The following is a 72,089-nucleotide window of genomic DNA, read 5'->3' as shown; positions in this document are numbered from 1 at the left end:
TAGTGCAGGGTTGGTTGTTGCTCCTGCAATTAGTAAACATTTGTTGTATAAGTACTCTAGCTAAGTTTGGTCATTACGTTTTTGTTATTCCTCTGTTTTGTCACAAGTCTTCATAACAGTGCTATTTTCATATTTCCAACAATGTGTCTATTGCCCTTTAGCATCGCAGTCATCAATTAGACATTTGTGGATCACTATAATATTTGGATGTAAAGCAACAGGTGATGTCATGGTAATTTATGATGAGAAAGTAACAACCGATAACACAGCTAAGAGAAAAAAAACTGATATTATACATTTTAAGGTAGATTTTTTTTCGTATTTCTGTCAAATGGGGGCTAACCATCTGAAATTAAGGATATGAAAAGATTTGAAGAAACCATTTACGGTCGTATACATGAGATGAACGAAAGTCGACAAATATATAATATCAAGTACCTACCTGTAAAATAAACGGACTAATCTTTCTTTATATAAGATAGAAAATGATCGCATCTTGTTAGGCATGTAATAGTCCCCCAAGTCATGTCTTCAGTTATATTGTAACGCACGTTGGAAACAGAACGGTAACTCCCATTTTCACCATAAGTCCAATCGTTCCTATGAACGATTATCGTTGTCGCTTGACCATTCAATTATGCAAGGCGGATTCGATTCATTTGTTTCACAAGACATATTTAAGAAACAGACAGAAATATTGTTGCTATAGTCATGTATTTTCTTTACGGAAATTGAAAGGTCCGACGGCGGATCTGAAAATAGAACAGAACGAACTTTTAACATGTCCTCTTTATGATATGCCATGCAAAATATTGCGCTACTGTTTCTTTAAATGTTCAATTTAAGCCTTCTTTAAAAGCCTAACTTTAAAAACTATATGTTTATAGTACAATGTTTTTCCATTTAAATGAAGGTGATTGTATATTTATATATTTGAACGTGCATTAAATGGGAGTTCGATGCACATTAATTTAAATGTAGGTGAATTTGTTAATAAACAATGTTTACCATTGAGATTGTAAGTGCATGTTATACTAGTTCAATGAATATCAATTTGAAAATAGGTGCATTTTACAACACCAGGATGTTTACCGATTCGAAAGTAGGTGAGATTTGTAAAGTGTGTAACCACTACCAATTGAGCCGTTTATTAAAACTGCATTCGTTATTCAATTGCATGACATGCAGGTTTAACAAAAGTAAAAATTATAGAATGCCATGAGTTCCTAACAGTTAAATATTTTAATCAACCTCGGGGCCGTACCAACATAGAATAAACTTACATTTTATACTGATGTTTTGCATCCTGACACACCTGTTAAACCAAAATCGTAATTGCTTTTCCTGGTGCAGCACATTTCTTTTCCATTCCAAAGCTTGTTAGTCTTTGTCACCGTTGTAGTGCTAGTAAACGTATGTGAAGATCCATTAAATACATCGATTTGTTGAACATCTCTTAGCAAGACGTCGTCAATGCATAATTCTATTAACGGAGCTGGGATAGCATTGCGCACAAATTGAAGTAGAACTTTCTCCATGAAGGAATGCGCGAACTGTGAGAACAGGCAGGCTACTTTTTCTGGAAGTAAAACACAATGATTAACAGCATGAGTAATATAATTATACGATCCATTAAAGATGCACTCTTACTCCAAAATAGAATTAACACAATTAATACAATTATTTTAATATACCAAAAAGGATGAATAAATGTAAAAAAATCAATGGTTCTTATGAGGGGTACCGAGTTTAATCTGAAAGGTAAGTGCAGCAAACACGGTATTTCTACCATATCAAATGATAGTAGATCACAGTAAATCTTTTAGCATTCATCAATAATTTAATATTTTTGCGTTTTCAGCTAGTAAATATACGGTCATAACCTTGGTATTAGTATTTAATATTTTCCAAAAGTGCATTGTTTAGTAAGAAGTTTGAGGTTTATCACTCAAAATTGGAGTCTTTTCTATATGTGTTTGTATTGTTTTTGAATAAGAGTGTCACTTTAATTTTAACCTCCACGCAGTTAAATGTTATTATACATATCCTACTTGCGTACCTACGTTGCATAGAATACCGCGCACTTCGTAAGGTGTTTCAAGAGCTGCATTAGAAACCTGACATGTCACATTCCGTCTTGACATTTCTTTCATTTGTTGATGGACGTTGTGGAATCAGTACAACCCTTTGTTCAATTCGCTTTCAGCAAGAAAATATGAATTATGTCCAAGTAAAAGTACGACTTGAACAGGTGCTGTTCCATTCATTGTTTTGCAATAAATATCGGACCCTGCATAAACATAAATGTATTCTGTTGTGTTAAAGTCGGTGTACTTTGGACCGAGGACTGGTTAACTCGGTCTTTCTGAAAAACAACAACAAACAATCTACTCGTTAAAATCATTTTGAATTATACATAACCTTTCCAGTACCGATGAAAATGTTGGTTACATTGCTGGGGTGTGTTTATTATAAGCAGTCAAACATTATTACCTTTACACTTATATGACTCATGTTTTATTTTCAAGCATACATAATAAACTAATTGCCGGTATCCTCAATGAACTACATGTAAGGTACCTGAAATATAAAGCTACACAGATTCCGTACTATTATCTGAATTGCATTCTAAACTATATGATCCCTCGTCTCTTTCATTAAAGTTGAATATAGTTAATATGTACAAATATTCAGATGATGTTTCCTCTTAGTAATGACCGCCTATGTGTAACAGTATATATTCGATGTTTTTCTTCCATAATCGTCTATGTAATGTATTGTACCGTATGGCAGCGTCAGATGGAAAATATCCCAGTTTGACGTCGGCGCTGCGAACAACCGGGCTAAGAGGGACGAGAGCGCCACATCGTCCATAAATGTCTGTAATTTATTACGTAAAAATGTTTTGTTACAGCAAAATCAAATGTCTACCTTATGTGCATTGATAGCAAAATTAATACTTAATAGAAACAATTAGGCCAAATAGAAATTAATTACCTTTATTTGTTTTATTATTTGTTTTAGTAGACTTCAAATAAAAACAAATAAAAAATCAACAAAAAGCTCGAGTGTGCTTAAAACAAATGTGCTAAAACACTTCATACTTACTATGAGTGTAACGAATAATATTTGATAATATTTGATATTTACGTTTTATATTTAAGGATAATAAACGTGTTCTTATTGTTGTGTTTGTTGAACATCCGGCGAAGAAGAGAGAACTGTTGTATTCAATAAAAGCCCTCCATTTAAATCATAATGACCCATCCTTCAAATATCTTTTAGCATGTGGCCCATTCATTGTTTGTAATTGTGTTTCACCGTCAAATTTGTATCGTCAGTCTACCTTACAATCCCAAGGGTAGAACGGTATTACTTTCAGTGTTATCTCCCTGTTCACAAAAGCTGGCCCGACCAATGATATAGTTCCATACTGGTGCCTGGCTGCACAGATGTAACCAAAAAGAGCTGAAATATCAGGTATGAGCCACAATGTACACGAAGATTGCATACGATGAATGAATATACCTATCGTTAGTTTAATCAACGAAGATCTAGAAGTTCGGGCTTGCAATACTTGTTTTGTCAGGAATCGACATTCAACCCGACATTAAAATACAACAACAACATGTAAAATAATGGCAATTTCCGATGGTTGCCCACGATTACCATACACATCGATGCTAATTCCAAATATAACAGGCTCGTCATTTAGCTCGTCTGTCACTTTGACTGTTGAGTTTATTAGGCATTAAGGTCATAAGTCGAGTTTTTAGAACAATTTCAAAATAATTGATCGATAGCTTCTCAAAGAGTAAACTTTGTATATTTCACCGATTGAGCACCTAAAGTAGTATTACACGGGTGGCTATGCCATGAGCGAAATATTCACGATTGTATAGCATTCTTAAACTGATACAAACAACTCTTCTCTTTTGACCATGCTTATAATTTAACAAAATCAAAATATATTTGAAATTAAATAGGAACATTTCAACCAAATGACGTCATTCTGCAAACGATATTAAATGACGTCACTGAATTTTCTTCCCGGCATTGTGAGCATTTATGTTATTATTTTAATAATGAATGGGTTAAATCTGAGAAAATATTGATTTTTTTTTTCGATTAACTCGCTATTTCAAACGGTAAGTTTACCGAGATACAATCCTCCATTATATTTAAATAAACCACTGGAAAGCATGAAATTAAACTACTTTCGCTTTTTACCACAACTACTAGTACTCTTCGTCTTCTTTACATGTTTATCACAGGTCCTCATCCAAGTATAAAGAACGCGAAAACTACAAAATTACAAGATTGACACAACTTATATAATATCAGTTGTTATATCAGTTGTTAGAAAAACAACGGAACAACTTACCGAAGCCAGAAATAAAATGATACCGACAATAGTTTTCCATTACAAGTGCGCGTTAATGTACGGCAATGCAAGAATTTCATTAATCACGGTTGAACAAATCATGCAATGAAATTATAGGAATTCCAGCCGGATTAAACAACAACTAGAATTATGTTAATAATCACAAGTCACAACTGACACTTTCCCCACTGGACTTACAACGCCACAAGGCAAAAGACGAAGGTTCCATGACCATTTAAATGTAAATATAAATTTGTTGGAACTGTGTTCGAGTTACCGTCTTTGACGATTAGTGAATTGAATATTTCACTTGGGATGGTGTTAAACCGGTTTACATGATAATATATCCAAGTTTTGTCCCAGCTATTATGAATAACTCAAATAAAATGTGTCAATCTTTTATGAAAATGTAAGGTTTAGAATACAATATTTTAATCGTAGCATATCCCCATTGAAAAATGATTTTGAAAAGTAATTATCCGATGGGTTTTTGAAATACAAAACTCTATGCTCTCGACCTTTAGGCCAGTTTACTGCAGCCAATTATATAAAACTTGGTTAAGGTGTCTACATGTTATCTTTTGGTTAGGTTACACATTTAAATGATTTGATTGGTTAATTGTAATTATCGGATAAATATTGACCAATCAAAAAACCGTTCGACTAACTTTGGCCAAACCAAAGAATTATCCACTTTTATACAATCGGCTGCTGATGGATATAAAAGCGGAGTACTGTCAAACCTATATAAATATACTTACGCCTTGTTTGATTGTGTGTCCATTGCTTTGATCAATATATTAAACGATACATCGGATTCGCTACAAGAAGGCGAAGATTAACCATTCAATAACTAGTATGCGGATAGATGTTCTCTCTGTAACGTTTAACGCACACTAGCTACTAAAAGTTGACCTTTACAAAATGTGGCAACATCAGTTACCTCACCCACTTCGCTCGTAACTGAGGTGAATTGCTTGTATATTATTGTAAAAACTTGTGTTGTTGGTCCTGAAACTATTATCAAATATCTACGATAACGTCGATTAATAATAATCTCTGCAGCTTTTGGAAAAAATAGTGTGTGTTTTATTTTTAATACAATCGTAGACCTAATGTAAAAGTAAGCCAATAAATGAGGCAACTATTTATTTCAAATTGAAATTGGTTGATTTCTTGCAGTCTTAAACAAGAAACTGCAATGGCAACTAAATCCCTGAATGTCTGACTCTACCCTTCGGAGGGTGATGAACATAAAATTTAGTAAATTTAAGTTTGTGCACACGTATGATAGTGTGACTTAATACATGTTGGCATTAAAAACTATATTACTGTTATCCATTTTAATTTCACATTTACATATAGCATCATTAACCATATGTGATAGCCTTGTTGCCCATATCAGTACTTTTGAAGATCTCAAAATGGAATAGTGGTTTTATCCCTTAAGTGGTTTACACTCCTTGAATTATTCACTGACAGTAATACAATAACAATCTTACATAGTTATTACCCGACAGCACTACCCAGATGCTGACCTTTATGCATACGTCGAGGATATTCGTTTTCGGAACGTCTTGTAAAATCTGGAACACCTTCATATGGCGACGGTTGACTTTGATTTTAGTTTAAATACATGCATAATTGTTAATTTTAATGTCGCTTAATAATCAACGTACATGACTACTTACTTTTATATTGTCCAAAAACAATACATGTTAGTGTTAGATGTGGTGGCACATGGATGCTGCTGACTCATTTAAATATTTATTTTAGTAGGCGTATCATATTTTTCTTCCATCGCATGTTATATATACACCACAATTGGATTTTTTATAGATTTAACAGATTGGCTTTCAGGAAATTTGATAACAATAAGAAATGCACTTGAAATAAAAGTTATGAGAAATAATTAAAGTAGCTCAGATTTCAAAACTACCAGTGTCCCGGGTCTCCGAGGACAACAACGTCAGGTGTTTCCGACAGGTCAACATACTTTTTTTGGCAAAAAGGTATGTAATAATCCAAAATACATGTTACTTTCAATCAGAAATTGATTAACGGTTAAAAAATTATTTTTTGATTATTCAGCTTAAGAGGTATTAAAAGCACACTGTACGTTTTACTAGTCTACTTCCGGTTTCAAATCACATTCAAATCGATCTGCATCCTCTTCGCTTGTAATTAATACATATTTGGATGAAAACAGGTCTACATACACTAGATGTTAACCTCTCAAGCATGCAAATTCATGATGAAATTGCTAAAACATGCAAACAATAAAAGCCTGTTGAGTGCTCACTATGATTCGGATTCTAAGACTTTTGTGTGTGTTTTTAATTTTAAAGCAGCTGTATACGTACATTTCAAAAATATTAAACTGAATTCTTTAAGAGCCCTTCTTCCACATACAACGTGATGTAAAATTATTTGGGAAAACAGGCATATTAAAGCTTATACAAACATATAGAACAAACGCAACTGATTTCAAGAAGAGCCAGTTGATTTCAGATGGTGATGTCTCTTTGGGATCCCTTGGGAATATAGTAAGTGTCGACCCTGAAGTCAAATAACAATATTATTATTGTCGTAATATAATTCATGAAAAGTGGTATTTAGCTGACATTAACTGATTAAACATGTTTGGTACATTTCTTATATGTTTTCAATTGAAAGGGTGATCATGAAACAAAAACTGATTTAATTGAGTTTGAAAATAGCGTTATTAAACGGATCTCCAATAAAATGTGGTAGAAATACTTGCGAACAAATTGTTGTCATGAAATATGTGTTAACCACGTGATAGGTGACGTCATTATGCTACGTTGGATAGCAATAGTTTGCTTAGCATAAGGGCAAAGGTAACTTTTTTATTTATTCATTAATTTTTTATGAAACATGGCGCAGTCTACCCTGCTTACGGTGCCCTACCCCCGGTATTTAGTTTGATTAGGGGTTTAGTTTTTCCAAACACTTCGACAAACCTGTCAGAATTTACTTTTTGACAGTTCTATTTATGACGGCCTTGTGTGCAAATCAACATTAACTTTGATGTTTGATATTTCAAAGCATAAAAGTGAAAGTTTTGTTTTACAAGCATTGAATGTTGCAAGAATCAAAGTGATTTTAGATAAATACTACGTCGGAAGGCTATAATGCAAAACTTCTATAGCTGAAATCCAGCTATTTTCGACAAAAGTGATCACTTCGTTTGAGATTTGGCTTGTGTCTATTGTTTCCATTGGCACTGTATGATAAGTTCCCCTGCTCATTGCTTGATCAGTTGATAGTTGTCCGTCAACGATTACATTATTGAACAACTTGGCCAATATCGGTTTAGCTGTTATTCATGACGAACTCTGACAGCGGAACGTTCAGATAATCATTCTATTAAAGGTGTCCAAGCAGACGGAATTCATAAAGATTTATATACATGCAATTTAAGCGTTTTTGTTTTATTAATTGGTCAGTTTTCAAATTCTGATGTATTTTATATTTTTCAATATATTTTATCATCACCATCGTCATTCATCATCATCATCATCATCATCATCATCATCATCATCATCATCATCATCATCACGTGATATGCGTGACTCCAGCAAAATGAAGTAACCGCTGTTAGAGCTTGCAACAAGGCAAGTAGCCAAACAGGATTACAACGAAGGCAGAGTTAATTATGCTTCTTTCCGGATTGTTTTACTTACACAATAAGTGGTAGAATAAGATTTAACAATTTGGAAGATTATATATGTTTAATGAGAACAATATTTAATTAGGAGAAAAATATAAATAAAGGCATCATATTCTGACTGGGGAATTGTTTGAGCAATGTGTGGAAATAAACAATGGCAAGAATAATAATTTTCAGAATGAAAGGGGAAGGAATCAAATCGTATAAAAAATGCTTTTTTTGTCAAGACATTAAAAATAGATAGATAGATAGATAGATTCTTTTATTCCTCCAACAATGGAGAGCATTACATATTTATAACATACAATACATGAATATACAGTTGATATATAATCATAACATAGAAAAGAATAGGAACATGATATGCATGGCATCAATTTCAGGGTACACAACAATACAAAGTATGGGAAATAAATGACATGTCCCTACATTACACATCGTCCTGCATTTTAGATAGAGTTATGACAATGATATAAAAGGAGTGATATTTATAAGTAAAGTAAGCATAGTGAAATAGATAGTTACTTTTACAAAAAACAACCCAAATGAACGAGACTTCAAAAGAGGGTATGTTTACACACATTGTACATGTAATTACATATGCGGTAAAAAATGAGCCAGTGGCTTGCTGAGAAAATTTAAGTATCGTAGTACCGTCTTGAAAATATGTACTCGACTGTGGTCGCTGAGCGTAAAAGATCGGAAACCGGACATCATTTCTAATAATTGTTCGGAATAATGCATTTGACAAAATTCGTCATACTGATTTACTGTGAACATTAAACTTAATTTTCGCCAAAGGCACTGCCCAGTAGTATCGTTCGAACGACAAAATAACAAAACATGTTCTGAAATGAAATACGTTTGATCAGAACATAGTGTGCACTTAGTAACGTAGGGTCTACTAAAAATTTTAGTTAGAGCTAGAGCCACCGTCCTGCAATATTTGAGTTGCTCGCGATATATTTGACTGAACCTCCATATAATGCATGGTGATATTTCATTATTTATAGACAGAAAACCACTGTCTTCACTCAATAGCCTTGATTGATATTCTGCGTTAGCAACTTCATAGATAGATTTCTTAACTAGGTTTTTCCACGTACACATTTCTGGAAACGTGCCATTTTCTAGATACTGGTTTACATAAACCAAAAAATTGTATTTGCATAATATTTTGTATATGTCGGGGAAAAATCCTGTTATTTGACTTGGATTCTCGAGGAATTCAAGAAGTCTGTATATGAATATTCGTTTAACGGTTTTCGCGGGGTCCAGTTTGCAAAGTTGTCCGAAGAACAAAAGTTTTCTTTTGTCTATTATGTAGTTAATAGATAAAATACCGATAGAGCCTAGTGCTATGTCTGATCTACATGCGCGTGAAAATCCTTGAATCGACTTAATACATTGTTTATGGACACGATTAAGGGAGTTTAATTGTGTTACTGAGATATTGTACCAAACCTCGCAACCGTATAAAGCCTTTGGAAGTACTATCGTTTCGTACAAATGTTTCATGGTTAGGGGGTGTAGACTTTGGTCATCTGATGCCCCACAATCTGTAAGACCGAAATAGGTTTTTCTTAATTTACTGCATGCATCTTCTATACTCTTATTTAAGTTCATATACTTGTCGCATAATACCCCGAGATGCACGTAACTGACTGTCTCTTCTACACAGTCTCTTCCTAAATACCACGATCGTTCACTACGTGTGAACATCGACTTTGATTCGTTAAATACAACTACTTTTGTTTTACTAGCATTATACTGATATCGTCCTTTGATTGAATTAGAATAACAAATGTTCATTAGTTCGCTCAGGCCATTTTTTGCTGAGCGAGAGTAGTACCATGTCGTTGGCATGCGTTGGACAACCTACACTGGCGTCTAATATAGTCAACGAGTTCCTTGATTTCTCAATTGTGTGCATAAGATTATTAATGTAGAGGAGATACAAAAATGGACTCCAGCACTGGCCCTGTCTCGTTCCTTGTTGTATAGGGAACCATTTGGATACCAATCCTTGTGTTCGTACGCAACTATAAACGTTTTCGAACATATTAATGCAAACTTTTAACAAATATGGGTTAACACCGGCATCGTATAACTTTGTAAGCAGAATTGTAAAATTAACATGATCAAACGCCTGACGAACATCAAGTGAGCATGTATACAGCTTACTATTGTTTTCCCTTGTGAAATATATGCTTTCACGAACAAGAAATGACGTCATAATACAACTAAAATGTTTTTGAAAGCCACCTTGGAGGTTATTGAACGTAAGCCAGTCTTCACCTTTCATGTCAAATAGAATTACCTTTTCATAAAGTTTCAGTACTGTAGAGCACAATGATATAGCACGATAGCTATTCGGATCGTTTTTCTTTTTGTTCCCGCCTTTGTATAAAGTCGTGATTATGCCTCTTTTCATGTCAATAGGGAAATGAGCAAATTTTGTAATATTGTAAAACAGACGTAATAATAACAGAATTGTTTTTTGTCCGCCGTATATTAAGTGTTCATAATTAATTTTGGCATAGCCACTTGCTTTTCCTTTTTTGCAAGTTTTCAAACATTGTAAAATTACTTTTTCTGTTAGATGGAAGTCAACATAAGTTCCTACTGGCAGATTAGATTTGATGATGTTCAACCTTTCTTCACACGTTAAAAGGTGTTCATCATCAAAACTCGGATCAATGTCAGTTCTGTATAGATCAGAAAAATGTTCTTCCCAACCATTGTTTATATCTTGAGAATTATTACATCTACGGTCGCCAAATGTCATTTCAAACACTTTTTGGTTAGTTGTTGACTTGCGACGTTTGTTAATTAAGCGCCAAAACTCATTATTGTCAATTTCAGCAGCTTGATCAATCTCTGCTTCTAGTTTTTCAATATAACCTTGCGCGCGTTCTCTATGTTTTCTTCTAAACAGAGCCTTTGCATTTTTGTATTCGACGTACGTATTAAATTCATCCCCCCTTGGTTGATTATCATCTATCCATTGTTTTCGTCGAATTTGCATATTTTTATGTAAAACAGCCAAAGTCTGGTCCCAATATGGCTTTAAATATGGTTTATATCGTGGTTTAGGGATGCACTTTTTAGAAATCGTATGTAACGTTGATACAAAGGTACGATACAAATAATCAATGTCATCTGTTGTGTTAATATTCTTCTCTAACAAATTATTTAAAATTTCACTATTCTGCACGCACTCAGTATACTGAGTTATATAAGAACCTTTTATGTTCTTCCAATTTATAATGTCTGTATTAATTTTTCTCTGTACTGTTACTTGTACTTTCATGTTTATAATGATAGGACGGTGGCTTGATACATTAATACAATTATCATTTGGCATTTTACAATATACAACATTATCAACATTCTCACTTTGAATTAACATATGGTCAATAAGAGTTTCTCCCTCACTATTATATGGTACATTACTGAACTCCGCTCCTGTACAAATTGATAAACCATTTACAGCGACTAACTGGTGTCGTATCATTAAATCAACAAGTTTCTTACCCCTCGAGTCTAAGGTAATTGATGTTTGATGCCTGGAGGGGAGTTCTGTATTATAATCTCCCATAACATAAATATTGCCTCTATTTATGTAACTGCATATTATGTTTTCAATATCATCAATGCAATTATCAAATAGTGCTGTATTGTGGTTCTTACATGGTACATAAACTTGAAATACAAATACATAATGCCCTGGGCTAATATTCATTTCTATGCCTATAATATACTTCGAATTAAGCACAAGCGGTGAAACAATATCATTAAATCGTTTGTTCCATAATATTGAGAGTCCTCCTTTACCAACACGTCTCTTACTTACAGTTAATAAATCTGGATCTGCCACTGAATAATGTGAAAAGTTACTGTGTATACAGCCCATAAAGTGTAAATCCTTGTGAAACAACCAATGCTCAGAGACGCCGCATATGTCAATATTATTCATTGTAAGAAGTTCATTTAAATAGCTTGCACTAGACATTATACCTGTTGCGTTCCAGGTTGCTATATTTAATGTTTGAAGTGGCATGATACAAAAGAAAATGTTATTCAATACTTAACACCTCGTATTGGTTACTGTCAAAGAAGCCGTGGTTTTGGAGGTTTTCGTTTGAAGCCTGTGGTCCCCGTCGGTTTCCGGAAGTGACGTCATTTTCATGTGGGCCCTGAAACCTATTCGATCTCTGCCTGGTCCAAGGCCGACACGTTATACCACGTGGCCAGAACTCCGGGTCGTCCGTGAGAAGAGCGGCCGTATCATCGTCTTCTACGTTAACGCGCACCACGACTTTGTTGTAACGCCGGCTTGGAAATATAGCTACATGAGTAACCTTTGGGCCGCGTTTATTGATATAGTTGGCAATTTTGTCTTCGGTTATGGATGGTTTAAAACCACCTATATATAAATGTTTGGTTCGCTTTTGAACATATTTCTCGAATTCGCCATCACTGTCGCCCACATCGGTGTGCTCAGCGACGTCTGCGTCATACATTCGACGACTGTTATGTTGATTAAATGTATGGTTTCGGCGTTCTTGTATCCTAGAACGTTCATCGTTTATTACATCAAAGTTGATGTTCGGAGCCGTCGATGCAATGTCTTGTTTCTGATGTTTTGGAAGTGCTCTCTTCTTGTAGGTCGTTCTGGCGGAAACACGCGTCGGGACGCGCTTTGGATCCGACCCATCACTTATTGTGTCATTTCTGCAATACGCGTTGTCGATAGGACTCTGATGTGTTGTTGCTGTTTGACTATTTTTAGCAGTCATTTGATTGGAATTGTCTATACGCTCAGCACTGTATCTTGGTTGAGCGGCCACATCAACGTCATAAGAAGACTGGCATCGACTGTTTTCATGACGTCTCTCTGGTTCATTATACTCGTTTGGGGACAGTGTACCCTGTCGTACGTTAGTGTCGAGTTGGTGGAATTTGGTTTGTATGAAACCTTGAATATTCCCAATAGATGTTTGAATATGCGGCAACACAGCGTTTATGTTTAGAATGTTATGCTGCATAGTTTTAATACACTCCGTGTCTGAAAGTGATTTTTCCTTACACCTGGAGCGATCATTAGAGAACCGGGAATCGAGATCTTGTAAATGTTTCGTCAAGTTTGTACACGTAGCCGACATATACATTTCCGAGTTATTCATGGTTTCTTGCATTGTGTCGACATACTTTTTAAGCGATTTAACATCTGTTGTTTTATCGTTGTCGATCGTTGCTTGCTTCTGTTTAATAAGAAGCAATTCAGCTTGTAGAGACTTAACAGTGTCTTTTAGGACCTGAACATCGGCGGCACACTCACACGTTGTCGTCCCTTGAGACGTCGGTGTTTCGAACGTGGACGGTCGTGATTTATGCTTCTTTGGGTTGCCAAGGAGTTCGGTCAATAAATGGAAGTCGTCTCCCTCGATCACTGAAGTAATGGTATGTATATCACGTGCCATTTTTCACGCAAGCGCTGTCTCCGAGGCGCGAGTTCATTCTTCGCTTCAACTCACGATTACGTTCAAACGGGTAATCGTCATTCTGGCGTAGGACCTCGAAGAGTTTTGCACGTACCTCCTCTTTTTGGATATGTTCGGATAGCAATTCATCACATAACAATATACATGAAAACTATTGATCTTGTTATTGGTATTGTGTCAGCAGCTCCCGTAAAATATAAATCAACATTTTAGAAAGTATTAACTTATTATATTTTAAATGTTTTGTTACCATAAGTGTTTCAATTTTACGTTTAAAAGTGATTTCAAGTGGCTGATCTTTTCCCGCGTTATTGTGACGGTTACAGTCGGGTCTTACCATTTTCAGAATATGTAAGAAAGGATTACTGAAAGGTTTTCTTAAATGAAATGAAGTATTGTTTTAACAATTCTTGAATGATATAATGAACTATTGGTGTAAATATAATTAATAAATTGTGGGTTTGATGTCATTATCGAGGATATGAGCGCAATTCGGACTCCACACACTTTGACAAGCCCAATTGCGTTCATACCCCAATAATGACATCAACCCCGCAATTCATTCCTTAAAACATACAAAAGCGATCATCTCTATCAATACTAAAACATCGACCAATTTCAATATGGAGTTCATGACAAGAGGTTCTACATCTAGCCAATGAATATCGTATAGGAAACGGTAAACTGAACCGAACATTTGTTGATTTAAGTCTGAGATTGTATTTCATTTCAATCGTGATCATATAAACAACAATATCTTCACTCGTGGCTTCGATTGCGGTTTGAGCAACTTAATGATGCAATATTGATTATAAAACAGTTTTAAACCTACATTATTTCCCTTTTGTGATAAATCATAAGAATAATGAATATAACGTATGTCTGCAGCTGAAACCTTCTTTCCTTTACAATGATGTAACATCAGTTCAACTCATTGTCAAGTCCAAAGCATGACTTAAGCGTTTCCGGTACGCAAGATAAACAATTGTAGACTGAAACGGTGAACAACGCATAACTTCCTGATGGAAAATTTTATGAAAGGTCTGTGTCTAAAATAATAAGTAACAAGTGTAACACAATTACCAATGAATACCACCAAACAGAATCACTCGTATCATTAAATAAATAATTTTGCGGAGATATGCCACGACAATGGATGCTTATGTGTGCTCAACTTGCCGTAATCACTTCAGGTATGTTGCATAAGTAAAACCCTCTTAATCATTTTAATTCTTATATTAACCAAAACCTACTACTACTACTACTACTACTACTACTACTACTACTACTACTACTGCTGCTGCTGCTGCTGCTGCTGCTGCTGCTGCTGCTACTACTACTACTACTACTACTACTACTACTACTACTACTACTGCTGCTGCTGCTGCTGCTGCTGCTGCTGCTGCTGCTGCTGCTGCTGCTGCTGCTGCTGCTGCTGCTGCTGCTGCTGCTGCTGCTGCTGCTGCTGCTGCTGCTGCTGCTGATGCTGCTGCTGCTGCTGCTGCTGCTGCTGCTGCTGCTGCTGCTGCTGCTGCTGCTGCTGCTGCTGCTGCTGCTGCTGCTGCTGCTGCTGCTGCTGCTGCTGCTGCTGCTGCTGCTGCTACTACTACTACTACTACTACTACTACTACTACTACTACTACTACTACTACTACTACTACTACTACTACTACTACTACTACTACTGCTGCTGCTGCTGCTGCTGCTGCTGCTGCTGCTGCTGCTGCTGCTGCTGCTGCTGCTGCTGCTGCTGCTGCTGCTACTACTACTACTACTACTACTACTACTACTACTACTACTACTACTACTACTACTACTACTACTACTACTACTACTACTACTACTACGACTACGACTACTACTACTACTAATAATAATAATAATAACAATAATAATACTTCTAATACTACTACTAATACTACTTCAACTGCGTACTAATTCTTTTTCTATGCGAATTAATGTTTATGCTAAAAGAAATAGAAAAAGCAATGTAACGTTTATTTCCTTTTTTATTTTAGATTCATGCGTTTATGAATGTTCAGATAATTTCGGATGCTTAATTGCTTCAACCTTATAGTGTCCAACTTGATAATTAACTATATGATTTTTCATAATAATACTAGTTATAGTATTAACAGTTACACCCGTTATTGAGTGTGACATGTTTATATGTAATTTGTTTGCTACTTCTATATCAGCTCTTGTTGACTACGTCTGTGCATCCGAGAACAAGTATGGAACTTTATCAGTGGTAGGACCCGCCTTTGTGAACAGGGAGGTAACACTGAAAGCGACACCGTTATACCCTTGGGGATGTAAGGTAGAATGGAGATACATAATGGAAGGTGGCACACACTTACAAACAATGAATGGACCAAATGTTACAACATATTCGGAAGACGGGTCATTCTTCTTGAAATGGAGGCCTTCCATTGAATACAACAGATCTGAATTCTACGCCGAATGTTCAACAAACAAAACGATTAGAACACGCCTGGTACCTATACATCTGAAAGGTAAAACTGTTTTAAGGCGGAAACCCAAATGTTAAAATTAATTATATAAAGAATGTGTGTTGTAGTTTTGTTTCCTCTATGTTTGTCATTTGGGGTTTTATTTTTAAAATCCATCTTACACAATTATGGTAGATTGTTTGCCACTGTGCCTATCCATGTAGTTTCGCGTGTACTCATATTTTTTTCTGGGCCCGTATTCACCAACACCTGTTTTTTATTCTTTTATTTTTTATTTGAATGAAGGAAACTCGTAAATTATAACAAGCTAAACACGTGAAAAATACGTTGATCGTTGTCAAATTAAACAGTTCACACAAATTTATTTAAATTATTTTACAAATAATTAATTTTGTTAATTCATTGTTAAAATCTGACAATTCGAAAGTTTTCATTTCCAATTTACAGAGTTGTTTGTGGTTATTGGCCCTGGGCAATCACAATTAAAATATCACTTTTCCTGACATTAACGCGACATTAATATTTATATTGTTGGAACATGTGGAGCTCTCGTGATTCTAAGTCCGATTGTTCGCGGCGCCATCGTCGAACTTGAATATTTTCCGTCTGACTATTCTATACAGCACCAAACATACACGGGACAAACATGGAAGAACAGCTTTAAGAAAATAGAGCTACGAGCAGGGACTTGCGAAGAGAAAAACGTTTCTGAATTTTTAAACATATTGACTATATTTAGCTATCTGAATTGCAATTAATAGTATGCATTCCTTCATCTTTTTTTTCCAAAGCTAAATATAGTCAATATGTATAAATATTCAGTTTAGATTTGCATTTTTGAGAGGTTATATTGTATTCCAAATGAATTAAATGGTTTGTTGTTGTTTTTTCAGAGCGACCGAGCTATCCAGTTATCCGTGGTCCAAACTCCACAGACTTTAACACAACAGAATGTATTTATGTTTATGCAGGCTCCGATATATATTGCAAAACTAACAATGGAACAGAACCCGTACAAGTAATACTTTTACTTGGCAATGATTCATTTGTTCTTGCTGAAGGCGAACGAAAGAAAGGATTGTACCGATTCCATAACGTTCATCAACATATGGATGAACTGTCAAGACGGAATGTGACATGTCAGGTTTCTAATGTAGTCCTTGAAACACCACTCGAAGAACATGGCATTCTTTGTAATGTAGGTAAGCAAATAAGATGCACACAATGACAAGCTATGATATGTTATTTTGTGGAGGTTCAAATTATTAGATCTTGTATAATATTGAATGCTGTTAAATTATTGTGTTTCGTTTCCAGTGGAAGGTTACTTGCCCGTGCTAATAGTCCTGAATTCATTGATGAAGAACGCAGTACAACAATATGTGAAGTGTGCAATGCTATCCAAGCTCCGCAATAGAAATACACGTTGACAAAGTATTATTGGCTGTTAAATTATTGTGTTTCAATTCCAGAGGAAGGTAACCTGCCCATGCTTATAGTTCCTGAATTCCTTGATGGCGAAAGTTCGACAACAATATGTGAAGTGCGCAATGCTATCCCCGCTCCGGAAATAAAAATTCACATTGACAATGTATTACTAGCTGATGTTCTACAAACCGATTCATTTAATGGATCATCTCATACGTTTACAAGTGTAGCAAAGGTGACAAAGGCTAACAAAACGTGGAATGGAAAGGAAATGTGCTGCACCAGCAAAATTATATATGATATTGGTTTAAACGATAAGACAGTCTGCAAACACATTGATATGAAATGTAAGTTTAAGACCGTAAAGATTGTGTAAAACACGCTTAATGGTAATGTATATTAATGCTAAACGAGTTAATGCATAACAGATTAAACCCCCTTGGTAAATGTTTGTATTATTGGAAGATTCATACTTAATGCAACTTTCTCTCAGTGTGTATCATTAGAATTATATTCACATGATAATTTGTATTCTCTGAATTGAAAACAGTAACATTTATCTAAGAGTTTATCCTGTTCTGTTTTTAGATCCGCCGTCAGACCTTTCGATGTCCGTTGACAAAATACATGAATATAATAACAATGTTCATGTTTATTTATTAGACATTTCTTGTGAAACGAATGAATCAAATCCGCCTTGCACAATTGAATGGTCAAGTGGAACCGATAACTTGCAATACGTTCGACGAAGCAACTGGACAAATGGTGACAGTGGGAGGTACAGTTCTGTTTCCAACGTGCGTTTCAGTGTTACTAAAGACATGGCTGGGACAATTACATGTGCAACAAGATGCGATCACTTCAAATCTCATTTAACTACAAATTATACAGTATCTGTTCAAGGTACGCACTCAGTTTTATTTATTTGTCGTCTTTCGTTCACACTCTCAATCAAATGAGACTACTATTTTTATGTCCTTTCTTCTTCGGAAGGGATCCGTATTCCGAATGTACTTATATATTATAATATCTTTCATTCAAGGTGATTTTCCACTTGTTACAGGAATGCGATAAAAGCAATCTGAAAATGTATAATAAGTGATATTTCTACTTAACTGTGTTTTCGTTTAACAACTTTCTCAACAAATTCTTCTCTACATTTCAGGTGACCCAACTCTGAATTTGAATACGACATCACCTGTTGGTATAAATCCCACTATTGCAGTGACCGTCAAATGTTATGTTGATGACTACGATGCTAAAGAACAATGGACGCTATGGTGGAAAGATGAAAATAGCACTGTAATGAAGACTTGTAACAAAACAGAGGAATGCCTGTTAACACTTAATTATACGAGAGATGGCGAAAATATATACACTTGCAACGCTTGGAAAACAAACGAGCTTCTGAGATATTCTTTGACTGTTATAAGCACACGAACAGATGGTTCGTAATTAAGAGCTGAAATATCTGTAACGTTTAAGTATATGAAATGCATTTGATGTTTAATTTTTATGATATTAAGATTTTATTAAAACAAAACATGATATTGCAGGTCGTCAATCCCACGAAACAGACATTCATACATTCCGATCTCCTGTCATCAATGTACTTATCGGAGCAGGTGTTATATGTGGACTCTGCATCCTGTTTGTTATTGGAAGTAAGGATTTGATTTCCTGAATACTCTCATCTTCTACAAATCTGCATGCAATTCAATTTTCTGCAGGAGAGTCAGAGTGTGCAGTTTTGAAAGTGTGTCCATAAATGTTTTGTACGAAAAGTATTCACATTGAGAATATATTTTTATAATACTTTCAAATTATACAACTTTCACTAGCTATTTCTTTTATCTACATAGTCACTTTGAACAAAACAATTTAGAACTAATGTTGATTATATGTGTCAAATGAGCTTATATCTTTTTTAGGGTGTATGTTTCTTAAACGGCGAAAGGTCAACACAACTGACACAGTAGAAATGTATGTATCAATTTGTTAATTTCATTTAGTGATTTTGTGATTGATAATCTCAGATATCTGTTGAATGTTACAAAGTTGGATATATTTCAATCGTTGATATATAATGAAATTTATTTAGCAAAGTCTTTCCGATAAAACAGAGCTTTGTTTGACGATAATTGAACTTATCAAAGTCATATTATTATATGAACTATTAAAAAATAAATATAATTGTTGCGTTCTTTTTTCAGTGTTGAAAATCACAGCGGTAAGTTTTTATCTTTAAGTTTGCCTATACGTTCCTGTGTAAGTTCTTAACACGTGCTTTAAAAATTCAATCATGTACCTAGGTGAATATATATAATATTTCTTTTGATTTACTTTAAATTTTGTAAAGCAATTTACATTTTTGATTAATCCGGTAAGATACTTTAGTAACCCTTTCAAAACATCTTAATCATGAAACATTCAAATTAATCATATAAGCATATTAAAATTAAAAATACATGAATACTCTTTAAATATATCTTCATTTCATTGATACAATTATCAAAATTTTGTTTTTGTAACCAAAAAGAATTAGAAAGAGCTAAAACACTTTAACAATATAACGTTTTCGATATAATTTGTTTCCTGGCAATTCTAGCTTTGGATCAAGTTAACAAATTTATTGTTTTTTATAGAATAGTTATTAAAGCCATTTACAAATGCAAAGACAGTCATTCGGAATAATATCCAGCTTTATTCTATTTGTTCTGGTTCTCTAGACAATAAAAGGATATACTATTTCCCTCCAAATCATCCTCGGTTTCGAGCGTATGATAACCTGAGGATGCTCCAATTGTGTTTTTGTAAATAATAGCCATTAATGATTACCTGAAAAACAGACACCTCGTCGGACAATGGAGTGCTACATATAGCAACGGAAGGAGTCCAGTACGCAATCGTGCAGAGGCAGGCGGCCACACAGAGGATTGAAACTCAGGTAACTCACTTCACTTTGCGAAATAATTAATGCGACGCAAATGACAAAACACGAGTTTAAAGTAGGTTTACATAAGTTTTACTGTAACAAGGCAGGTGTGCAATTTTCCGTAAGGTTTCATACATTCATGTCTTCAAAATTAAAAATTGAACATAGACTACAAAAGATGATGCCATGCGAGTTAAAATACAATGATCCTTTCCCTATGTAATCGGTAATACTAATGCTCACTGATTGTGCCCTTTGAAACCGTAGTGCAATGCCCTATTTTCCAGAACCCACATGATGATGAATGCCTCACATACGCTGAATTGGACGTTAAGTTCCTACAGGCTGCCAACGCCAGAGTTCCGTCAAGGAAAATGAATACGCCGACGGAGTATGCTGACATTGAGTTCTTTTCGACACAGGGACCTGCTGTCGAACATCCTGGGTACCATTATGCATCAGTGTAGATGTAGATCAAAAACCAATACATATAACCAAAACATTCAGCCTTATTGTATTTTTTCGAGATTGTATTACATATGTATCATCTTTTACAAAATGAATTTACCAATATTGTAAAGTCTTGTTAAATTGTTGTAGTAATAATTTAATGTTTTTGTAATTATACATATATTGTATATGATTCACACCTTAATCACACCACTTCTTATAAAAATGTTTTGTCATATGGTAGTTTTCATATGTATGGTGCCTAGACTGTAAAACTATTTTTTTAGAAAACGCATATTATTAGATTCTCAAATGCTTTAGCAACATGTTGTATGCTTTCCACTTTTCGGCTGAAATACATTAATCCTTTACGTGTAATTTTCTTATGTTTTACAAATCAGGTTTAATTCTGAACAGAATATTTTTGTTACGATGTGTGTAAATGTGTACGTGTACTTTAACGCGTATCCAAATACGCGTGTAATACTTGCTGTACAACACGTATGCGTATTTTCAGTTTTTGACTCACTGATATTTATATAATTTGCTTCTTCGTGCTATCAAACATGCCGTTACAAACTTCTGCAATGTACATACAACAGGATGAAGTAGTGCACGAAAAAATGGCCGACATGGTCATGTACATTTTCATTTAGTGGTTAACCTTTTCGCTGTATGTTTTGAGGATGAAACCAAAACATTTACTTATTAACGATGCTTTGATATTTATATCACCATGGCAAAACATTTAGTATGTGAATATGTATTTTGTATGTGTCTTTTTCATGTATAGCTCACCTTAGCACGAAGTGCTCAAGGTGAGATATTTTGATCGCACTGTGTCCGTCGTCCGTCGTCGTCCGTCGTAAACAATTTGACTGTTAACACTCTAAAGGTCACAATTTGGGCACAATCGTAATGAAACTTGGTCAGAATGTTACCCTCAAGAAAATCTTGGACTAGTTTGATATTGGGTCATCTGGGGTTAGAAACTAGGTCACCAGATTAAATTAAAGGAAAAGCTTGTTAACACAAAAGAGGTCACATTTATGACTGTATCTTCAGGAAACTTGGTTAGAATGTTAATATTAATAATCTCTAGGTCTAGTTCGAATCTGGGTCATTTGCCGTAAAAATCTAGGTTACCAGGTCAAATCATAGGACAAGCTTGTTAGCACTCTAGAGGTCATTCATAACTGTATGTTCATGAAACTTAGTCAGAATGTATATATTGATTAGCTCTAGGCTAAGTCCGAATCTTGGTGATATGTGATCAAAAACTAGGTCACCAGGTCAAATTTAAGGTAAGGCTTGTTAACAATCTAGAGGTCACATTTATGACCATATGTTCATGGAACTTGATCAGAATGTAATCCTTGATGATCTTTATTGGATCAGGTGAGCGATACAGGGCCTTCAGGGCCCTCTTGTTCATTAGTTGGATTGTTTCTGTAGGTTTTGAAATTTGTACCTTTTAACCAAACAACACTACATTATGTAGCATTTCTGCCATTAGTTTCCATTGTAATGTTAAAAGTGTAAATAGTCGGCTTACCAGATCTGGAATCTCAAATACCAATGTACAGTCCATGGCATTTTCCTTTACAATCATGGACTCCAGATTAATACTATTTGGTATATCAAAATGACCACTATTATTAAAAAATCTAATGAGTGCAATAACAAACATGATATGAGTGTTTGTTCCTTTGTTGTTTATGTAACAAAAATATAATGTAATAACAAACGACCGTAATATAAAATGCTAATGTTTTGTGATTTAAGAATGTTTTATGTAACTTTGACACCTAAAATATACAACAATGGTTTTAAATGATTTTCTGTCAAACTGGTAATTATAGGGTGTATCAAAATGACCCCTCTTATTAAGATAACAAATGAATGGAATAACAAACATTATATGAGTGTATGTGTCTTTGTTGGTTATATAATTACAAATGAACGTAGTAGCAAGCAAACAAATGTAATAACAAACGAATGAAATAAAAGAATGAATTTAATAACAATATAGTGTTTCATTCTTTGTTGTATAAGGATGATATATGTTACTTTGACACGGAAATGAAACAACAATGGTAACACTTAATGATTTTTTAGACATTTGAGGGACCTGTGTCAGCAATGAAATATACAAAACCGTTTGTACTACGTTGTTGGTTATGTAGGGATATAGTTGCCATTGTGAGTTGAAGGAAACGCGATGTGAAAAATGCCTAGCCTGCAGCTGTGTGAAATCAGTAGTGTAATATGAGCTCAACTATTTTCGTCATCCAAAGCAGTAATTGATATACAATAGTAAACATTGAAATACAGCAATTCCTAGTGACTATTTCGAAAATTTTACATTGTATTACCAAAACGACGTTAAGCCACAAGTTTTTGTATAAAGTCATTACTTTTCCATTTCCTTTAAATACAGGAGATGGTCGAAGGCAAATTGATTCTTCCTCGATACTTCATCAGCAACAACACATCAGCAGCAACAACAACAATAACAACAACACCAACAGAAATCTTTGTTGCATTGGTGATTGTAAATCGCAACAGAAAATATTACCTAAGCAAAAAAAATATTTTCGATGAGTGAGCATGGGATATAACTTTACACTTATTATTACTGTTATTTTTAAAAATGGATATATTGGAACATTTTATATAATTAAATGCAATGAACTGTTAGCACGTATCGACTATTAATAGGTTTTCACAGATCTGGTGAAGATTTAAAAAAATAATGAAGTAAATTTAAAAAAAAAAACTTTTATAAACAATTATTGCGGAGGGATATATTTGATGATAGCAAACGCGAGGTGGTGTACGAATATTTTTAGTTAATGTTATTAAATATACAACCGTGTTTCTGTGCTAAAAGCATAAATAAGCACACCGACGGTTTATACTGTATACATGTTAAATGCAGACTCCTTATTTCAAATGGCGTTTGGATGGACCTAAGGACGAAATTACGCTGTGGCTTAAAAGAGGACACACTGACTGTGGGTCTTTACTGTTCAAATTTGTACAAATCAACTATCAATTTCATTAAAGACCAGCGTTTATTAAAAATGTGCGTTCTTTGTTCTTAGCCATGCCTCCAAGGAATCGGTGGTAATCCTCTACATGTACTGGGATCTGCCTACTAGAACCGGAAGTGGCAAATGGCACAACGAACGGACTTTGAGGCGTAATGTGGTTTGCTTAAGTCTAAACAGGCAGATAATTGTATTCGATTGTGATGTGTTTGTTAATTGTTTAAAAGAATGGCAGCTTTTGAACTATTATTGTTTACTGAAAGCGCGAATTTCCGTTTTATAGACCTAGCAAGTGACACATGTCAAACTACCGCTTCAATGTAATGTTCTTTGAACATTGTACTGCAAAGATGTGATGGATAGGTGCTGCCAGTATAACCTGATATTTTATCTAGGTAAGCGTTTCCGTTTTAATAACGTTGTGTAAATATTGTTTTTTTTTACCTGTCGTGTACGTAAAAAGAATTACGGACACTACGAACCATGGACATTACGGACCAGACATTACGGACCAGATTTAGGGACACTACGGACCAGATTTAGGGACATTACGGACCAGATTTAGGGACATTACGGACCATCTTCGGAAACTTACGGACCATGATTTAAACATTTTTTTTTAATTATTCACTCATTAGTTTTTAATTTGTTAATAAATACTTGAATATGATTGCTCAGTATGACGTTATATCTTCCATATAACTATGAAAAATCCCGTGAAGTTCGAATAGATCAATGGTTCAATACAAAATCTTGTGAAATTCCAAAAAGTGTTAAATACCTATGTATTTATAACAATTATGTGAAAAATAATGAACAAAATTTGAAAGAGTGGCAGTAAAATCAGTTAAAAGCAACAGAAGAAATATTTTCCAAAGCAGTTTATTTCCCAAAATAAATCGAGCAGAAATATTTTCCAAAACAGTTTATTTCCCAAAATAAATCGAGCACATATAAAAACATATCAGTGTTTACATAAATCACGAATATACAGCACATTTCACCAAAGCCACCATTCATATCATATCACCAAGTCTTGCACATGCTTTGAGCAGAGTGCTTGTAGACAACTCGTTGGCAGAATATTCCGCACAAAGCTTCAGGCCGACCTTGTGTCAAGGTTGAAGCCTTGCGTTGCTAGGGCACAGTTTCCTTTCCTTAACCAGCTTGCACATAATCGGTATTTCATGCGCCTCTTTGTAAAAGAGTTCAACCAGCAGGTAGAAAGGCAAGTGTCCCTTTTTTGCCAGTCGATTGGGCCTCGCGTGCCAACCCTCGACATCGTTGTTGGTACGGATAGAGTGGCCGATCATCAGGACGAAACATAGGGGAAGCTGCTTCATGACGTCGCCTGACTTCACGAATGCGTGGACAGACAGAAGCTGCTTAAATGGCTGTCGTACCACCTTGAACGTCCCATCGATGTACCACGTCTTTGCTTGTTGGAGTAGGTCCATGGCGTACTCATCTCTGAAAAAGAATTACACATTTTCAATGTCCGCGATTCCGTTTTATATAAATATTACATAAATAAAAACATATAACCTTTACTATTACTTGTAACCTTTTTATGGAAATTGATTCCCGAAAATATAAGTTCGACCATAAGGATAATACCTGAAAGATGCCTGTTCATGGGTGATACCGGCGGTGCGGACATCTGGCTACCCTCAGTTCATCAGCCAATCTTATGAGAAAACTGTAACATACCTGGACTTCCATAGACTCCTCTGGCCGAGCTTTATCATTACACGTGATGCACGTGAATTCTAACTCGGTTCCATCGAGGTTCGCGGCATCATACTGGACATTGGTTATACCTGTACCTCCAGAACAGTGGATACAACGAGCGCAATGCATACTTATAGATCTTTTCAGTTTTGTGGCATAGGAAATTGTGAGGATGTAAACCATGTGTGATTGTTGCAACTCTTGCAAACTGATGTTTAAAACTGGCAATTTCTGTTGCCTTGATTAGTGTTTATTAGTTATAATTGTACCCGTAATTATCGGCGGTATATTACAAAAGAATCAAACATTATACTGACAACCTTTAATTGGCAATCATAAAAGTGTGAAAACCCATTGTGACGGCGCACTTTCACTGAACCTTTCAATTAAAACAGATGAAACGGAAAACAAACAATAGTACGATCAAAAGTTTATTTCAGAAAGCAATCGATCACATATGAAAACATTAATATTCACATTTGCAATTATAAGATAAACACATATTTCGTTCGTTATTATTCACATTATTATAATATTTTATTAAAAATACATTGATGTTTAACATTGGAATTTCATGGGATTTTTCAGTTACATTAAAGATAATTGTCATACTGAGCAATCATATTCAAGTATTTATTAACATATTTAAGACCAATGAGTGAATAAATTAAAAAAAATGTTTTAAAACATTATAAATCATGTCCGTAAGTTTTTGAAGATGGTCCGTAATGTCCCTAAATCTGGTCCATAATGTCTGGTCCGTAATGTCCATGGTGTCCGTGACCCCGTAAAAAAGGATGATCTGTTAACAACAATGAGTTAAAGAATACTACTAGTTGTTGTAGTAGATAGTATAAGTTAAAAAAAGTTTTGATTTATAGTAAATTAGAAATCGTTTGTCTTTTTGCGACAAAATAAATTCGTTTTTATATAGAGATACATGTAAAAGAAATTTCATTGATATTTGTTATTTAAATAACGTTCATATTTTAAGTTTTAAGTTTTGTTGTTAGTATTTCTCTATGTTTTTGTTATTATCACACTGATCATTGCTATAGCTTGTGTTGCATTCTCTTTCGTTAAACACCGCATTGAAATAACCCTTTAAACCTGAAAAAAGTGAACGTCCATAAATATTATTATACTTTAATGTATTTTTTTCGATAGCTTGTCAAATATCGTTATTGAGGGTGAAAAGTGTATTTGTAATTGGTATACAAGCTCTATTTCAGGTGTGTTTGGGTGCATCTGTGCATCCGGGTACCAGTATGGAACGATATCAGTGGTTGGACCAGCTTTTGTGAACAGGGAGGTTACACTGAAAGCGACACCATTATTTCCTTGGGGATGTGACATAGAATGGAAGTACAAAATGGAAGGGGGCACAACATTCCAAACAATGCACGGGCAAAATATTAAAAGATATTCGGAAGATGGGTCGTTCTTTTTAAAATGGACGGCTTCAATAGAATACAACAGATCTACCTTCTACGCCGGATGTTCAGCAAACACAACAATTAGAACACGCATGGTTTCCTTAGATATGGCAGGTAAATATCGTTGACCGTTTTAATGCGGTAACTTCAATACTTTTTTATAGTTTGTGTTGTTATGGATCTCCTGTTTGTGATCAGTTTGGGGTTTATTCGTTTACGTGTCCTTACACTATGTTGATATGGTTTGTTTTTGCAACTGGGCCTGCCCATATAGCTGCTATTGTACCATAATTTGTTTTGCACTAGTACTTCATGAAACACCTTAGAATATATTTTCTTTTTTTGGACGTTGAATGACACTAAAATGTTAATGGTTAAAGGTAAACATGCGAATAATACGTAGAGTTTTGTCTAATTAATCAGTCCATACCAACTGACATGTTTCAAACAGTTAAATAACAATCTGATAACGATACGAAAACGTTCTTACGTAGAGGAAAGAGATTCTGGTAAACTGTACATATTACTATATATAGATTTGAAGAAAAATATGTAGGATGGTATATTTTGAGTTATATATTGTTTAATTTTAAATGCGTCAGCTAGAAATAAAAGGAGTGGACATTTAACGTTTCCAGATAAAAACAAATGCATGAGCAGCAATGTGATAAACTATTCGTTTTCATTAGCAGTTTTAAGAGTTACAAGGCAATCCATGTGAATGTATGGTTTTGTAGTGCAACCGAGTTATTCAGTCCTCGGTCCAAAGTATTCTGACTTCAACACAACGAAATGCATTTATGTTTATGATGGATCCGACTTTTATTGCAAAACTGAAAACGGAACAGTACCCGTAAAAGTGTTACTTTTACTTGGACATAAATCGATTGTTCTTGCAAAAAGCAATGGAAACAAAGGGTTGTACCAAATCCATAACGTTTCTCATCAAATGGATGGACTCTCAAGACAGAATGTGACATGTCAGGTGCTTAACGCAGCCGTTGAAACACCATACGAAGTGCATGGCATTTTTAGTAACGTGGGTAAGCAAATAGGAGATACATAATGACAAACTATGATACGTTATGTTGTGGAGGTTATAATATTGGAGCTTGTTTAATATTGGATGCTGTTAAATCATTGTGACTCAATTCCAGAGAAAGATAACTGGCCCATGCTAACAGTTCCTGAAGTCCTTGACGGAGAAAGCTCGTCAACAATGTGTGAAGTGCGCGATGCTATCCTAGCTCCGTTAATAGAAATACGTGTTGGCAAAGTCTTGCTATCTGATGTTCAACAAACCGATTCATTTAATGAATCTTCCCATACGTTTACTAGCATAGCAACGGCGACAAAGACTAACAGGGATTGGAATGGAAAAGAAATGTGCTGCGATAGGAAAAGCAAAGATGATTTTGGTCTTAAAGATGTTTCAGTATGCAAAAACATCAGTACCAGATGTAAGTTGAACTGAAAGCGTATTGATTATAATAACAAGAAAATATAATATGGAACAATGACATACGGCATAAAAAAATTAATGTACCTCTAATTTCGGTAGTGAATATTTCAATAATTTGAAGATAAATATTTTGGTTTTCTTTTTGTTTTTGACTATGTTTAATTGAAATATAAACGTTATATATTTGTTTATTCTGAGCTGAAACCGTTTGTTTAAGATTATGTCCTATTCTTATTTCAGATCCACCGACGGACCTTTCGATGTCCGTGAACACAATACATGAATATAACAACAATGTTTCTGTCTGTTTCTTTAATATATCTTGTAAAACGGATGAATCAAATCCGCCTTGCAAAATTAAATGGTCAAGCGACATCGATAGTTTGATATACGTTCATAGAAACGATTGGACGAATGGTGAAAGTGGTAGTTACCGTTCTATTTCCACCGTGCGTTACAATGTAACTGAAGACATGGCTGAGGGAACTATTACATGTTCAACAAGATGCGATCATTTCCAATTTCGTTTAAACAAAAACTATAAGATATCGTTTTCTGGTACGTAATTGGCCTTGTTCATTTTCTTGACTTTTGTTTACACTCTAAATAAAGAAGATATTGCTATTTTTATGTATTTTCAATTCTCAAAGGGGCCCGACTTTCGAAATGTTCTTATAAAATGACCAAATCTTTAATTTAAGATGTTAATCAAAAATAAGATTAATATATTGTTTTTACATTATATATATATCTCGATTAAGGTGTTAAATACATGTGTGACTGTCCTACTTACTCAGTTAATAAATTTTAATGATACGATTTGTTAACCTTTAGGTACAAATTGATGTATTTTTCGGCATTGATCTTATAATTAATGTATTATATTCATGTTTCTTTATGTTTTCGTATAACATTTTAATACGTACCCTTTTGAAATAACATAAATTTATGCTTACGTTTTCATTCTAAGCATTTATGTGTGTGTGCGTGTGTATGTTCTTTCAGAAGGCCACATTGTAAATAAGTCGTGTGTTATGTTTGTTTATAATATGATGCCTATGTCTTAATGTGTTACCTTCTTTAAATAAAGTTATTATTATTATTATTATTATTATTATTATTATTATTATTATTATTATTATTATTATTATATCTTCAAGTGTTTTAGATATGTTGTTTTCTATTATATGTGTTTCTATTTGTTACTTTCTCAACAATTTGTACACTACATTTCAGATGTTCCGACTCTGTATTTGAACACGACATCGCCTGTTGTTTTACATCCAAATATTACAGTGACCGTCAAATGTTTCGTTGATGACCTGAATAATTCAGGGCAATGGAATCTTTGGTGGGAAGATGAAAATAGCACTGAAATAGAGGCTTGTATCAAAGCAGAGGAATGCCTGTTAACATTAAATTATACAGGAGGTGGTGATAAGACGTACATATGCAACACTTGGAAACCAAAGGAGCTTCTGAGAATTCCATGACAGTTTCAAGCTCAAGGAAAGATGGTTCGTAATTAATAGTTCATATATTGATTAAGTAAATAATGGTTGAAATGTCTGTGGTGATATAAGATGTAACAATGTAATTGGAAAAACAATATTGCAGGTAGTCAATCCAATGTAAATGACACTCAGACATTTCCTTCAACATTCCGAGTTCCTGTCAACGATATGTTAATTGGAACAGGCGTTTTCTGTGGACTCTGCATCATGTCTGTAATCGGAAGTAAGGACTTTGTCTCCTGAATACTCAATACACATCAACTTAAATACAGAATCTAGTGAAATTCATTTTTCTACAAAAAATAGTATGTTTAGTTTTAGGCACTGGCCTAAACATACTCTTCATTCTACTGCATTTAGTCATATTATCGTTAGGGTTAGAACAATTAGAAACACTCTGTATGACTTTTACGCGGTTCCTGTTTGTTTTAGCTTGACATTTTGAGGAAGGTTTACCGACTTAATGATAAGAAATTAAGTATGGGCATAACATTTTACCTATCTTTTCAAATGTTTACATCTTGATTTGTTGTTCAAGTTAATTTATAATTTTAAGATTATATAACAGCCTATACAGCTGCAAAAAGAAAATGAAATTTCTGTATCAATCATCACAAACTAAATATATTATCTCCATTTACAAATACATATCTTTTTTAGGATGTGTTTTTCTTAAACGACGAAAGGTCAACGAAATCCACACAATAGAAATGTATGTATCAAATGTTATATAGAGTTAATGGTTGATAATCTCGAGTATTTTTTGAATGTTACAATGTTGGATATATTTAACTCGTTGATAAATTATGGGAGTTATTTAGGACATTTTTTCCGATAAAACCTAACTTCGTCTAATGATAGAAGAGTTTATACAAGTCATACGCGTTTAAGTAATAATAAAGACATAATAAAATGCGTTCTTTTTTCAGTCTTGAAAACCACAGCGATAAGTTTTTATAATTGAGTTTACTAAAACGTACATGCGTAGGTCCTTTTCATGCCCTTTTAAAATTCCATCGTGTGCACAGGTGAACATATATGCTTTTTCCATTGAGTGATTTTCTTTAAAGATGTGTTATTTACAGAATCTAACTATCCGGTAAGCTACTTTACTAGCCCTTTCGGGAAGAAAATAAACATTATTATCATGACATTTCCAAATTAAAATTATCATTACAATGCAATGAACATTATTTAAACATGCAACAGCCAATGGTGTTTTATTTGATTCAATATTTAAGTCCAGTTTTGTTTCTGTAACCCATAATGAATGAAATAACGCAAGTGAATATATCTATAAAATTGTCGATTACAGTTGTATCCTGTCGAATTCGGATAAAATTAGTCCATTTTATGATTATCTATTATTTATAAAATAGTATCAAAGGCCACGTACAATTGCCAAAACCGTCATTTAAAATCATATCAAGTTCTAGATCTTTATCTATATACTAGTATAATAAAGCATTTCCCTCCAAATAAACATTTAAGAATAATAGCCATAATTGATAATTAAAAAACAGACACCTCGTCGGACAAAGGAGTGCTACACATAACAACGGAAGGAGTCCAGTACGCAGTCGTGCAGAGGCAGGCGTCCACACAGAGGATTGAACCGCAGGTAATTCACTTCACCTTGCGGGAGATATTCTTAGAGATAATTGATGTAATGCAAATGCCATACAAAATGTACAAAGTAGCTTAACCAAAATAGATAAAATAATTCAGGATAGCCAACTCCTTTCTGATTGACTGTGATGTGGAACATCCTAATTACAAACAGTAGTGTTATCTTCTATAAGGAATCCAACATGATAATAACTTAACACGTTATTGATTCCAGCAATCACATAATGACGACAGCCTAACGTACGCCGAGTTGGACATGAAGTTCCTACAGGTAGCTAACACCAGAGTACCGTCAAGGAGAAAGAATAGGCCGACGGAGTATGCTGACATTGAGTTCTTCTTAACACAGGAACCTGCTGTAGAAGATCCTGTGTACCACAATGCATCAGCGTCAGACCAAGACATCTAACCCGAAATACTGCCTTTAACATACAGTTGAACCCCGTTGGCTCGAATTCCTCCTTGGCTGAAACTGAATGTAAAGGACCGATTTCTTTATATTGAAGATAAACATTCCCGCTTGGCTCGAAATTTCCGAGGCTCGAGATTTTCTCGCCGGTCCCTGTGAGTTCGAGCTAACGAGGTTCGATTGTAGTAGTGTTTATAGTTTGTACGTCTTCTTTTATACTGTATATTGAAACATTGAAACTGGGAGTAGTTTTCTCATTATTGGTCCTAGATTGAAATGAGTATTGTTGAAACAAAGACCTTATAATCAAAAACAAGATTAAAATATTTAAATTTATTATATACCCATCATAAATCCACACGCAATACATATCGCAAAATACGGTAGTCCGTATTCCACTCCAGTGCAATACAGCCTACTCCACTCTTGTGACGCCACGTCATAACAAGTATCGTTATGCGATGTTTAAATGACGTCATAAAACAAAAAGTGCGTCATTAAAATGAAATTTATTATGAAACATGTGGCTTTTAAGTGATCTTACCAGTAATGTATATAATAAAAGGGTTATTAGTACTGCGTTTTGATCCGGAATTCGTATTCGACTCTCGTGGAATTTTGCAGATTTTGATTTCAGTCGGCTTGCGCAAAAATCCACTCGAGTTGAATACAACCTCCCAGATCAAAACGCAGTACTAATAACCCTTTTGTATCATTAGGTTGGGATAGAGACTGTCCAACAAACAATGTATTTATTCGGCACTGAGATTGGGCTTGCAACCAAGAACGATTTTTGTCTTTGTGTGGTCAGTGATTGTTAGCTGATACTCGTATAAATATAAATCTGACACCAGATTGTCATAAAATCGGTTAATAAAGTATTTTCTCAAAACAAGCCTAGAATTATCAATACTTACTAGTATGTTACACGATTTAAAGAATAAACGCAACAGTCATGTCGCTGTCTCAGCCAGCTTTCCAGCCATACTATTAAGGGATACTTATGATGAATGTATGGTATTTTAGAAAATCACTTTGACCAATATGGTAAATTCTTGTTAAATAAAGAAGTAAAAAAAGTCATAATCATACAAATGATAAATATGTTTACACCCTTGTCAGACCAGCATTTAACAAACTGCTTTGTTGTTTTTTATTTTCATTTTGCTGTTTTTTTCGTAGGATTTCTTTTGATATAATCGCAGCATCGTTTTTTTTATTGCTTTATGATGCCAATGATTGTATTTTGCGTCTTTAAGGAAAGGACTATTGGTGGGGTCGATATTGCTTTTGAAAAAACAAGCCTTCTCCAACATGTTTTACATTGACAGTTTGATCCATCTGATTGATTGTTTAAGATAGTCATATTTACCACGAAGTTACCCCCCCTCCCGCCGTTTGTTTTGTAAAATAATTTTTCCTTGTGAATTCGCCGTAGTGTTTTCTACCACGTTTAAAAAGCAGGGAAAATTCTCGCGTTTTGTTTTTAAAAATCCAAGATAATCATTATATAAGAACAAAAAAACAACAGTTTATTACGAGAGAAATCAAAAGGCTTCGACACCGGAATCAAAATAACTTAACCAAACACTAACCCAACACTCTCCCAATAGAAATATGACTTATAAAACATTTACACATATGTGTCTGCGTTGCACAAACTGTTTTATTTCACTTGCATTGCATATTCGAAAAAAAAAATCAATTGGCAATGTTTGAATTACCTGCTGGTGACGGCAAGAAAAATGGTGATTTAAAACTGTTCGTCACGAATATACATATTTGTACATGCATAAAATACATTGAGCGTGTAATTTCTTTATATGTGTATTTTAAGAACATACAAATAGACAAAATCAGAATCCCAACTACCAGCTGGTTGGTTGTTGGATATTCCCATATACCCAACTGGCAGTGTTCGAATATCCAACTTGCGAATGTTGAGAATATACTCAGTTAAAACAGTGTTTCTCACGAAGATACATATATGTACATGCATAAAAATAAAGTTGGCAAGTGCTTTTTTCACATGTATAGCATTCAACCATAAAAGAAGACAAAATTTGAATCCCGATCTACCAACTGGTTGGTGGTTGGATATGTGCAAATAACCAACTGGATATGATCGAGTAGGTTAGTACTGACATCAACATATTACTTTTATATAGTTGATTATTCGAATCCACAATTTACAAATAGCAGGTAGTTTAAATTTTGATTATCAAACTATGAACTTGTAGGTAGCTGGATATTGAAATCCCCAACTACCAAACAGTTATTACTCGACTTAACCGTCATTGCCAGATGAATAAATTGCTGGTTGCTTTATGACACGAAACTATAAGTATTTTAATGTCAATTCCAATGGATGTCTGTTGTTCTTTAATAGTCAGAGAATAGCGAATAGTCGTTACTGTTAGAACATGGTTACTGTTGGTATTTAACTAATGTTGGTAATAACGGACCAAGTGTTGTAGATTATTGTACAGTGAGTGGACATTTACTTTTTTATTCTTTGGTCAATCATGTACCGCTTAATTTGTCTCATCATTGTGTCATAGAATTTTCGTTGTTATGTTCAGTGAACCAGAGAGACAATACTATGGACAATACTAATATGCCCCAGCATGTGAACGGTTATGTTAGGAAAATATGCACTTACCTTAATTCTTTGTATATATATATATATATTTGTTGTTGTTATCAGTCAATGTCAAATCACCCAAGAACCAGCAACGCCCCGTAATTCCAGGCGTGCCAGCCTGGTTTGAATTTTGCCACCGCAAATTGAGCAATCATTCCACATTTTGATTCAGCAATGTTAAATGTTTAGGGATAAAAGTTTGTACAAATGTTAAGTTATTTACATTTATTTTATTCAGATTTCATTGCTCACAAACCAGATAAACTTGAGTAAAAAGACAGAAAATCCGACGTGAATATCCACGCGTTCATGTAGAGAAGAATGTTTATTACCTTTTCAATTGTTCATGACCTATAACGACGCCATTTTGGATATATATATATTAATATTCGACCACGAATTTGGGTCATTGACCATATGAGTATAAGGAGGGGCTTTCCAGAATCGGGAAGAGACGTAATTTGGACATAGCTTGAAGCACATCCCGTACCATTTGCCCTCGGGCGTTTCGTACATTTTGAAATTTGATTTTGGCATTTATCTGGAAATAGAAAACGATAACAAATGAAACGATTTTTATTATTTGTCTCCTTGATAAAATCCAAAAAGAATTAGATAGAAAATTAGCGGAAAATTAATGTTTAAGGACTTATATATTCAATACGATGATCTAGCGTTTTTCTGTGTCTACCCAGCAATTGCATACTGTACCTTTTCTTCTTCTGATGTTGAAATGATGATTTATCACGCTTATGTACTGTTTTTCAACGTTTATTAAACTTGTAAATATCTATTTGAGTTGTCTTTCCGGTGAACTAGTTTTTGACACGCAATGGTTAGACAACATGAAATTTAACTGCCATTGGGAGGTTTCGCTACCAGAACCTGAGTCACGAGGGGAGCACTTTAAATACTTTGTCATCCTAAAAGGGACAGTTGATTGCGTCGACGGACCACGGGGCTAGGTCGTAACAATATAATTGACAAAACTATAGACAATACTTTAGCAAATACTATAGACGGTATAAAAATATTGCTTCTGTGTCAGAAAGCTAGTATTACAAAAGAAACCTAGAACATGAGGTGTTTATATAAACAATATATATGATAATGTTTAAAACAAACTGTACCTTACCTAATTGTTTACATTTGTATAAGTATAACAAATAGTGACATTCATGAATTGGAAAACTACTGTATCGTATTTGAAATTCATTGTTTGATAATTGCTTTTTGGTCGTCAAAAATAACACAAAATACAAAAAAGACAAGTTGATGTCTCTATGATTCGATTTTATGGTTATGTAGATCTTTTTTTTCAAATGTGCTGGTTTAAACAGACATGTTTGTATTTAGGTTATAAAGAAATATTGTTTTCTCGAAGTATTTCACCGAAGCCTCAGCGACTTCGGCATAGCGACTTTTGACCGTATTTGACATACTTTTATTACTTATTGAATATTTATAGGCGTGAAAAACTGCTTAAATCTTAAAACACAAAAGTCTATTAAAGGCACGCTTTGAAAATGCAAAATTGTATTAGATATGTTGAAGAAGACTGTTACACATTAGTCTCCAATAGATATTTCATGGGAAACATTGACTAAATAATGAAAACCATGAATAACTCGGTGAGTAGATTTTTCACGCTGATGAAGATGCATTATTCTAAATAGCTACTTTTAAAATAATGAACAGAAAACATTTCTTATAATATAGATAAATAGGATATCAGGCTTGACTCTTGGACAAGGAGAAATATAATTATAAATGAATTATTATATAACGGAAAGAGCATATTTACTACAGTTAAAACAAATATGTTTAACAAAAAATATAGGAAGGACTTTTTTAAATACACATATATGTGTATAACAGTGACGGTCACCAACGTGTCTTCGCACTAAGTCATGAACAAGCCTTTCAAATTGCTTTTCTTTAATTTAGTTCACATGAAGCTAAATTATTTTCATAAAGAAAAAAAGTCTTTCAAAGTATCGATTTGTCAAAACAGTTGCCTGGTACGTAATGAACACTTCCATATTATTATTTTACACACGGATTGAAGTATTCCACACTATGGTGTAAAATACATCTCGCACTTCAGGAAGTTACCATTCATGTGATTGGTCTACTTTTGATCAAATCAAATAACGTTAAAGCGATATGTTGTATTGAATTAAATGCTTTTGTACAATTGGTATGTATGTTATGCTTGTTATAATGAAGCTTTCTCATAAATAAAATCATGACAATGGTTTGTAGTCACCAAGCCGGACAAGTGGGTTTCCTACTGGTACTCCAGTTTCGACAACAACACAAGAACACACCCTCGAGTAAAATCGTGCCGACGAGAGTGATTAATATTATGTTTTAATAACTTGTTTCACAATCGTTGTAAAATAAATATGTTTAAACTATATGTTATGTATGTTTGTTATTTAATTAGTTATTTGTTCTTGTTATCACATAGTGGACTTTAATTAAAGAGTATTGTAACCTGTATCCCTTTTGTTTTGTCCACATGGGTTATGACCTTCTAGATATTTTCTTAATACATCTTGAATTATGCTCAAGCGTATCTCTTTGACTACATCTTTCTGCAGCCATTTTCTACAAACCACCCTCCGGTTATTAAACACGGTTTTATTTTACGTAACAATATACCGTAAACCTAAAATTCAAATATTCTTTTTACGTCCCTTCTACATTTGTTCTTGATGAGTATTGATGATAACATTTGATGAATTTTAGGAATTGGGAAAGAAAGATTATTTATAAATATAATTAATGTACTTTTCTGAGTCTGAGTCTGGCATCGGACTTAAATTGTTTCTAAGCATGGCCCCTAGTCCATATTTACTTTCATTTTCAATGTATTTTTTTACCTAAAATGCGTAAACAATTTATTAACATGGAATATGCAATGTCTATGGCGAGCTTAACATTTTTTGATCTTCAAATTGCAATTATCAAATAAAATGAAGATTTGCAATTTCGCGTCTCGAATCAAAAACCTGACTCAAGCCGTTAGTAAATACGGACCCAGCGTTAGTCAGAGTCATGCCGTGAGTAAATACGGACCCAGCGTTCAGTTGCTCTAATAAAGATCAGACTCAGGCTGTGAGTAAATACGGACCCAGCTTTCAGTTGCTCTTATAAATATCAATCTCATGCCGTGAGTAAATGCGGACCAAGCTTTCAGTTGCTCTTATTAAAATCAGTCTCATGCCGTGAGTAGATACGGACCCAGCGTTCAGTTGCTCTTATTAAGATCAGACTCATGCCGTCAGTAAATACGGACCCAGCGTTCAGTTGCTCTTATTAAGATCAGACTCAAACCGTGAGTAAATACTGACCCAGCGTTCAGTTGCTCTTATTAAGATCAGACTCATGCCGTGCTTAAATACGGACCCAGCGTTCAGTTGCTCTTATTAAGATCAGTCTCAATCCGTTAGTAAATACGGACCCAGCGTTCAGTTGCTCTTATTAAGATCAGACTGAAGCCGTAAGTAAATACGGACCCAGCGTTCAGTTGCTCTTATTAAGATCAGACTCAAGACGTTAGTAAATACGGACCCAGCGTTCAGTTGCTCTTATTAAGATCAGACTCAAGCCGTTAGTAAATACGGACCCAGCGTTCAGTTGCTCTTATTAAGATCAGACTCAAGACGTTAGTAAATACGGACCCAGCGTTCAGTTGCTCTTATTAAGATTAGACTCAATCCGTTAGTAAATAAGGACCCAGCGTTCAGTTGCTCTTATTAAGATTAGACTCAAGATTTTAGTAAATACGGACGCAGCGTTCAGTTGCTCTTATTAGATTAGACTCAAGCCGTTAGTAAATACGGACCCAGCGTTCTGTTGCTCTTATTAAGATCAGACTCAAGCAGTTAGTAAATACGGACCCAGCGTTCAGTTGCTCTTATTAAGATCAGACTCAAGATGTTAGTAAATACGGACCCAGCGTTCAGTTGCTCTTATTAAGATCAGACTCAAGACGTTAGTAAATACGGACCCAGCGTTCAGTTGCTCTTATTAAGATCAGACTCAAGACGTTAGTAAATACGGACCCAGCGTTCAGTTGCTCTTATTAAGATCAGACTCAAGCCGTTAGTAAATAAGGACGCAGCGTTCAGTTGCTATTATTATCATCACACTCAAGCCGTTACTAAATACTTACGCAGCGTTCAGTTGCTCTTATTAAGATCAGACTCAAGCCGTTTGTAAATACGGACACAGCGTTCAGTTGCTCTTATTACGATCAGAATCAAGCCGTTAGTAAATAAAGAACCAGCGTTCAGTTGCTCTTATTAAGATCAGACCCAAGCCGTTAGTAAATACGGACACAGCGTTCAGTTGCTCTTATTAAGATCAGACTCAAGCCGTGAGTAAATACGGACCCAGAGTTCAGTTGCTCTTATTAAGATTAGACTCAATCCGTTAGTAAATAAGGACCCAGCGTTCTGTTGCTCTTATTAAGATTAGACTCAAGATTTTAGTAAATACGGACGCAGCGTTCAGTTGCTCTTATTAGATTAGACTCAAGCCGTTAGTAAATACGGACCCAGCGTTCTGTTGCTCTTATTAAGATCAGACTCAAGCAGTTAGTAAATACGGACCCAGCGTTCAGTTGCTCTTATTAAGATCAGACTCAAGACGTTAGTAAATACGGACCCAGCGTTCAGTTGCTCTTATTAAGATCAGACTCAAGACGTTAGTAAATACGGACCCAGCGTTCAGTTGCTCTTATTAAGATCAGACTCAAGACGTTAGTAAATACGGACCCAGCGTTCAGTTGCTCTTATTAAGATCAGACTCAAGCCGTTAGTAAATACGGACCCAGCGTTCAGTTGCTATTATTATCATCACACTCAAGCCGTTACTAAATACTTACGCAGCGTTCAGTTGCTCTTATTAAGATCAGACTCAAGCCGTTTGTAAATACGGACACAGCGTTCAGTTGCTCTTATTACGATCAGAATCAAGCCGTTAGTAAATAAAGAACCAGCTTTCAGTTGCTCTTATTAAGATCAGACTCAAGCCGTCAGTAAATACGGAACCAGCGTTCAGTTGCTCTTATTAACATCAGTATCAAGCCGTTAGTAAATACAGAACCAGCGTTCAGTTGCTCTTTTTAAAATCAGTCTCAAGTCGTTAGTAAATAAGGAACCAGCGTTCAGTTGCTCTTATTAAGATCAGTCTCAAGCCGTGAGTAAATACGGACCCAGAGTTCAGTTTCTCTTATTAAGATCAGGCTAAAGCCGTTAGTAAATAAGGAACCAGCGTTCTGTTGCTCTTATTAAGATTAGACTCAAGCCGTTAGTAAATACGGACCCAGCGTTCAGTTGCTCTTATTAAGATCAGTCTCAAGCCGTGAGTAAATAAGGACCCAGCGTTCAGTTGCTCTTATTAAGATCAGGCTCAAGCCGTTAGTAAATAAGGAACCAGCGTTCAGTTGCTCTTATTAAGATTAGACTCAAGCCGTTAGTAAATACGGAACCAGCGTTCAGTTGCTCTTATTAAGATCAGTCTCAAGCCGTTAGTAAATAAGGAACCAGCTTTCAGTTGGTCTTATTAAGATCAGAATCAAGCCGTTAGTAAATAAGGAACCAGCGTTCATTGCTCTTATTAAGATCAGACTCAAGCCGTTAGTAAATACGGACGCAGCGTCCAGTTGCTCTTATTAAGATCAGACTCAAGCCGTTAGTAAATAAGGAACCAGCGTTCAGTTGCTCTTATTAAGATCTGTCTCAAGTCGTTAGTAAATACAGAACCAGCGTACAGTTGCTCTTATTTAGGTCAGTCTCAAGTCGTTAGTAAATACGGAACCAGCGTTCAGTTGCTCTTATTAAGATCAGTCTCAAGCCGTTAGTAAATAAGGAACCAGCGTTCAGTTGCTCTTATTAAGATCATTCAATTTATGTATAGCAAAGAAGTACCAGCAACATTTACTTAATTTTCAAATTGCGCCACTCATGTATATTCATATCAATATAGGCATATGTTTAATATATTTTATCAAATAGTATATAGTTAATAATTATACACAAATGCCGAATCGCGTAAATCACACCAATACAGTTTTTAAGCTACTTTATCCCAACATGGTAACTTAAGAATTTTAAACATTATTACTGGTTTACATTATATTTTTACAAATGAGGACAAGTTTTTTGTTACTGAGCTTGTTTCTGTAAATTTTTGCATAAATATTAGTAAATAAGCATTCAGCCATTATTCATTCAAATCAGGTGAGGCGTTATGTATAAACAGTGGCTTGCCCAGTTAGTAGGTAGTTTAAACATTTTAATGAAGAACTCTTAAAAAACTTCAGGTGCAAAACGTTCGTGAACACCTTGTATTGGTAAGCGACTGTTAGTATTAAGTTACACAAAATAAATGCTTATGCGATTGCGTCGCTTCAAACCAATATGGTTGTATTGGTCCATACTTACAATCGTTAAACGTCACAACTTGGTCACGAAGGTATTACACATACCGGTATGTTAAAATAAAAACTGCCAATAAAATCGGTTCCAACAATAGGTTTCAACATTCTATTACACCTACCAGTAGTTCTGACACATCAGATCACATAAATGCAGACAATAGTTTTTATTGATTGTATATTGTTATGACAACCTTTGTTATTAGAACTCTTCTATATAAAAACTTGATTTTAAACTTGTTTACAGTATCTAAAAGCGAATGCGAAATTATGCGAAAACGGGTGAGGATTGTTTAGTGGTGTTGGTGGGCGCTTCTCATCTATGAGGTTGTCGAGTAGATCCCCACCAGGCGGACTTGCTCATGGCCTCTCAAAATGGACACAAGTTCTGGTTTCTACCCAGGTAACTGACTCGAGAGTGATTCTATATGTTATTAGTTTTGTCTCAATCAAGCTCAAATAAATTAGTTTAGATCTCTGTTATATAATGACGTCAATTAATATGTCCGCCAAAAAGAACTTTGCTAAGTATGCCAAAACTAGACAAATTAAACATGTGTGGATCGCTTTGGTCCGATAAATAGCCGTTTGTCGTGGCGCATACTAGTCCGGCAGATAAAAGCCAAATTTCAACTTAACCGTGCAATCGCGTATATACAAAATATTTTTACATTTTTGTGTAGGTTAGACCTTATTGTAAACGAATCCGAGTGATGCCACGCTGGCATCTTTGGGCAACTCTCTAAATCAAGATGGCCGCCAACATGGCTGCCGAAAAAGGAAAAAACACATACACTTACTATACTTCTTTATTAAGGTATATGTTAATATAACAAATGATTACATCACAATATTAACACTCTCCTGTGTACATGTACTGGTTTAAGGTGGTATTTGCTCGTGAAAATAAAACCCATCAAATTGTTCCTGTCTGAAAAAATACGTTACCAAAGTCAAACTATGATTGTATTATTAGAAAGCAGAGTCATATGAAGTATCGTGTTATTTTGGTTTGTGATTGGTAAGTTAACTACGTGCTAGCAAAACTATAATTATTAAAAGTTTGAAAGTTTAAGCAGATGACCATGTCATGAACGTAATGTACGTTACAATGTCTACTCAGCTCATTTACATTTTCTTATTTTGGGATTCATAATCATGGTGTTTAAAACATAAAACTGTATCCGAGCGACAAAACTTTACTGCATAATTTCAAATTTACAACCCATGTAATGCACGGTTACAATGAAATGTAACATACGTTACCACGACCACTAAATTTCAGTTCTTTTTGACGACTGATAAGCATCGTTATGAAAATGTAAAGCCGTAACATGGCTCAAAACTGAACAGAATAATGCTACGATTATACATTTGCAAATTTTAGCAGAGGTCAATGTTATACATTATGTAATGAAACTTACGTTACCACGTCTAGTTAATTAATTCTTTTTACGATAAATAAGCATTGTGGTAAGAATATTAAAAATATACATGAGATAAAAACTGGAAATTATGCTGTACTTAATATTCTCAATACTGATAATACCACAAAAAGAGACTAAAATTGTATATTAAAGTTATCTACATAAAACAGTTGTTTCATTTGACACGTTTTGATATAAGTGTTTCATCGGTCAGCAAGCGTATTCATTGATTGCCTATTTGTTCTCTTCATTACAGCACATTATTTCTCCACGACAAACACAGAACACAGTGCATGTCAGTCGAGAGCTATAACAAAGACATCGCATACTAAAGCACAGCATTTGGTTTTCACATGAACACCTTATCAGTTTGCGGTGCCCTTTGTACATCAATATGAACTTTAACGTCGGACAACAATTTGTGATCTTCATTTCGCATCCAACCATGATCCGAACGATCAAGTTCTAGTGGATCTGGGTTTGTTTCTGTAGCTTTTCGCATAAATATTGACGGCGTATTTCCATATACATGCATGGGGAGTGACTGAAGCGTTGGTGCTGATACTGGAGATTTTTCAACCTTTTTGGCCCATGCAGTTATTCTCATGTCTAACATTGCTTTTATTCAGTCGAGTTCGAAACAAGCAGCATCAAAGGACGTCAATTCCCTGACGATGGCGTCCAGAATCAGAATGTTTTATTTCAAACAGACTCGAGTGTGTATTTTTGAGATTTTAGAACCTTAATAACTGTTTCCTTTCCTATTCCATGACAACACGCCAATGTGTCACAACAGGATAGTGCATGAGATGCTGGTATATCCAGTATTATATTATTAGCCTCAACAGTCGCGTTAATGTCTTTAACTGCAGGGCATTGTATTGGTAATTCCATTAATACTTTCAAAGACACTTGGTGTATTAGAAAATGATAAAGGGCCAGCATAAACACATCGATGTCTTCAGATATTATGCACATACCACTTTCGGCCTCATTGGCAACAACAACCATTTGTTGAACAAGGGTATTATTCGCCTCTTCATGTTATGTGCGCATGTCTTATTGTTACACTCTCTGTAACGTCGAGTTGAAAATCGTCTTTCCCAGTTTTAACGAGTTTGTGTCTTGAGCCTGTTTCTGGGAATGTTAGATTTGTCGACAAATAGTTACCAATAAAAGAAATCAACTGTTTTAGTTTTCTGGTACAGTAAGAATGGCATACTGTGTGGGCAATTGCTTAACTGTAGAAAGTTGGTGTATTCGACAATATGTCATTCCTCGTGATTCTCGCGTTTCACCTTTTGTGCTGTCAAATACAAAGTACATATTGAAGTCGGCCAGTTTCCTTTCAATATATATTCTTAATTGGAAAATGTAATCCATCACCGTTCCACTTATGGGCCAGCGAATTATACATACAATTGCAGAACCGCCGATTATAACCCATTCTATCTGGTTTGGTGATTGTCTTGCTGACGTTTCTACATGTAAAATCTTCTTCATTTGTGACTTTGATTTGGCTATTCTGAGATCACCTGATGCAGGAAACAAAGAGGGGGAAACAGGCGACAATTCATGTGATTACACACATTTCAAGTCATTTTCCCGTGAACTCGCTTGCAGACCAATAACTCTGGTACAGATCAACTCTGTGTCAAATGATCTCAACTCATCTTGAGTGACTTCTTTGATGCGGATTGAGTTTAAATTGATCGCAGAATGGCTTCGTGGAATGATACTGACTATCCATTTTAAAGTCTTTCATTCTTCGTACCAATTGCGATGACATCCTGTGTATTAGATACAAATGGAGCAAGCTCTCAGGTAACAACATTTACCAGCTCTGGTGGATGATCAATGGGCCGTAGTTGATGAATGCATTCATTGATCTTGGTCTTGATAGAAGTGCGGTATTTTATATCGGTTTATATCCTGCTTTTCCTATCTTCGTTAAATGCTTGCCTGGTCGTTCTCCTTCACAAATAAATTCGATGCCATGTTCCATTTGACTACATATGTGCAGACTGAGTGCCTATAACATTTCAGTTTCAGGCTTGAGTGTGATTCCTATTATTCCCCCGGCTCCAAGTGCATACCTCATAAAGGTCGTTTCAATGAACATATCACTCCATATCGCGTTCCATGTTTCGGGTATTTGACGCATTATGTGTTCACCTTTTAAGATTTTTTCTCGGACTGGTTTTGGAAGCGATTCCATCGATCTCAAATGATAGAGACCATAGCGGGCATACTTATAGTTACCCGCCGCAAAAAAGTTTAGAATCATACACTTGATCCCAGCTAGATGTAAGCACCAATCACCTTCCCTTTCAGCACGGATAAACATTAACATGATCAGTACAACTTTTAGATGACATTCGACACATAACTGTTGCACGCTGTTTTGCTTTCTCGCACAGGTAAAAATTTTGCCTACAAAATACGATCACTTGCTTTATAATACATTGGCACCCTTTTTAACTTTTGATATCCATTTTAAAGAAGACCATTTTATGTCAAAATTTTGAAGAAGGGTAGTGATAATGGATAAATAATTATGAACTTTCAGTATTTCCCATAAAATAGTATGTCAATCATATGTAATCATGTCCTAATGTTTGAATGTATAAATTATCACAAATTGGTTTGTGATTGGTAAGTTAACTACGTGCTAGCAAAACTATAATTATTAAAAGTTTGAAAGTTTAAGCAGATGACCATGTCATGAACGTAATGTACGTTACAATGTCTACTCAGCTCATTTACATTTTCTTATTTTGGGATTCATAATCATGGTGTTTAAAACATAAAACTGTATCCGAGCGACAAAACTTTACTGCATAATTTCAAATTTACAACCCATGTAATGCACGGTTACAATGAAATGTAACATACGTTACCACGACCACTAAATTTCAGTTCTTTTTGACGACTGATAAGCATCGTTATGAAAATATAAAGCCGTAACATGGCTCAAAACTGAACAGAATAATGCTACGATTATACATTTGCAAATTTTAGCAGAGGTCAATGTTATACATTATGTAATGAAACTTACGTTACCACGTCTAGTTAATTAATTCTTTTTACGATAAATAAGCATTGTGGTAAGAATATTAAAAATATACATGAGATAAAAACTGGAAATTATGCTGTACTTAATATTCTCAATACTGATAATACCACAAAAAGAGACTAAAATTGTATATTAAAGTTATCTACATAAAACAGTTGTTTCATTTGACACGTTTTGATATAAGTGTTTCATCGGTCAGCAAGCGTATTCATTGATTGCCTATTTGTTCTCTTCATTACAGCACATTATTTCTCCACGACAAACACAGAACACAGTGCATGTCAGTCGAGAGCTATAACAAAGACATCGCATACTAAAGCACAGCATTTGGTTTTCACATGAACACCTTATCAGTTTGCGGTGCCCTTTGTACATCAATATGAACTTTAACGTCGGACAACAATTTGTGATCTTCATTTCGCATCCAACCATGATCCGAACGATCAAGTTCTAGTGGATCTGGGTTTGTTTCTGTAGCTTTTCGCATAAATATTGACGGCGTATTTCCATATACATGCATGGGGAGTGACTGAAGCGTTGGTGCTGATACTGGAGATTTTTCAACCTTTTTGGCCCATGCAGTTATTCTCATGTCTAACATTGCTTTTATTCAGTCGAGTTCGAAACAAGCAGCATCAAAGGACGTCAATTCCCTGACGATGGCGTCCAGAATCAGAATGTTTTATTTCAAACAGACTCGAGTGTGTATTTTTGAGATTTTAGAACCTTAATAACTGTTTCCTTTCCTATTCCATGACAACACGCCAATGTGTCACAACAGGATAGTGCATGAGATGCTGGTATATCCAGTATTATATTATTAGCCTCAACAGTCGCGTTGATGTCTTTAACTGCAGGGCATTGTATTGGTAATTCCATTAATACTTTCAAAGACACTTGGTGTATTAGAAAATGATAAAGGGCCAGCATAAACACATCGATGTCTTCAGATATTATGCACATACCACTTTCGGCCTCATTGGCAACAACAACCATTTGTTGAACAAGGGTATTATTCGCCTCTTCATGTTATGTGCGCATGTCTTATTGTTACACTCTCTGTAACGTCGAGTTGAAAATCGTCTTTCCCAGTTTTAACGAGTTTGTGTCTTGAGCCTGTTTCTGGGAATGTTAGATTTGTCGACAAATAGTCACCAATAAAAGAAATCAACTGTTTTAGTTTTCTGGTACAGTAAGAATGGCATACTGTGTGGGCAATTGCTTAACTGTAGAAAGTTGGTGTATTCGACAATATGTCATTCCTCGTGATTCTCGCGTTTCACCTTTTGTGCTGTCAAATACAAAGTACATATTGAAGTCGGCCAGTTTCCTTTCAATATATATTCTTAATTGGAAAATGTAATCCATCACCGTTCCACTTATGGGCCAGCGAATTATACATACAATTGCAGAACCGCCGATTATAACCCATTCTATCTGGTTTGGTGATTGTCTTGCTGACGTTTCTACATGTAAAATCTTCTTCATTTGTGACTTTGATTTGGCTATTCTGAGATCACCTGATGCAGGAAACAAAGAGGGGGAAACAGGCGACAATTCATGTGATTACACACATTTCAAGTCATTTTCCCGTGAACTCGCTTGCAGACCAATAACTCTGGTACAGATCAACTCTGTGTCAAATGATCTCAACTCATCTTGAGTGACTTCTTTGATGCGGATTGAGTTTAAATTGATCGCAGAATGGCTTCGTGGAATGATACTGACTATCCATTTTAAAGTCTTTCATTCTTCGTACCAATTGCGATGACATCCTGTGTATTAGATACAAATGGAGCAAGCTCTCAGGTAACAACATTTACCAGCTCTGGTGGATGATCAATGGGCCGTAGTTGATGAATGCATTCATTGATCTTGGTCTTGATAGAAGTGCGGTATTTTATATCGGTTTATATCCTGCTTTTCCTATCTTCGTTAAATGCTTGCCTGGTCGTTCTCCTTCACAAATAAATTCGATGCCATGTTCCATTTGACTACATATGTGCAGACTGAGTGCCTATAACATTTCAGTTTCAGGCTTGAGTGTGATTCCTATTATTCCCCCGGCTCCAAGTGCATACCTCATAAAGGTCGTTTCAATGAACATATCGCTCCATATCGCGTTCCATGTTTCGGGTATTTGACGCATTATGTGTTCACCTTTTAAGATTTTTTCTCGGACTGGTTTTGGAAGCGATTCCATCGATCTCAAATGATAGAGACCATAGCGGGCATACTTATAGTTACCCGCCGCAAAAAAGTTTAGAATCATACACTTGATCCCAGCTAGATGTAAGCACCAATCACCTTCCCTTTCAGCACGGATAAACATTAACATGATCAGTACAACTTTTAGATGACATTCGACACATAACTGTTGCACGCTGTTTTGCTTTCTCGCACAGGTAAAAATTTTGCCTACAAAATACGATCACTTGCTTTATAATACATTGGCACCCTTTTTAACTTTTGATATCCATTTTAAAGAAGACCATTTTATGTCAAAATTTTGAAGAAGGGTAGTGATAATGGATAAATAATTATGAACTTTCAGTATTTCCCATAAAATAGTATGTCAATCATATGTAATCATGTCCTAATGTTTGAATGTATAAATTATCACAAATTGGTTTGTGATTGGTAAGTTAACTACGTGCTAGCAAAACTATAATTATTAAAAGTTTGAAAGTTTAAGCAGATGACCATGTCATGAACGTAATGTACGTTACAATGTCTACTCAGCTCATTTACATTTTCTTATTTTGGGATTCATAATCATGGTGTTTAAAACATAAAACTGTATCCGAGCGACAAAACTTTACTGCATAATTTCAAATTTACAACCCATGTAATGCACGGTTACAATGAAATGTAACATACGTTACCACGACCACTAAATTTCAGTTCTTTTTGACGACTGAAAAGCATCGTTATGAAAATATAAAGCCGTAACATGGCTCAAAACTGAACAGAATAATGCTACGATTATACATTTGCAAATTTTAGCAGAGGTCAATGTTATACATTATGTAATGAAACTTACGTTACCACGTCTAGTTAATTAATTCTTTTTACGATAAATAAGCATTGTGGTAAGAATATTAAAAATATACATGAGATAAAAACTGGAAATTATGCTGTACTTAATATTCTCAATACTGATAATACCACAAAAAGAGACTAAAATTGTATATTAAAGTTATCTACATAAAACAGTTGTTTCATTTGACACGTTTTGATATAAGTGTTTCATCGGTCAGCAAGCGTATTCATTGATTGCCTATTTGTTCTCTTCATTACAGCACATTATTTCTCCACGACAAACACAGAACACAGTGCATGTCAGTCGAGAGCTATAACAAAGACATCGCATACTAAAGCACAGCATTTGGTTTTCACATGAACACCTTATCAGTTTGCGGTGCCCTTTGTACATCAATATGAACTTTAACGTCGGACAACAATTTGTGATCTTCATTTCGCATCCAACCATGATCCGAACGATCAAGTTCTAGTGGATCTGGGTTTGTTTCTGTAGCTTTTCGCATAAATATTGACGGCGTATTTCCATATACATGCATGGGGAGTGACTGAAGCGTTGGTGCTGATACTGGAGATTTTTCAACCTTTTTGGCCCATGCAGTTATTCTCATGTCTAACATTGCTTTTATTCAGTCGAGTTCGAAACAAGCAGCATCAAAGGACGTCAATTCCCTGACGATGGCGTCCAGAATCAGAATGTTTTATTTCAAACAGACTCGAGTGTGTATTTTTGAGATTTTAGAACCTTAATAACTGTTTCCTTTCCTATTCCATGACAACACGCCAATGTGTCACAACAGGATAGTGCATGAGATGCTGGTATATCCAGTATTATATTATTAGCCTCAACAGTCGCGTTGATGTCTTTAACTGCAGGGCATTGTATTGGTAATTCCATTAATACTTTCAAAGACACTTGGTGTATTAGAAAATGATAAAGGGCCAGCATAAACACATCGATGTCTTCAGATATTATGCACATACCACTTTCGGCCTCATTGGCAACAACAACCATTTGTTGAACAAGGGTATTATTCGCCTCTTCATGTTATGTGCGCATGTCTTATTGTTACACTCTCTGTAACGTCGAGTTGAAAATCGTCTTTCCCAGTTTTAACGAGTTTGTGTCTTGAGCCTGTTTCTGGGAATGTTAGATTTGTCGACAAATAGTCACCAATAAAAGAAATCAACTGTTTTAGTTTTCTGGTACAGTAAGAATGGCATACTGTGTGGGCAATTGCTTAACTGTAGAAAGTTGGTGTATTCGCCAATATGTCATTCCTCGTGATTCTCGCGTTTCACCTTTTGTGCTGTCAAATACAAAGTACATATTGAAGTCGGCCAGTTTCCTTTCAATATATATTCTTAATTGGAAAATGTAATCCATCACCGTTCCACTTATGGGCCAGCGAATTATACATACAATTGCAGAACCGCCGATTATAACCCATTCTATCTGGTTTGGTGATTGTCTTGCTGACGTTTCTACATGTAAAATCTTCTTCATTTGTGACTTTGATTTGGCTATTCTGAGATCACCTGATGCAGGAAACAAAGAGGGGGAAACAGGCGACAATTCATGTGATTACACACATTTCAAGTCATTTTCCCGTGAACTCGCTTGCAGACCAATAACTCTGGTACAGATCAACTCTGTGTCAAATGATCTCAACTCATCTTGAGTGACTTCTTTGATGCGGATTGAGTTTAAATTGATCGCAGAATGGCTTCGTGGAATGATACTGACTATCCATTTTAAAGTCTTTCATTCTTCGTACCAATTGCGATGACATCCTGTGTATTAGATACAAATGGAGCAAGCTCTCAGGTAACAACATTTACCAGCTCTGGTGGATGATCAATGGGCCGTAGTTGATGAATGCATTCATTGATCTTGGTCTTGATAGAAGTGCGGTATTTTATATCGGTTTATATCCTGCTTTTCCTATCTTCGTTAAATGCTTGCCTGGTCGTTCTCCTTCACAAATAAATTCGATGCCATGTTCCATTTGACTACATATGTGCAGACTGAGTGCCTATAACATTTCAGTTTCAGGCTTGAGTGTGATTCCTATTATTCCCCCGGCTCCAAGTGCATACCTCATAAAGGTCGTTTCAATGAACATATCGCTCCATATCGCGTTCCATGTTTCGGGTATTTGACGCATTATGTGTTCACCTTTTAAGATTTTTTCTCGGACTGGTTTTGGAAGCGATTCCATCGATCTCAAATGATAGAGACCATAGCGGGCATACTTATAGTTACCCGCCGCAAAAAAGTTTAGAATCATACACTTGATCCCAGCTAGATGTAAGCACCAATCACCTTCCCTTTCAGCACGGATAAACATTAACATGATCAGTACAACTTTTAGATGACATTCGACACATAACTGTTGCACGCTGTTTTGCTTTCTCGCACAGGTAAAAATTTTGCCTACAAAATACGATCACTTGCTTTATAATACATTGGCACCCTTTTTAACTTTTGATATCCATTTTAAAGAAGACCATTTTATGTCAAAATTTTGAAGAAGGGTAGTGATAATGGATAAATAATTATGAACTTTCAGTATTTCCCATAAAATAGTATGTCAATCATATGTTATCATGTCCTAATGTTTGAATGTATAAATTATCACAAATTGGTTTGTGATTGGTAAGTTAACTACGTGCTAGCAAAACTATAATTATTAAAAGTTTGAAAGTTTAAGCAGATGACCATGTCATGAACGTAATGTACGTTACAATGTCTACTCAGCTCATTTACATTTTCTTATTTTGGGATTCATAATCATGGTGTTTAAAACATAAAACTGTATCCGAGCGACAAAACTTTACTGCATAATTTCAAATTTACAACCCATGTAATGCACGGTTACAATGAAATGTAACATACGTTACCACGACCACTAAATTTCAGTTCTTTTTGACGACTGATAAGCATCGTTATGAAAATATAAAGCCGTAACATGGCTCAAAACTGAACAGAATAATGCTACGATTATACATTTGCAAATTTTAGCAGAGGTCAATGTTATACATTATGTAATGAAACTTACGTTACCACGTCTAGTTAATTAATTCTTTTTACGATAAATAAGCATTGTGGTAAGAATATTAAAAATATACATGAGATAAAAACTGGAAATTATGCTGTACTTAATATTCTCAATACTGATAATACCACAAAAAGAGACTAAAATTGTATATTAAAGTTATCTACATAAAACAGTTGTTTCATTTGACACGTTTTGATATAAGTGTTTCATCGGTCAGCAAGCGTATTCATTGATTGCCTATTTGTTCTCTTCATTACAGCACATTATTTCTCCACGACAAACACAGAACACAGTGCATGTCAGTCGAGAGCTATAACAAAGACATCGCATACTAAAGCACAGCATTTGGTTTTCACATGAACACCTTATCAGTTTGCGGTGCCCTTTGTACATCAATATGAACTTTAACGTCGGACAACAATTTGTGATCTTCATTTCGCATCCAACCATGATCCGAACGATCAAGTTCTAGTGGATCTGGGTTTGTTTCTGTAGCTTTTCGCATAAATATTGACGGCGTATTTCCATATACATGCATGGGGAGTGACTGAAGCGTTGGTGCTGATACTGGAGATTTTTCAACCTTTTTGGCCCATGCAGTTATTCTCATGTCTAACATTGCTTTTATTCAGTCGAGTTCGAAACAAGCAGCATCAAAGGACGTCAATTCCCTGACGATGGCGTCCAGAATCAGAATGTTTTATTTCAAACAGACTCGAGTGTGTATTTTTGAGATTTTAGAACCTTAATAACTGTTTCCTTTCCTATTCCATGACAACACGCCAATGTGTCACAACAGGATAGTGCATGAGATGCTGGTATATCCAGTATTATATTATTAGCCTCAACAGTCGCGTTGATGTCTTTAACTGCAGGGCATTGTATTGGTAATTCCATTAATACTTTCAAAGACACTTGGTGTATTAGAAAATGATAAAGGGCCAGCATAAACACATCGATGTCTTCAGATATTATGCACATACCACTTTCGGCCTCATTGGCAACAACAACCATTTGTTGAACAAGGGTATTATTCGCCTCTTCATGTTATGTGCGCATGTCTTATTGTTACACTCTCTGTAACGTCGAGTTGAAAATCGTCTTTCCCAGTTTTAACGAGTTTGTGTCTTGAGCCTGTTTCTGGGAATGTTAGATTTGTCGACAAATAGTCACCAATAAAAGAAATCAACTGTTTTAGTTTTCTGGTACAGTAAGAATGGCATACTGTGTGGGCAATTGCTTAACTGTAGAAAGTTGGTGTATTCGACAATATGTCATTCCTCGTGATTCTCGCGTTTCACCTTTTGTGCTGTCAAATACAAAGTACATATTGAAGTCGGCCAGTTTCCTTTCAATATATATTCTTAATTGGAAAATGTAATCCATCACCGTTCCACTTATGGGCCAGCGAATTATACATACAATTGCAGAACCGCCGATTATAACCCATTCTATCTGGTTTGGTGATTGTCTTGCTGACGTTTCTACATGTAAAATCTTCTTCATTTGTGACTTTGATTTGGCTATTCTGAGATCACCTGATGCAGGAAACAAAGAGGGGGACCCAGGCGACAATTCATGTGATTACACACATTTCAAGTCATTTTCCCGTGAACTCGCTTGCAGACCAATAACTCTGGTACAGATCAACTCTGTGTCAAATGATCTCAACTCATCTTGAGTGACTTCTTTGATGCGGATTGAGTTTAAATTGATCGCAGAATGGCTTCGTGGAATGATACTGACTATCCATTTTAAAGTCTTTCATTCTTCGTACCAATTGCGATGACATCCTGTGTATTAGATACAAATGGAGCAAGCTCTCAGGTAACAACATTTACCAGCTCTGGTGGATGATCAATGGGCCGTAGTTGATGAATGCATTCATTGATCTTGGTCTTGATAGAAGTGCGGTATTTTATATCGGTTTATATCCTGCTTTTCCTATCTTCGTTAAATGCTTGCCTGGTCGTTCTCCTTCACAAATAAATTCGATGCCATGTTCCATTTGACTACATATGTGCAGACTGAGTGCCTATAACATTTCAGTTTCAGGCTTGAGTGTGATTCCTATTATTCCCCCGGCTCCAAGTGCATACCTCATAAAGGTCGTTTCAATGAACATATCGCTCCATATCGCGTTCCATGTTTCGGGTATTTGACGCATTATGTGTTCACCTTTTAAGATTTTTTCTCGGACTGGTTTTGGAAGCGATTCCATCGATCTCAAATGATAGAGACCATAGCGGGCATACTTATAGTTACCCGCCGCAAAAAAGTTTAGAATCATACACTTGATCCCAGCTAGATGTAAGCACCAATCACCTTCCCTTTCAGCACGGATAAACATTAACATGATCAGTACAACTTTTAGATGACATTCGACACATAACTGTTGCACGCTGTTTTGCTTTCTCGCACAGGTAAAAATTTTGCCTACAAAATACGATCACTTGCTTTATAATACATTGGCACCCTTTTTAACTTTTGATATCCATTTTAAAGAAGACCATTTTATGTCAAAATTTTGAAGAAGGGTAGTGATAATGGATAAATAATTATGAACTTTCAGTATTTCCCATAAAATAGTATGTCAATCATATGTAATCATGTCCTAATGTTTGAATGTATAAATTATCACAAATTGGTTTGTGATTGGTAAGTTAACTACGTGCTAGCAAAACTATAATTATTAAAAGTTTGAAAGTTTAAGCAGATGACCATGTCATGAACGTAATGTACGTTACAATGTCTACTCAGCTCATTTACATTTTCTTATTTTGGGATTCATAATCATGGTGTTTAAAACATAAAACTGTATCCGAGCGACAAAACTTTACTGCATAATTTCAAATTTACAACCCATGTAATGCACGGTTACAATGAAATGTAACATACGTTACCACGACCACTAAATTTCAGTTCTTTTTGACGACTGATAAGCATCGTTATGAAAATATAAAGCCGTAACATGGCTCAAAACTGAACAGAATAATGCTACGATTATACATTTGCAAATTTTAGCAGAGGTCAATGTTATACATTATGTAATGAAACTTACGTTACCACGTCTAGTTAATTAATTCTTTTTACGATAAATAAGCATTGTGGTAAGAATATTAAAAATATACATGAGATAAAAACTGGAAATTATGCTGTACTTAATATTCTCAATACTGATAATACCACAAAAAGAGACTAAAATTGTATATTAAAGTTATCTACATAAAACAGTTGTTTCATTTGACACGTTTTGATATAAGTGTTTCATCGGTCAGCAAGCGTATTCATTGATTGCCTATTTGTTCTCTTCATTACAGCACATTATTTCTCCACGACAAACACAGAACACAGTGCATGTCAGTCGAGAGCTATAACAAAGACATCGCATACTAAAGCACAGCATTTGGTTTTCACATGAACACCTTATCAGTTTGCGGTGCCCTTTGTACATCAATATGAACTTTAACGTCGGACAACAATTTGTGATCTTCATTTCGCATCCAACCATGATCCGAACGATCAAGTTCTAGTGGATCTGGGTTTGTTTCTGTAGCTTTTCGCATGAATATTGACGGCGTATTTCCATATACATGCATGGGGAGTGACTGAAGCGTTGGTGCTGATACTGGAGATTTTTCAACCTTTTTGGCCCATGCAGTTATTCTCATGTCTAACATTGCTTTTATTCAGTCGAGTTCGAAACAAGCAGCATCAAAGGACGTCAATTCCCTGACGATGGCGTCCAGAATCAGAATGTTTTATTTCAAACAGACTCGAGTGTGTATTTTTGAGATTTTAGAACCTTAATAACTGTTTCCTTTCCTATTCCATGACAACACGCCAATGTGTCACAACAGGATAGTGCATGAGATGCTGGTATATCCAGTATTATATTATTAGCCTCAACAGTCGCGTTGATGTCTTTAACTGCAGGGCATTGTATTGGTAATTCCATTAATACTTTCAAAGACACTTGGTGTATTAGAAAATGATAAAGGGCCAGCATAAACACATCGATGTCTTCAGATATTATGCACATACCACTTTCGGCCTCATTGGCAACAACAACCATTTGTTGAACAAGGGTATTATTCGCCTCTTCATGTTATGTGCGCATGTCTTATTGTTACACTCTCTGTAACGTCGAGTTGAAAATCGTCTTTCCCAGTTTTAACGAGTTTGTGTCTTGAGCCTGTTTCTGGGAATGTTAGATTTGTCGACAAATAGTCACCAATAAAAGAAATCAACTGTTTTAGTTTTCTGGTACAGTAAGAATGGCATACTGTGTGGGCAATTGCTTAACTGTAGAAAGTTGGTGTATTCGACAATATGTCATTCCTCGTGATTCTCGCGTTTCACCTTTTGTGCTGTCAAATACAAAGTACATATTGAAGTCGGCCAGTTTCCTTTCAATATATATTCTTAATTGGAAAATGTAATCCATCACCGTTCCACTTAATGGCCAGCGAATTATACATACAATTGCAGAACCGCCGATTATAACCCATTCTATCTGGTTTGGTGATTGTCTTGCTGACGTTTCTACATGTAAAATCTTCTTCATTTGTGACTTTGATTTGGCTATTCTGAGATCACCTGATGCAGGAAACAAAGAGGGGGAAACAGGCGACAATTCATGTGATTACACACATTTCAAGTCATTTTCCCGTGAACTCGCTTGCAGACCAATAACTCTGGTACAGATCAACTCTGTGTCAAATGATCTCAACTCATCTTGAGTGACTTCTTTGATGCGGATTGAGTTTAAATTGATCGCAGAATGGCTTCGTGGAATGATACTGACTATCCATTTTAAAGTCTTTCATTCTTCGTACCAATTGCGATGACATCCTGTGTATTAGATACAAATGGAGCAAGCTCTCAGGTAACAACATTTACCAGCTCTGGTGGATGATCAATGGGCCGTAGTTGATGAATGCATTCATTGATCTTGGTCTTGATAGAAGTGCGGTATTTTATATCGGTTTATATCCTGCTTTTCCTATCTTCGTTAAATGCTTGCCTGGTCGTTCTCCTTCACAAATAAATTCGATGCCATGTTCCATTTGACTACATATGTGCAGAGTGAGTGCCTATAACATTTCAGTTTCAGGCTTGAGTGTGATTCCTATTATTCCCCCGGCTCCAAGTGCATACCTCATAAAGGTCGTTTCAATGAACATATCGCTCCATATCGCGTTCCATGTTTCGGGTATTTGACGCATTATGTGTTCACCTTTTAAGATTTTTTCTCGGACTGGTTTTGGAAGCGATTCCATCGATCTCAAATGATAGAGACCATAGCGGGCATACTTATAGTTACCCGCCGCAAAAAAGTTTAGAATCATACACTTGATCCCAGCTAGATGTAAGCACCAATCACCTTCCCTTTCAGCACGGATAAACATTAACATGATCAGTACAACTTTTAGATGACATTCGACACATAACTGTTGCACGCTGTTTTGCTTTCTCGCACAGGTAAAAATTTTGCCTACAAAATACGATCACTTGCTTTATAATACATTGGCACCCTTTTTAACTTTTGATATCCATTTTAAAGAAGACCATTTTATGTCAAAATTTTGAAGAAGGGTAGTGATAATGGATAAATAATTATGAACTTTCAGTATTTCCCATAAAATAGTATGTCAATCATATGTAATCATGTCCTAATGTTTGAATGTATAAATTATCACAAATTGGTTTGTGATTGGTAAGTTAACTACGTGCTAGCAAAACTATAATTATTAAAAGTTTGAAAGTTTAAGCAGATGACCATGTCATGAACGTAATGTACGTTACAATGTCTACTCAGCTCATTTACATTTTCTTATTTTGGGATTCATAATCATGGTGTTTAAAACATAAAACTGTATCCGAGCGACAAAACTTTACTGCATAATTTCAAATTTACAACCCATGTAATGCACGGTTACAATGAAATGTAACATACGTTACCACGACCACTAAATTTCAGTTCTTTTTGACGACTGATAAGCATCGTTATGAAAATATAAAGCCGTAACATGGCTCAAAACTGAACAGAATAATGCTACGATTATACATTTGCAAATTTTAGCAGAGGTCAATGTTATACATTATGTAATGAAACTTACGTTACCACGTCTAGTTAATTAATTCTTTTTACGATAAATAAGCATTGTGGTAAGAATATTAAAAATATACATGAGATAAAAACTGGAAATTATGCTGTACTTAATATTCTCAATACTGATAATACCACAAAAAGAGACTAAAATTGTATATTAAAGTTATCTACATAAAACAGTTGTTTCATTTGACACGTTTTGATATAAGTGTTTCATCGGTCAGCAAGCGTATTCATTGATTGCCTATTTGTTCTCTTCATTACAGCACATTATTTCTCCACGACAAACACAGAACACAGTGCATGTCAGTCGAGAGCTATAACAAAGACATCGCATACTAAAGCACAGCATTTGGTTTTCACATGAACACCTTATCAGTTTGCGGTGCCCTTTGTACATCAATATGAACTTTAACGTCGGACAACAATTTGTGATCTTCATTTCGCATCCAACCATGATCCGAACGATCAAGTTCTAGTGGATCTGGGTTTGTTTCTGTAGCTTTTCGCATAAATATTGACGGCGTATTTCCATATACATGCATGGGGAGTGACTGAAGCGTTGGTGCTGATACTGGAGATTTTTCAACCTTTTTGGCCCATGCAGTTATTCTCATGTCTAACATTGCTTTTATTCAGTCGAGTTCGAAACAAGCAGCATCAAAGGACGTCAATTCCCTGACGATGGCGTCCAGAATCAGAATGTTTTATTTCAAACAGACTCGAGTGTGTATTTTTGAGATTTTAGAACCTTAATAACTGTTTCCTTTCCTATTCCATGACAACACGCCAATGTGTCACAACAGGATAGTGCATGAGATGCTGGTATATCCAGTATTATATCGGTTGGCGGCCATCTTGGACGCCATCTTGAGTTCCAAGGGTTGCCCACCGATGCCAGAGTGGCATTATTCAGATTCTGTTATGGTAAGAAACGCTATTAAGAAAATGCATTGTGTATAGACGCCAATGCACTGTTCACACCGGGTACAAATTGTCCGTTGGCGGCCATCTTGGACGCATTTTAAATTCCAAGAGTTGCATACCGATGCCAGAGTGGCATCATTTAGATCCTGTTATGGTACAGTCTTGCCATTAAGAAAATGCAAAAACATTTTGTATATATGCCAATGCACTGATCACTCCGGGTACAAATTGTCCGTTGGTGGCCATCTTGGACGCCATCTTGAATTCCAAGATATGCCCACCGATGCCAGAGTGGCATCATTTAGATTATGTTATGGTGCAGTCATGCCATTAAGAAAATGCAAAAATATTTTGTATATACGCCAATGCACGGTTCACTCCGGGTTCTGCTGGACTATACCGTTTTTATTCCATCCAATGCATGTGAATATTGTTTTTTGTTAATTTGTTGTTTTATATATTCCGTACTTTGAGTATCATACAGAATCATGCAGCTTGTACATTTACTTAGAACATGCGTTTGTACAATTTGAATGGTGATAGTGTGTAATTGTCTTACACAATTTGTATTGTATCAATAAGCCTGAATTGTTTTATTGTATCTGTGTTTAAAGAAGGCTTTACAAGCAAAATAGCTACGACCGATTTTTGATTTACTCTTATATTTTTACTTATGCCGACAAGTCTAGTGGCCAGACCGTACAACATCAAAGTTCCAACGTTCATCACCAGAGTTCCAGCGTTCAACGCTTGAGTACCGGCGTACATCGCCCGAGTTCCAGCGTTCATCACCAGAGTTCCAGCGTTCATCGCTCGAGTTCTGGCGTTCATCACTTGAGTTCAAGCGTGCATCACCCATGTTCCAGCTCCCATCGCTCGAATTCTTGCGTTCATCACCCGAATTTCAGCGTTCATCACCCGAGTTCCAGCGTTCATCACCCGAGTTCCAGCGTTCATCGCTCGAGTTCTGGCGTTCATCACCCGAGTTCCAGCGTGCATCACCCGAGTTCCAGCGTTAATCGCCAGAGATCCAACGTTCATCACCCAAGGTCCAGCGTTTATCACCCGAGTTCCAGCGTTCATCACCCGAGTTCCAGCGTTCATCACCAGAGTTCCAGCGTTCATCACCCAAGGTCCAGCGTTCATCGCCATTATCTAGTGTTTATCACCCGAATTTCAGCGTTCATCGCCCGACTTCCAATGTTAACCACACGAGATTCAGCGTTCATCACCCGAGTTTCAGCGTCCATCATCCGAGTTCCAGCGTCCATCGCCCGAGCTTTAGCGTTTATCAGCCGAGTATCAGCGTGCATTGACCAAATAACGGCGTGCATCACCCGAGTTCCAGCGTTCATCACCAGAGAATCACTTTTCATAACCCGAGTTCCGGCGTTCATCACCCGAGTTTGAGCGTTCATCACCAGAGTTCAAACGTTCATCATCTTAGCTCCAGCGTTTATGCGCTGAGCGTTCATCGCCGGTGTTCCAACGTTCATTACCAGATTTACAGCGTAAATTCCCAGAGTTCAAGCGTCCATCACCTGAGTAAGGGCGTTCATCGCCCGATTTCCAGCGTTCATCAACGGAGTTCCGGCGTTCACTGCCCGAGATCCGGCCCTCATCGCCCGAGGTATTGCGTCATCGCCCGAGTTCCAGCGTTCATCATCAGAGGTCCAGCGTTCATCACCTGATTTGCAATGTGCATCACTACAGTAAGAGCGTTCATCGCCCGAGTTTCAGCATTCGTCGCCCTAGTTCAGGCGTTCATCATCCGAGTTTAAGCATAATTACCCGAGGTCCAGCCCTCATCGCTCGAGCTCTGGCGTCATTGCCTGAGTTCCAGCGTTAATCACTCGAGTTCCAGTGTTCATCACCAAAGGTCGAGCGTTCATCACCCATGTTCCAGCGTTCATAATCAAAGTTCCAGCGTCATCGTCAAAGTTCCAGCGTTCATCACCCGGGGTCCAGCGTTCATCACCTGAGTTCCAGCGTTCATCGCCCGATTTCCAGCGTAAATCACCCGAGTTCCAGCGTTCATCGCCCGATTTCCAATGTTAACCACACGATTTTCAACATTCATCGCCAGAGATCCAATGTAAATCACCCGAGTTTCAGCATTGATGACCGGAGTTTCAATGTTCATCACACGAGTTTCAACGTTTATCGCCAGAGCTCCAATGTTAATAAACCGAGTTCTAGCATTGATCACACGAGTTTCAACGTTTATTACCATAATTCCAGTGTTCATCACTCGAATTCCAATGTTCATCACTTTGTTAAGCATGTCCTTAAACAGTGCGTCTTAGTAAAGGCTTGGTTAGGTCTGACCATACCTGGTGAAAATTAATTCACTAGGTTAGATATTGAAAAAAAGAAGATAAAACTTAAGAGCCACATCTTCATCGAACGTAATCTATATGCTTATTTATATTGAATTAAAGACAGATAATGGTCAAGTTGATAGGTCAAATATTAATTAACAAAAATGTGTTCAGACTCTTAGAGGCCACATTATCCCCCATTATAAGATAAATTCAAAACAAACCTCGTTAACCCTCTTGTTACACATTTTCTGTAGGATAATACATTTTTGTCAACCTAATTTTGTTAACTTAAAACGATCTTTTGCTCAAGGCTATGTGTGGAAAAATAATGGCAGAAAACGCATTCTTCACAAGCATTCAACAGGCCACAAATGTATCCATGGTTAAAAGATGGCAAAAACTGGAGTATCATCATGCTCTTAAAGAATTTATACTACTTTATTGACCTTACCTGAGATTTGCCATTGGTCCCAGACCTTACTTACACTTAATATGACTCGATATAACCCTTAAAAGTATTAGCACGATGGACTACACTTTCGATGCGCAGATTTCTGCAAAAGATAACTCACAAATTCTGAAACGTAATGTGAATGATGTTGAGCATGGGAAGTTAATTTAGTTATTATACGAGTACATTGCAGAATTTTGAGGCCACTGGCGCTGTGGAACAGTGCAAAAATGTGTGTTTTCTAGGCCTCAAAATTAAATGAGAAAGGCTGATTAGACCTAAAAAGTATAAGATGAACGATGTACACATATAATTTATCCCCCCCCCAAAAAAACAAAATTAATAAAAAGAGCAATCGCTAAAAGCTAGTTCATATTATAGGTGAAATGTTATACCCATCTTAATAAAACTTGGTCAAACGATTTGTGTAATGAATTCTGTATTAAATTACAATAATTAAAAGGTCGTGAATGTTTCGCCGAGCTAAAATAACTATAATAAACGGTTTCCTTTTACATTTTTCATGTCAACATCGAGGTAATAATGTTTATGAAAGGGGAAATTTAAGTGTTTTCCGGTAAATAGCTATAGCATTTAAGACAATTTTCTAAACCCCTCCCTCATCCAACGGCTGTCCCACCACCTTACCAACCCTTTTTTGTCGTTGAAATACGTAATACGAACTTCCCGGAATTTCACACAACAATTTACAGATTTACTGATTTTTTACCCCACCTACGCCACAAAATGTGTCAACAAACTAGGGTGGTCCTCATCATTACTTGGAAATCGACCTGTCTTTAAGCAAAACAGACTGGTCTCTGACAGTAAGATGGCTGAATATCAATGCATCATGAAACACACTCTTAACCTAAGAAAAATGTATTATATCCAATGAGTATCCGAAATTGTTTTGCCAAGACCTTTCAAATTTTCATTCAATAAATGGCGGCGTAGTAATTTGGTTATGTATTCATATCACGCTTAAAATAAAAGAGTGTTGTTTTTTTTGGAAAATGGATGCACTTATAAAACTTCATTGATAACTGTTCATAAAATATTTCCTTTAAAAACGAGCGAATAATAAACTATGAAAAAGAATATCAGAGAACTCTTTCTTAACAAACCTGAATTAGAAAATTGACAGCTATAATTTTGCATGAGGGGCGCCCCACATGTATCGGCGTAAATAGTACTCCTAAGGGGGTAATTAAGAAAATAAATTAAAAGTCTATAAAACTCGGAAAATAAGCATAAAGAACAGATTTTATTTCAGTGTAAGATCGTATTTTATTCTACTCGTGATCATAGACGCCACTCGTGAAAATATGTTTTTCTATGACACTCGTAAAATAAAATACGATCTTCGCCACTAGTGAAAATATGTTCTTCTATGACACTTTTAAAATAAAATACGATCTTACACTGAAATACAAAAATATCCTCTATTGATCTATTTACGTACATATACGCAAATTATTCATACTAGTATGATACGTTCGATTTTGAAGAAAATGGAGCTTGAACAAAATGCCTCCTGGAGAAGAAAGCATAAAGAAAACGGCACATGGCCGAGATGAAACTGAAAAGAGAGAACAAAACAGTGGAGAGAAAAATGAAAGACGAAGAAAGAAAAAGAACCGCCGCGGAAAAAGGGAAACGGTAGGAAGAAGCAAAACAGACTAGACGAGTAGAGAAAGAAAGAAAAAGGCAAAGACAACAAGAGAAGAAAACATAGAAAATGGACAATGAGGACATTTTAAAAATAATAACTGAACAGTATTAGTGTGGTGTTTGTGGACAGAGGGGAACCATGCACGATGAAAAGGATGGGATATATTGGAACGGCTGTGATGTATGTAATGTGCGTGGTTCCACGACGGGTGTTTAACTTGGAAGAAATGGTCAGGGTGTCTGAAAATCTGCGGGATGGGTCTAAATGGTTATGCCACAGATGTTAAGAGCAAAAAATACTAGAGGAGTAAAGAAACACAACATACTGTATTGAATTGTTTAAGTTTTTAAACAATGTTTTTACAGGTATATTGTTTTCTATTGTTTACATAATTATCTTCGATGTTCAATTCAAATTGTTTCCAATGAAATTGTATAAATGGATGATTTGTTGGTAGCTAAAATCGATGAACTTTGAAAACCAATAATCGGTTGATGATTTGATAATTGAAGGAAGGCATGAATGAAGGAATGCATGAAGGAACGAATGAAGGAATGCATGAATGAAGGAATGCATGAAGGAACGAATGAAGGAAGGAATGCATGAAGGAAGGAAGGAAGGAAGGAAGGAAGGAAGGAAGGAAGGAAGGAAGGAAGGAAGGAAGGAAGGAAGGAAGGAAGGAAGGAAGGAAGGAAGGAAGGAAGGAAGGAAGGAAGGAAGGAAGGAAGGAAGGAAGGAAGGAAGGAAGGAAGGAAGGAAGGAAGGAAGGAAGGAAGGAAGGAAGGAAGGAAGGAAGGAAGGAAGGATCGCGAATCACCGCATAACAATATATACGGAAATTGTTTATCTTCTTATAGTTATAATTTATGATATGTTAAGTATATGTACGTATTGTTGCTATTAGTGTTTCAATTTTAAGTTTAAGTTATTTTAAGTGGTTAATCTTTTCCCGCGTTGTTGTGACGTCATTTGATTAACTGTCTCCGGTTACGGTCGGATTGTTCAACTAACAGGAAAGGAAATAAGGTATTTTTTAACAATCCTTGAATTAAATAATGAACTATTGGTGTAAATTTAAGTAAAGAATCGCGGAATAGATGTCATTATCAAGGATATGAGATCAAATGGGCTGGTCAAAATACGCGTGGAGTCCTTCGGACTCCAGACACTTTAACCAGCCCAAATGCGTTTATACCCCGATAATGACATCAACCCCGAAATTCATTCCTTAAATAATACAATTATTGGAAGTCGATAAATAAGCATAAATAATATAGGTCATGTTCCAAGAAGGAATTATCTTCCCGGCATTATAAACGTTTATGTTACTATTGCAACAATGAAATTAGTAAAATCTGAGAAAACAGTGTTTTTATCGATTATTTCACTGATATTCGAGATAAATTCCACCGTTATATTTCAATAAACTCCCGGAAAGCATGAAACAAAACTACATTCGCTTCTTACCACAACTACTAGTACGCGTCGTCTTCTTTACCACAGATCCTCATCCAAGTTTGAAGAACGCAAACACTACATAAGTAAAGAATTGGCACAATTTATATAATATCAGATACCGACAGTACTTATCAATTACACCTGCGCGTTCATGTACGGCAATGCAATAACCAAAAGCATCAAATTCATAAATGGTGGTAGCCAGGAATGTGTTACGAACTAATTCTAACATACGAAGATTCCCGTCCGTAGTGTTTTATTAAAAAATAATCATCCGAAGGTCGCATTTTTTTTCAAAGAAGAGACAAAAGTATTTGTTACCACACAATACAGTAACAACACAAAATAATTTCATAGCTGGTGAGTTTACAGTAAGCGGTCAATGACCGGCAATGTTACGTTTCGAAACACATTGCTGAAACAAAAAAGACACAACTGATATTTATCAAACCAGACGTTCAACGCCACAAGGCAATAGACGAAAGTATCATTACCATTAAAATGTCAATACAAATGTGTTGAAACGGTTTTAATGTAACCGTCATGATTTTTAAAATGCAATACTCTATGCTCTCGACCTTATAGATACTCTATTGATGGGTATAAAACAACATTGGGCAGGGTAATCAAATCGAATAAGAAATAAGAACACATGAGTCTAACATACTTCGGGAATACTGTTAACCGCAAATGTTGCTCCTTATTTGATACTATTTCCATTGCTTTTGTCTTAACGTAAGCGCCATATTGGATTCGTTACAAGACGGCGGAGCTTACCGTTCAATAGCTACCGGGCAGATATATAACATCTCTTTTAACGCAATCTAGCTATTGAAAGTTGTCCTTTACAACATGGTGTAACATCAGTTACCTCACCAACTTCGCTTGTGACTGTGGCGAATCACTCATTTATTATTGTAATACTTTGTGGTGTGTGTGTTTTTAATGCAATAGTAGACGTAATGTCACAAGAAAGCCAATGGATCGGGCAACTATTTAACTCAATTTGAAATTGGTTGCTTTCTTGCAGCGTTAGAGAATAAAATGCACTGACAACTTTATCTCTGAGAGTCTTTCCGACGGCGGGCAACGAACATAAGCTGAATTTAAGTATGTGCACACGTATGCTTAAATGACTTAATGGATTTTAGCTAAGAACTATATTGCTATTTTCCAATTTGATATCATAGTTTCATGAAGTTTCTTCAACCACAAATACAAAGACAATTTTGCATTTATTTTCTTTTATAATATTTGCGGTAACATCGTTACCCAAGTCAGTAGATTTTAAGATCTCAAAATGGATGTATTTGGGCTAAACTCCTAATACAATTACAATCTTACATAACTATTACTCGACAACACTACCCAGATGCTGACCTTAAATGAATATATAATCTATAAATACGGCGAGGATATCAAGTTGTGCATTCTCGGTTATCTCCATTTATCGATGGTTGACTCTGATTTTAGTTTTAATTCAGGCATACTTGTTAATTTACATGTCGGTCAATGATAAACGTACTGGACTACTCTGATCTTGTCCAAAAATATCCACGTGCTAGAGTTAGAGTAAGGTAGTAACCGTCGACCAATTTGAATATTCATTTTAGTAGGCGTATCAATTTCATCTTTTACCGGATGTTATATAAAATTATACACCACAATTTATTTTTTTCAACTTTTTACATTTTAGCAGATTGGATTTTCAGGAAATGCAATATGAATAGGAAATGGATTTTCTTTACAAAAGTTTAAACAAGAAAAGTTATTAAAATTAATTGGAGTAATAACTCGGCGTTCGACACAAGTTTCCCGGAATCCGGAAGTAACAAATTTCATGGAGGGACTCCAGAACCTCCAAATTAGGTGTTCGGAAATTTCATCATACCGTTTCGGCAGAAAGTTATGTAATAATCCCAAATACATCAACTCCATTCAGAAATTAATTTACAAAAAAATATTTTATTTATGGATTGTTCACCTGAAAAAATAATAAAAGGCACACCATTATCTTTGCTACTAAACTTATTGCAAAGCAAAATTTGTAGGGACAATCTACGTTATGAGTACGAACTGAGTGATTTGTAGATTACGTGTCGAGTTTGTATGAGTTTAATAAATAAAACTGACTATAATTATATATTTATAGGACGGGAACGAAGGAATAGCCTTCAGAAAGTGGACAGCTTCCTTAATTACCGTTAATTAACACTTCGCAACGCCGCGTATAGCGTGAACGCGATGGGGTTATGCTTATATCGCGGGTAATAGTGAACAATAGGTAAGAAGATAACGTCCGCGGTGAGGAAAAATTGCGGTGATGTGTGAAATCTAAAACAAAAAAACGCCTGATTGGTAGTGTATTCAAACATGAAAAATTGTTTAAGCTAATCTGAGTCATTTCTAAAGGTTGTTTATTCAAGACAGCTTAAAATGAAATAATTTTATATATGAAACGAGATATCGCAACGGTGACTTTTAATTCTGATATTTAAAAAGGCAACATGATGAACCTTAGATAATTCAAAACCATGTATCTACATGTGTCTGCATGCCATTTGAGGATTATAATCGTATAGTGGTTAAGGTGTCTATTTGAGAAGATGTAGCTATTGGTGAATACATCTGTAATTGTGTAAATATTTTGCATCAGTTTTGTTATATTCACCATTAAAGGAAAAACACAATTTGACGCGCATGAGTTTATTAGCATATGTAAATCGCACAGCGCCCAGCTAACGACTGTATAAATGAATTTGGTATTTGAGAGACTCTGTCTGTAACAACTCAACAGTATTTAGACAAAACTTCTTAGACATGTATTACAAGTTGCAGTTTGGTTACATATACATATTTATATCTGCAACACAGTCATTGCCACATACGGCAACAAACAATTAAAAACAATACTATTGTTGAACACGTTTAACAATAAACGCACTGAAACTGTAAGCAAAACAATGATTATGGAAATTCAAAAACACAGAAATCTGACTACATAGTTAATATTAAGATCGGATACTCAAAACGCTTATATAGCGTGAATATAATTTGCATCGGGTGCGTTTGTCCGAGAGTCTCTGTGGTCGGATGTGGTGTCTACATAGTCATAGTGGCTAACATTTACGTTTGAACGGACTTCGTTTTCTTCCAGATCCAATGGTGATGGTACATGTTCGTTCTCGATAGCACTTGCAGACACACCTCCCTACAAATGTAAATAAACTGTATTTAATAAATATAATATAAAAACTTTTTTGAACTCACTAATCCTTCAATAGTTTATGAAATAAGACTATCATGTACACGATTACACACTTTTTTCAAGAAACCTCTTCGCACTGAATGGTTTCAGGCCACTGATGGTTTCAGCTACGATCAGTGTTACTATCATACCTCGCTCTGTTCAATCGGAAAGCTTCATTTATGTTGGAAGTGAGATGTATTTGAATACGCGTAGTAAACAAGAATCAATTGCAATGTCACGGTTTTAAACGTTTTTTAATAACGTTATCTTACAATGATAAACTAAAATCCGGAATTCTGAAATGCAACACTATATGGTTCTAAGTCTAAATGACATTACATTTGATTGTTATAACTTAAAGAAATCTTACTAGATTGTGAAGGGCAGTTGTAGCCACATTAGCCTGCACAACGTCATACACTTGTAACTTTGCCCTCTAACTGCTGTTTTTCTTCGGCGTAGAAGTGTTTCATACACTGTTTCAGAGAATAAATATTTTTACTATCCATGTAGTTATGTAGTACAGTTTTTTTCTTGGAATTTTAAACAAAATAAAATGTTAGTAATTTGCGAAGGACTCGATGGCATTTTGCCACTCATCTGAGTGCCATACACTCAAGTGAACGTCAACGATTCATGTATTTTACTTCTTTTGTGGACATGTAGAGATAACAAATATTCAAGTAAGGCATTATAAAATGAGTTGATTCCTCTGAGTGTATTGGTGATATATCCAAGGATTATTGATAAACATAAGCTTTGTGTGAGTATTTGTGTGCAATGTGATATGTACTTTGTATTCATGTGCCATTAAATTCTTGGTAATCGAAACACCTCGGCCATTTTCCGTCGAAAACAATCTCAGATGTATATGGATTAAGCAGCTGAAGCTCAATATTTTAGGAATGTTATTTATCTGTGCAATAAAAACAACTTCACTGGGACTCAATTTTAACTAACTCACACAAATTGCACGTTAAAACACTACACTTTATTATTATTATTATTATTATTATTATTATTATTATTATTATTATTATTATTATTATTACTTCTACTATTATTAATATTATTATTATTACTAGTATATACCGGCATACATCCGAGTGTTTTCGATGGAAAATGGCAGAAATGTTTCGATTAAATTGCTGTAGCTTCCATTGTATTATCGATTTGATGACATGAGTTTTGCAATATCGATTAAATAAGTTTTTCTTCCTTCGATCTAGTGTCCTGCTGATTAACATTACAAATGTTGCAAAGCTTGTTGTACTTTCTCAAACGTCAATCATGATTTTTCGAGTGCTGTTTTAAGCAATGTAGTAACACACGATTCATAAATCCAGAAAGACTAACATACTCAAAATCTTAAAGTCCTTAAAGTCGACATTTGCTTACCAATGACGCACCTCATGCCACAGTTACAAAACAAGAAATGAGTCTACCTTAGTCGGCTATGTAAAAAGCAATGTCAACGGGATGTAGACGATTACTAATAAATCAACTTGAGACTCGATTAACTGAACTATATAGTAGTTGTCAATTAATCATTTGATTGTGAACAATAACCACAGAATATTTTGTACTGATTTCAAAAGTTAACACTTTTCAATCTAAACAATTACCACGAGGTTTGCACCGACGAAAGAGAAGCACGGAAAATGTGGTTACAAGTAAAACTAGAAGTATTCCAGCTACCGCGTAAAGCACCAAATGCCACTGTTGGGTTACAACTTTTGCAGGGTTGGTTGTTGCTTCTGCAATAAGATAACATTTGTTGTACAAGTACTCGAGTTTGGTTATAACGGTTTCATCATTATATTGTTTCGTCCATCTTTCAATTTATTCATTGCATTTCTTATATACAATGTAATGGCAACTAACTTACCTTGAAAAGTTAATATTTTAATCAATTAAACACTAAAAAAAGCCAACAACAATTAGAAAAGGTTGAGATTCATTCAGAGTTGCATATGTAGTTTTGCAGTTTGCTTAAATCATGCTTAATAACCACATTTAAAGCAGTGATCTTATTTATTTCAAGGGTCTTCATTTAGACATTAGACATTTAGTTGGAAAATGCCTCGTAGTTGGAGAGTATTAATCACAGTAATAGATCACAGATGTTAACTGTGTGGATTTTATGAATGTTTTCAAAGAAATGTATCTTTCAAACAAACTAAGATAAATAAGGGATGCATTGTATTAATATCCTTTTCAGTTATCGTACCATTTATGCCTGGTTATTTTCTATTATTAACTTTTTATCAATATTTAAATTTTGATTACAAACCATCTGTCCTTGAGCTTGAAACTGTCAAGGAATTTCTCAGAAGCTCATTTGATTTCCGAGTGTTGCAAATGTACCTCTTATCACCATCACCTGTATAATTCAATGTTAACAGGCATTGCTCTACTTTGATACAATTCTGTATTACAGTTTTATTTGCATCTTCCCACCAAAGAGTCCATTGCTCTGAATTATTCAGGTCAACCACGAAACATTTAACGATCACTGTAATATTTGGATGTAAAGCAACAGGAGACGTTATGTTCAAATACAGAATCGGAACATCTGAAATGTAGTGTACAATTTGTTTAGAAAGTAACAAACGAGTTCACAGTTAAAAGAAAACAACAGTTGAAGATATGCAAACTAATTTGTGTTTAACATCGTAAATGAACGATCTGGTAATAATTAAGAACATTTCAGAGTACGAACCCCTTTTGAAAAAAAACAAACAATCCATGAAAATACCAGTCGCTGCATAATTTTTTGTGTAAACGAAAGTAGAAAAAAATGAATAAGGCCAAGTACATACCAGAAAACGACACGGTATAGCTTTTGTCTGAAACAGAAGGGAAATGACCGCATCTTGTTGAGCATGTAATAGTTCCCCCAGGCATGTCTGCAGTAACATTGTAACGCACGTTGGAAATAAAACGGGAACTCCCATTTTGTCCATTAGTCCAATCGTTCCTATAAACATATCTCAAATTATCGTTGTCGCTTGACCATTCAATTATGCAAGGCGGATTTGATACATCCATTTCACAAGACATATTTAAGAAACAGACAGACATATTGTTACTATATTCATGTATTTTGTTTACGGACATCGAAAGCTCCGACGGTGGATCTGAAAATAGAACAGGACATATTCTTAAACAAAGGGTTTGAATTCAGAATAAACAAAAAAATATAACGTTTATTTTTCATTGATACATAGTCAATATTAACATTTTACAGTACTCGTGTTATTATAATCGATACACTTTCAGTCCAACATACATCTGATACTGATGTTTTTGCATACTGAAACATCTTTAAGACCAAAATCATCTTTGCTTTTCCTATCGCAGCACATTTCTTTTCCATCCCAAACCTGGTTAGTCTTTGTCACCGTTGTTTTGCTAGTAAACGTATGGGAAGATCCATTAAATGAATCAATTTGTTGAGCATCAGATAGCAAGATTTTGCCAACACGTATTTCTATTAATGGAGCTGGGATAGCATCGCGCACTTCACATATTGCTGTCGAATTCTCTCCATCAAGGAATTCAGGTACTGTCAGCACAGGCAGGCTACCTTTCTCTGGAATTGACACACAATGATTAATTAGCATTATGTGTTATACAATATATCACCTCCACAAAATAACGAATCATAGCTTGTCATTATGTGTCTCCAATTTGCTTACCGACGTTACATAGAATGCCGTGCACTTCGTATGGTGTTTCAAAGGCTGCATAAGACACCTGACATGTCACATTCCGTCGTGACAGTCCATCCATTTGTTGATGAACGTTATTGATTCGGTACAACCCTTTGATCCCTTTGCTTTCAACATCAGCATATGATTTCTGTCCAAATAAAAGAAACAGTTGTACGGGTTCTGTTCCGTTTTCAGTTTTGCAATAAAAGTCGGAACCTTTATACACATAAATGCATTTCGTTGTGTTGAAGTCAGGATACTTTCGACCAAGGGCTGGATAACTCGGTCGCACTGCAAAACAACTTAAATAAATTAATTCACATGAATTGCCTTGTAACTTTTCAAAAAATGAAATGCAAACGAAA

At 35.5% G+C, this 72,089-nt stretch overlaps 3 protein-coding genes and 1 long non-coding RNA gene across 4 annotated transcripts; all 4 read left to right on the top strand.

The window, feature by feature from the left end:
• The first annotated feature begins 17,052 nt into the window (after positions 1-17,052).
• Positions 17,053-19,043, top strand: LOC128245435 (uncharacterized). Its single transcript, XM_052963574.1, has 4 exons — positions 17,053-17,261; positions 17,532-17,834; positions 18,076-18,390; positions 18,653-19,043. The coding sequence occupies exons 1-4, from the start codon at positions 17,168-17,170 to the stop codon at positions 18,940-18,942; spliced, it is 1,002 nt and encodes a 333-aa protein (XP_052819534.1). The 5' UTR covers positions 17,053-17,167; the 3' UTR covers positions 18,943-19,043.
• Positions 19,044-19,069: 26 nt separating this feature from the next.
• LOC128245436 (uncharacterized) lies at positions 19,070-21,635 on the top strand. Its single transcript, XM_052963575.1, has 5 exons — positions 19,070-19,151; positions 19,419-19,470; positions 19,701-19,717; positions 20,337-20,434; positions 20,710-21,635. The coding sequence occupies exons 2-5, from the start codon at positions 19,424-19,426 to the stop codon at positions 20,887-20,889; spliced, it is 342 nt and encodes a 113-aa protein (XP_052819535.1). The 5' UTR covers positions 19,070-19,151; positions 19,419-19,423; the 3' UTR covers positions 20,890-21,635.
• Positions 21,636-24,238: 2,603 nt separating this feature from the next.
• LOC128246388 (uncharacterized) lies at positions 24,239-30,047 on the top strand. Its single transcript, XM_052964572.1, has 5 exons — positions 24,239-24,320; positions 26,889-27,206; positions 28,250-28,552; positions 28,795-29,112; positions 29,791-30,047. Exons 1-5 carry the CDS (start codon positions 24,281-24,283, stop codon positions 30,045-30,047), a joined length of 1,236 nt encoding a protein of 411 aa, XP_052820532.1. The 5' UTR covers positions 24,239-24,280.
• A 131-nt stretch (positions 30,048-30,178) lies between these two features.
• On the top strand, positions 30,179-32,859 carry LOC128245437 (uncharacterized). Its single transcript, XR_008263150.1, has 4 exons — positions 30,179-30,291; positions 30,729-30,780; positions 31,592-31,689; positions 31,912-32,859. It is a non-coding gene; the product is annotated as an uncharacterized LOC128245437 (long non-coding RNA).
• The last annotated feature ends 39,230 nt before the right edge of the window (positions 32,860-72,089 follow it).

This window comes from Mya arenaria, chromosome 9 (assembly GCF_026914265.1).
Source record: "Mya arenaria isolate MELC-2E11 chromosome 9, ASM2691426v1".
NCBI lineage: Eukaryota > Metazoa > Mollusca > Bivalvia > Myida > Myidae > Mya > Mya arenaria.
The sequence above is the reverse complement of the archived record's forward strand: the minus strand, read 5'-3'. Positions and strand labels throughout refer to the sequence as shown.

Bases quoted from the DNA above. Each gene is read 5' to 3' on its own strand.
- LOC128245435 (XM_052963574.1), top strand. From the start codon at position 17,168: ATGGATGAACTGTCAAGACGGAATGTGACATGTCAGGTTTCTAATGTA. The intron at 17,262-17,531 runs GTAAGCAAATAA...TTTCAATTCCAG, and splicing joins TGGCATTCTTTGTAATGTAG to AGGAAGGTAACCTGCCCATG. The intron at 17,835-18,075 runs GTAAGTTTAAGA...TTCTGTTTTTAG, and splicing joins CAAACACATTGATATGAAAT to ATCCGCCGTCAGACCTTTCG.
- LOC128245436 (XM_052963575.1), top strand. From the start codon at position 19,424: ATGTTTCTTAAACGGCGAAAGGTCAACACAACTGACACAGTAGAAAT. The intron at 20,435-20,709 runs GTAACTCACTTC...CCTATTTTCCAG, and splicing joins CACAGAGGATTGAAACTCAG to AACCCACATGATGATGAATG.
- LOC128246388 (XM_052964572.1), top strand. From the start codon at position 24,281: ATGGATAGGTGCTGCCAGTATAACCTGATATTTTATCTAG. The intron at 27,207-28,249 runs GTAAATATCGTT...ACTCAATTCCAG, and splicing joins GGTTTCCTTAGATATGGCAG to AGAAAGATAACTGGCCCATG. The intron at 29,113-29,790 runs GTACGTAATTGG...ACTACATTTCAG, and splicing joins CTATAAGATATCGTTTTCTG to ATGTTCCGACTCTGTATTTG.